Below are 71,249 nucleotides of genomic sequence, written 5' to 3'. Positions count from 1 at the left end.
CCTCGCTCCAGTTCTGGATCAACGACCTTAACCTTGATTCATACGAGATGCTAGAGTACAATTGGTGCACTCTGAACTTCTCGTAGTACCATGTCTGCATGACAACAAAAGCAGTTTACAAACATTCTCGTACATTATGTAATGTATGTTAGGTAACTGATAATTGTAGTACTACGAATTACCTGCAGCAGTGGTAGATTCCCCTCCAGAATTGCCTCACCATTTACAAAATTCTTCACACTATCCATAAGATAGTCAAGCGTTAGCTGTCCAAGATTTGTGCCCTTTATCGTCTCAACGTTTCTAACAATCCCAATATATTTGTTATTCACATACTCCTCTTTTGTTCGGCATACATATTTGCCTATGGTGTACAACAAAAATGGCCTGACAAAATTGGGTGTGCTGTCGACTTTCATCTTGGCTAGCAATCCTTTGAAAGTTATTTTGGTGTCATTACGGTCTTTCAGTTTCTTCCACAACTCCATATTATCATCAAGATTTGAAGGGACGTGCTTCTTCCCATGGCAGGGCATGCCTGTTATATGCGCTACATCTTCTAGTGTGATCCTACATGGTCTCCCATTGATGATAAAGGCATCCTGCTCTGCATCATATGAATTAACGATGGCAGACAGAGTACACGTCTATTTTTGATGCTAGGTGTCTTGAGAAGTCCACCCAGTCCTATCATCTGGATGTACATCCTTTGCTGCGTGTTTAATCCATTTATGAACTCCTCATATGGCGACAAAGAAGCATCCTGAGTTCAATGGATGTGCAAGTGTGATTAGATTCAGCATGGTATACAACTTAAACACTCATACAGACGAATACAACTTATATATACCAACATAAAAATTGTGCTCTACGCTACTGCATGAGGTACAAGCTTGCTGAGTTCCATGTATGTGCAAATACTATCATGTGATTCAGCTTGGTTACGTTTGAACGGTCATCTAAGGTAATCTCCATTGCAAGGCACTTATCTGAAATAAAATAAACATTGGAAAATAAAAACATATCCAACCGTGGTCTCCTCAACTCTAGGCGCTAACCATGGTCAGTAGTATGGAATTAAAACATGGGCCATCGATGCCTTCCATGACTCATGCGGAAGGAAAAAAAGAAGGCAAGCGCCTGCTGCACTAATTGGCATCGACAAGACCAGACGCTAGGATTTAGCCTGGAATTAATCAATGAACTGCCAATCTGGTAGGAAACAAACCCTAGAGCCCTCCCCTAACGCCCCCAACTTAATTTGTTTAAAAACGTGCTGAGTTACATGAATATGCAAACAACGAGTGGGGTCGCAGCAAGAGATCATGCGAGGAAGATCGTGGCACGAAAAATAGATGCGACTGAGATCATGGGGAGTTACCAGAGGATTCATGTTTGGCTTCGTCGTTCGGTCTTGCTGGATTCCTGGGTTGCTCCGTCCTTCTGTCTTGCTGGTTTGGGCGGCGCAGAAGGACGAATTATGACCTACGAGGTTTCAAAGGATCCCTATTTATAGGGATCGTAACAACCCGGGCATATATCTACGTATAGATTTCTTTGGTTGGAGGAAATCAAGGAAGGGGACCCACCTGGTTGAATATTAGGGGGGCGTGGAGAGTTTAGCAAAGGTAAGTTATGGTTTAAAAAAACCAAGGTAAGTTGCGTAACAACACGTAGGTCTCCTGAGAATCACGATCATCAAAAAGATATCGTTCCCGTTTCTTTGAAAATCAGCCAAAAGAACTGGACCGCTTTTATTATTGCTTATAAGTAGTTCACTGGACCTCTTTTAGGATGAAAACTGGTTCTAAAGTCAACTAAGATTGAGTCTTCACACATGAAGTATTTTACTCTCTTGTGAAGCTATTTTATTGCCCATCCGATCTTGCATGCCCATGCTCATACCTTTTTTCCTCGTATATGTGAGACCAAATTTTGTTAATAATACTGAATCATGTCTGGTGCTGCTCAAGATGGCACAACACCATGGTTTTCACTTCGGTGAGATTTCGATGAAATAATTGAACTTCATTCATTTCAGCACTCACTTCAATATTTGCCTTTCAGCCAAAATATTCCAGCCTCACTGAATTTCGGCCAAAATATTTCAACACTCGCTGAATTTTTTTCTGAAACCTCTAACCAGGGATGTTAAAAAAATCTGAACCTTCTAACTAGCGATGCCAAAATATTTCAGCACTCGCTGAAATTTTTCTGAAACTTCTAACTAGCGATGTTAAAAGAATTCTGAAACTTCTACCTAGCGATGTTTAAAAAATTCTGAAACTTCTAACTAGCGATGTAATTGTTCTGAATCTTGTCCAGAGTCCGATGACACTTAAATATAAATTTAAGAATTCAGTTAACCTTCCCTAAGCTTCAAAAGTTCTGGTTGAAAAAAGCAAATATATGTTTCAGCGTCTCACATGCAGACCTAATTTATTTCAAGAATAGTATTTGGAACCAGTACTGTGAAATATTACAACTTGATTAATCCGCACTGGACTATGAACATGGCTAGGAAACCTTCTTCAAGAATAGTATTTGGCTCTCTTGTGAAGTTATTTTATTGCCCATCCGATCTTGCATGCTCAAAATCATACCTTTTTTCCTCGTATCTGTGGGACCAAATTTTGTTAATAACGCTGAATTATTTCTGTTGCTGCTCAAGATGGCACGACACCATGGTTTTCACTTCGGTGAGATTTCGATGAAATAACTGAACTTCATTCATTTAAGCACTCACTGCAATATTTGCCTTTCAGCCAAAATATTTCAGCACTAACTGAAATTTTTCTGAAACTTCTAACTAGCAATGTTAAAAAAAGCTTCGAAAGTTCTGGTTGTAAAAAGCAAATATATGTTTCAGCGTCTCCCATGCAGACCAAATTTATTTCAAGAATAGTATTTGGAACCAGTACTGTGAAATATTACAACTTGATTAATCCGCACTGGACTATGAACATGGCTAGGAAACCTTCTTCGGGACTAAAACCAAACCACACCCTACTCTACCGCTTCATAACCAAGTGTACACTCCAGATCTAAGAATCAACCACTGCTGGACTAACTGCTTGCATCTTCATGATCTTCAATCACAGCTGCATCCGATAGGCTAGCAATGTATGTCTTCAGCCTTTTCATGGACTTTAATTTGTTGTAGGGCGAAGTAAGAAGGGCAACAGGCAGCTCTCTTCTATAATTGTCAATGTATGCCTGCATGGGAGGATATGTTAGTATCGTTCCATATGTTTACAAAATTGACAGAATTTTAGGTGTTACTCTACGTACTTGGTCATAACGCAGCATAAGATCTTCTCCCGTAAAGAATTCAATGTTCTTCAGCATGTAGAGTGCACAAGAAGAACTACAACAATTAATTCTATTAGCACCATTTCACGTATTAAAAATTCAAAACATAATGAGAAGCTAATACTGTTGACTGACTTGTCATCTTGTCTTGGCACAGGAACATGCTTTACTGTCCATTGGGTCACGTTAATGTCTTGCCATGCATGGCTTTGTGGTCCATTGATTCGCAGCGATGCTCTCAGATGTGCTTCCACCCCACTTATCTGCCAAAGTCCATGGTATGAGAAGTTGCTCACGGTTCAAGGTTAGGTATGATGCTAAATGCTGTGTTATATTGAAAGACATTTAAAATCTCACCACGTGAACCACTTGTGTTACTACGTAGCTGAAAAGTGAATCAAGAATCTGAATCTCCCTCCTTCTGGGGTTTACGACCACAAGGAACCAATGGGTGTTCGCCATGTTCGTAGGTAGAAAAACCTGAACAGCGAAGATGATTACATCAACATGCATAATGATTACAAAAATAAATGTGTTTATGTCATGGTTATATGGTACCAGATCATGTCTGAGGTAGTTGTCTCCTTTTGTTGTTCCATGACTGCCCGCCAAAGCGGCCTCGTGGCAGTCCTCTACCTTACCATCTCTTTCGAGCATAGCGACGCCGGCCACCCTCTCAATGTAAACCAGTTGCCCGTCCCTTTATGTCCTCAGGATGATCATGACGCATGATCCGAATCACAGCATCAACCAACTAAAACAAAATTCAAGTTAATTGTACTGTGCAAAAGAAAATTGATAAAATAATTTGGCAAATATCTTACTTCGTCACCCAACCATTTGTCATCTAAAACTCCATCTGTCATGGTGAGGCATTGCAAATGCTTCTGTAGCAGAACAATGTCATCAATTACCACCAATTGTTTATCAAGATCTGAGGTGTTGACAATTTCGGCCACGTGATTCTGTCTAAACTTGTCAAGGTCGGTCTCCAGCCTCGAAGCACCTGTGTCTGTATCTTTAAAAATGCTTGCACGGTTTTTCCTCTTTGTATTCTTTGTGTCCTTGGAATCGTTGGTAGACTCCGATGGAGTCCTGTTTCTCTTTCTCTTCTTATCACTATCGTACAGAACATAATCTTCATTGCACAATAATGAAGATGCCACTCTTTTCCGGATGCTCGTACGAGTTGGTAGCATGGAATCAACCACACTATATTGTCGCTGCTTTGCTAAAGAATCATCATAGTTGTCCTCATCAACTAGGAAGACATGTATCTCTTCCAGCTCCCTTATTGCCTTAGCCTTGGCAGACCGGTGTTTGCTTTTGGTACCTGCCTCTCACCCCACCTCAATACTGACATCTTCATCATCTTGATCTCTTCTTTCTTCAGACTTCCGCACATTCTCATTGTGCCTCAAATTCAGAGGTTCCTGTGATGCGAAATAAAGCACTTGTTAGCTACGAATCTTCACTAACTTAAAACAAAATCAGTTAGATGTGAAATGTGTATCACCATGAAAGCTTCAAGGCTTGTGGTGTTTTTTGAATGCTTTTGCGATTGCAAACTAGGAGCAGGCTGCAAATCTTTAGCTACGTTCTTCATGGGGGCATCCATGTTATCTTTTTGTATTCCCTTAGCAGAAATGCCTTTGGCAATGACCTCCGTGTCTTTTTTTGTTTTTGCTGGTGAGTAGTATTCTCTCCTAGGACCTCCATTGGGTCTGCAGGTACTCCCAGGTCAGATAGCTGTATGTCCTCTACTCCTGGGCGATCAACATCAAATATTCCATAGCGGTGGTTCTTTAAAACAAATGTGTTAGTGTGGAGAGTATTGATAGTAAAAATATTTATAGAAACTCATAATGGTATACTTACATTGAATTCTATGATGAGGTCGTCCGTGCGTCTGCCGTTCGCAAGTGTACGCCTAAGGCACTCGTCCATTTTTTTTCATGGGTGCTCATCCTACCAAATTGTTGTGCACTGGCTTCCCGCACAATGGAGGCAACTTCTTTCAAATCAGCCAATACACGGCCCATGAGTGCCTTATCCTGCAAATTACAAGCAGTTAGAAGCATATGACTTTGATTGTACTTGCAAAGTTACAATATATATTTGTGTCTGATGTTCATCATTTACCTGACCGTCAGTCTTTGGTTTGACCGGCGTCCCAACTGGTGGCGGATTGAAAGGCCGCAGCAGGTCATCGATATACTGTATGTTAGTGTCGTTAGTATCATTCAAAACTTATGGTAGATAATCCAGGCACACAGTACTAACACTTTACCTCTCCAACCCCTATATAATTTTTGTTGATTATGTTGTCAACCTTCTGTGCCTTCTCCGCACTCCAGTTTTGGATCAGCGGCCTTAACCTTGATGCATGCGAGATGGTAGAGTCCAATTGGTGCACCCTCCACTTCTCGTAGTACCACGTCTGCATTACAACAAAAACAACTTAGAAAATTTTCCATAAAATTAAATGTATTGTATGTTAATAATGATTGTATTACTTGCAGCAATGGTAGGTTGCCCTCCAGATTTGCTCCACCATTTACAAATTTCCTGACGCTAGTCATAAGATGGTCAAGTGTAAGTTGTCCCAAATTGGTGCTCTTTATTGTCTCAACGTTTCTAACAATCGCAAGGTATCTGTTGTCCACATACTGCTGTGTTGTCGGGCATACATATTTGCCTATGGTGTACAAGACAAATGGCCTGACAAAATTAGGTGTGTTGTTGCCTTTCATCTTGGCTAGCAATCCTTTGAAAGTTACTTTTGTGTCATTGGGGTCTTTCAGTTCCTTCCACAACTCCAAAGTATCGTTGTGATTTGAAGAGATGTGATTCTTCCCCATGCAGGGCATGCCTGTTATATGCTCCACATCTTTTAGTGTGATCCTACATGGTCTTCCATTAATTATAAAGGCATCCTGCTCTGCATCATATGAATAAGCGATGACCTGGCACAGTAGACATCTCATTCTCATGCCAGGAGTCTTGAGAAGTTCACCCAGTCCAATCAACTTGATGTACGTCAGTTGTTGTGCGTTTAAATCTTTTATGAACTTCTCGTATTGCAGCAATGAAGCAACCTGAGTTCCCTGAATGTACAAATAGTGTGATTAGATTCTGTATGGTATTCATTTAAACACGCATAGTGTCACAGCCCCATATCAGCCCTTGCTTGTTTTTCTTGCATCCATGTATCATGTCTATATTTGTTTGAAATTTGAATTGGGGATTGTTCAAACCCTAGCAGATAATAATTTCAACAAGGCTCAAAATAAAAATATTTCAATGAACCCAAAATGCCCTTCATAAATGTCCATCATTTTTGAATTGGTCTAGAACCTCTGCCAAAAATGATGCACATATTTCTAGGCCATTCTGGATTTTTGAATTAACTCATATTGTATTTGAATTGGGGCATTTAAATACTATAAATATTTTTAAATGCTCCGACAATTTTGGAATTAGTTGAGGGCCTCTGGAATAATTCATTTAGTGCCCATAACTATTTCCAGAATTTTTAAAAGTGATTTCGTTTGAAAACCAAATTTAAACAAATTTGCATAAATAAAAAAATACAACAAAAATAGAAATAAAAGAGAGAGAGAACCTACCTAACTTACATGTGCAGCCACCTGGCGGCCCAAGTGGCCGGCCCAGCCCACCTCCTCCTCCCTGTCGTCTTCCACCTCCTGCTAGTAGGCAGGAGGGCGTGTGCCACGCACGCGTGCATGCGGCCCCGGCCACCACCTGCTTGCCTTTCTTCTGGACGTCGATAGGTGCGCCACGCGGACCCCCACAGCCTTCACGTTCGCTCCCCCGTCTGTTCGTCCCCACTCTCGCCCTCTCCTTGCCATGGCCGGAACCGCCAAGCGCTCGCCGCCGAGAAAACCCGCAGCCACCGTGCTCCCCTCACCTCTCCGACCTGCCCAAGGGTTCCGCCTCCATCGCCCGCGCCTCTCCGTCAGCTCACACGACGCCGGACGCCCTGCATCACCCTCTCCCCGCCATCTTCGCCGCCTCTGCCCCGAGATCGCCGGCGGCCGCACGACCTCATCAGCCCCTCCCCGAGCTTTCCAAGACCACCATCGACCCCGCTGTGAGCTCCTGCATCTAACCCCCTAACCCCGCTGCCCTTTTCTCACCGTAGTCGTCGCACCTTGCTGACCGTAGCACGCCGCCGCCCGAGCTCGCCGTCGACGCAGCTCCGATGACCATTTGGTCACCCCGGCGACTCCAAAGAGCTCGTGGCCGCACGTAGAGCTTAGCTAGCGCATTAATTGGTTCATTTGCGAGCTGCAATGCCGAACCCGTCTTTGTCGAACTCCGGCCGCCGCGCAAACGGACACCCCCGTCGATTCAGGCCATCTCCGGCGATGCCACTTGTCTCATCGGATGCGCGAGAACCCCAGGAACTCGTAGCCACAAACCACGCGTGGAATGGTGCCCTGTAGCGAGAGCATGGCGATCCTCTGCCGTCGGCTGTGTTCGTCGCTGATTGATCTCCGGCGATGATGACGTGGTGGGGTGGATTAGTTACTAATGCCCACTAATTAACCTCCTAGAGCCACTGCCATGTGGGCCCCAGAGCCTGCTTAGATTAGTCTAATTTTCTGTTTAGATTAGTGCTAAACCTGCGGACCCCACTTGTCAGCTTTGACTTTGGCCTAGTTAACGTTGACCGGGCCAACCTGTCAGTGACCCTGGCCAGCACCGTGTCACTGACCAGTGGGACCCACTAGTTAGTTTTGACCCAGAACAGCTCAGTTGACCTGCTGATGTCACACAGAGGTCATGCTGATGCAGTTAATCCTTTTCTGGATTAAAAATAATTCAGGAAATTTCAGGAAATAATGCTAACTTCAAAAATTCATAGAAATTAATCCGTAACTCCAAATCAAACAAATTATATATGAAAAATGATCAGAAAAATCCAATCTATCCATCTATACTGTTTTCATGCATGTTTCAGCAAGTTAACCTCACTGTTTAGGATGAAACATGGTTAGGACAAATTTGATAATAGATTTGGAGTTGGAATTTGATCTAGCTTTGAATTCCACTTCAACTAAAATGACTTTTTGTTGCATTAGCCCAACACACTCATTTTGCCATGTGATGATCATGCATCATATTGTGCATTGCATTGATTGTGTTTCCTCTCTGTTGCCGGTGATTGTCCCCTCTCGATAGACGTGGTTCCGACAATGAGTTCGATGACACCGATGAAGAGCTATATTATCTTTAGAAGTGCCAGGCAAGCAAACCCCCTTGTTCATTCCGATACAATCCCACTCCCTCGCTCCTGCTCTCAATTACTGCATTAGGACAACAACGATTCAACTGTTACTTGATGTGGTAGTTGAACCCCTTTCCTCTGCATGACCTGTCATTGCCACAGTAAATAGATGAAACCCACTAGCATGAGTAGGAGTTGTTTGAGCCCCGATGTGCCTACTCATTCATGCTTGTTTGTCATGCCTGCTACTGCTTAGAGTTGAGTCAGGTCCGATTCATCGGGGATGAATTGGAATGACGATGAACATGTCCTACTGTGTGTGAGCTAAGTGTGTGAACACGATTTGGTAAAGGTAGCGGTGAGAGGCCATGTAGGAGTACATGGTGGGTTGTCTCATTGAAGCCATCCTTAGGAACTGAGTTCTGTGTTTGTGATCCCTGAAACAGCTACTACCACACGTTGGGCCCTGAAATATGACCCCGCTCGACTTATTAACCGCCCTTGTCCTCTGTCCAGGAGTTGCAACTAGTTTCTGGTGTTTGTAAGATATGTGTTGGCGGCCGTGCGTAGCGCTGACCCTAGGGGTGGGCTATGATGCGGTAGATACACCATGGCACGGTGTACCGGGCGCCCGTTTGGTGTCTCGGGAACCCTGCACACATCGTTTGGGGCTGTGAGCGAAACTCCGGCCGGATCTCCTCACGGATGGAACCCGAATATGCGATAAACCTGGACTAGAGACTTGTGTGGTTAGTCAGGTCGTGGTCTACACCCACATCGGCTTTCGCTTGAAGTCTACCGAGCACATGTCGTGTGCGGACGCTAAGTGGTGGAAACATGTGTGAAGAAGTACACCCCTACAGGGTTATAAATGATCTATTTGAATAGCCGCGTCCACGGTAAAGGACTTCTGGGTTTCCTATAACAGCTCATAGACAAGTGAAAGTGGATACTCTAAAATGCGCAAGATAAGCGTGAGTGCTATGGATGGCGTTCTCGTAGGGAGATGGGAGCGGATCCATAGTGGTGTATTGATTGGTGAATATGTGGACTCGTGTGCGCCACCTCAAAAGAGTTACTTGCAGTCGTAGTTCAGGATAGCCACCGAGTCAAAGCTGGCTTGCTGCAGTTAAACTCCACCACCCCCTTTATTGATTCTGATGCATATGTAGATAGTTCTGATGTAAGTCTTGCTGGGTACATTTGTACTCACATTCTGATGTACATTTTTTGATATATATAAAATATTCTGCTATTTATGTGGGACCAGGTAGCTTCTCTGGCTCCTCAGATGGAGCAGGTGACGCCTCCGGTGCCCGAGCCTGTGGTCGTCGGCGATGTCAACAAAGAAGACGTTAGTCATCTATCTCCTTTATTTTTTTTTAAAATCCTAGGTGTGCTCTGGTCAATCATAGGTGTCAATCTAGATTCGTTAGATCCATTAGGTTTCAGGGCGGATCCACATGGGTGCATGGGTGTGGGGGTCGGCTCCTCATTGTATAGGTTATCTTTATTTAAGATCTACGAACCACTCGGATCTCATGGTTCTCGTGCATCCAAAATGTGTTGATGCCAAATTTTGATAGCAGCAGCACCGGTATAGACGTACAGTACTGCACCCGAATATTTTTTCACCGAAATTTCTTATATATGGTACTTGACCGGCATAAAACTGTCCTTGCACAACCATTTATGTGGGCCCGGTAGCTGCTCTGGCTCCTCAGACAGAGCAGATGTCTCCTCTGCCGCGGGTGATGCCTCCAGTGCCCAAGCCTGTGGTCGCTGGCGACATCAACAAAGACGACGTTAGTCATCTATCTCCTTTAGTTTTTTGTAAAATCCTAGGTGTGCTCTGGTTAGTCCTTTTCTCTATTTTTGGGGAAGGACAAGGTTTCTTTTTATCTTTGATCGATGGACTCCATATCAATATTCTGTAGATTTGTTAGGTAACTAGCTAGGTTACATGTGTTGAGCCTTGTATAGGCAATATTTTGATGTAGATAAATTATTCTGCTAATAAAGCCACCTAGGTTTGGTGACTGTGCTAATACAAATACGTAGCTTGACCTTGGAATTGAATTGCCTACATAGGTGATTGTGAAAATATTTTCTGCAACTTAAGGATAACAACACCATGCCTTGTTTATGAAAATGTCATATTGTATGGTCATGAAGTAAATAATCTTCATTTTTTGTCATTCATGTCAGTACTGTCATTACGATGGACTAAGAATCTTTTCACATGAAAATTTTAGATATTACTCCCTCCATTTGAAAAATATTGTTGTGGTTTTAGTTTGCAATATAAATTTTTGAACACCTAAGTATGAAATCCTGGATCCGCAGCTGTGTAGCTAGATTACATTTATTGAGGCATGTATATGTCAGTTTTTTACCTATATAAATTATTCTGCTAATAATCCGGAACAGGTAGCTCCTCTGGCTCCTCTGCCCGAGCAGGTGGTAGCTCCTCAGCCTCGGCCGGGTGTTCGTCTGCCGCAGATGTTGCCCCCCCTGCCCCCACCTGTGGTCGTCGCCGACGAGAACGAAGAAGAGGTTAGTCATCTATCCCCTTTATTTATTTATTTTGTAATATCCTAGGTTTTCTCTGGTCAGTACAAGGCAAATAAGGTATTAAAATGTTGAGTACATGTTTGGTTGCACTTGATCAATCTTTGGTTTAAATGTTCCATAAGTGGTTGTGGCAATGATTTTAAACATTGATTATCTCTAAGCAATGGCTATTTTAGAAAGAATTGGATATCATCAATGTTTTACTTGAGTTGTTTTAATTAGTTCTTTTGTAGGGTTTTTATCATTTATGCCACCAGTTGTATCCCACTACTCAGTTTTTCCCTTGGAAGTTACAGCCGCTCAAAAATGCCATCGATTCGTGACAAGCTTACTCAGAAATGCCATTAGATGTATAAAAAATGCCATCGTTACGTTAGATGTTTGCTCAATAATGCCATTAGACATTGTTATTTTCATTTAAAACTTGTTGACCATCCAATATGACAAAAAAAGCCCAGGCCCACATTTCAGTTCTCTCTATCTCACAATGATAAGTATGGCCCCACTTGTGAGAAGTAAGTAAGCGAATAATTTTACAGGAAAATAAGAACGCTGTTGGGATCAAGTGGGCCCATACTTGAGATAGAGGGAGAGCTAGCATGTTGGTCCATAGGTATTGATGCCATTATAGCATGTCAAGATAGATTTGATATCACAGTAATGATGTGCAGTGGCATTTTTGAGCATGTGTCTAAAGAAGCAATGGCTTTTTTTAGCAGTAGAAATTCCTAGTGGTGATACTTAATTGTGGGACACAACTGGTGGCATAAATGATAAAAACCCTTTTTTGTAACTACAACATTTGGGATCACTTATTGTCAGAATTCATAATAATTAACTACTTTACCTATAATGTTGAATGGTTCAGGAACATTGATGGGTGGGGTATCGATCAACAGGGGAAACTTCCACGACGATAACATGTGGACTTTCAATATCCATCATCATAAACACACAAAATTCTAACCCTAAATAGATACAGCTCACGAGCTATTTTATCTAGTCATGCATGTAAGTTATAAGTCTTTTTTTGCATTAGTACATCTGTATGCTGCTCTGCCATGTTACATCATCAGTTCATGCATTTTTACGTAACAAGTGAATTTTGTTGCACTAAAGGCTGTTTGGTTAGTGACTTTGTCAAAGATTGCCATACCTAAGGTTAGGCAAGTTTGACCAACCTAAGTGAGTGTTTGGTTCCAGCCACACCTTAGGCAAGCCACACTTGGGTCCCACATGGCATACACACAAAAAGTGTGGCAAAGTTCCCTTAGGCTTGCCAACTTGTGGCTCTCATTTTGATGAACTAACCTTAGGCAAGCTTGGGAAAAATGTGTGGCAAAATGTGGCAATGCTAGTGCTCTCTTCGACATGTATGATTGATCCTTCATTTTTTTTTACTATATGGTACTATCCCATTTAGTTGCTTATGTACCAACTAATAAGTTATGTATTTATTTTTTCAACATCATTTGAAGATATTTTACGTTGTCATCAATTACATTATGTTTCATAGACTCTGTGCCTGCTGATTTCTCATATTAGATATACTTACGCAACATTTGGTACTACATGTAGGTCCTAAGTGACGACGTCGACAACGACCAAGAAACCCAGAGGATCTACAGGAGGCAGAAGGTGAGGGATCTGAACAGTGGTGTGCTCGAGAAACGTATCAGGCCAAGAATCGGAAGGGGGGCTACGGATGCCCTTACTGCAACAAGCTGATGAAAGGCGACCTGAGAAGTACCATCAACCATGTAGTCAGAACATCCCAAGGCAGCATCAAGAATGGCTACGCTTTCAGGGTGAAGCACGCCGCGTATGCCGAGTACTTGATGAGGCTTCTTTGAGGCTTTAGGGAAGTGTGCACCCTCGCAGCTAGAACTGATGCTCTTTTGGTTTTAACTATGCTAAGTACTACCCTATGCTATACTTTGTTGGTAAACGTTTATGGTCGAACTATGTGCACCAGTACTACTAAGTGGTGCTTGCTTTTGTATATATGGAAGTGTTGAACTAAGGTAGAACTATGTTAATTGGTGTGTGGTTTGGCATCTCTTCTTGTTAAACTCGTGCTCATTAATCATCGGCTCATTTAGATTAAGTAGCATAAGACCCTGATTGGCTAGGTTCGTTTGAAGCTAGTTAAGCTTGTGGGCGCTCGTTAACAGATTCTGATGTGTTATGGTATACATCATGAGTGTGTACATGTGGTTTTCAAGAAGGAAGATGGTGACTCAAAAAGGAAATGCACTAGTTTGTTGCCTAAGGTGTTGATCCAAGTAATACTAGAACCATCGTGTTTGTGGCGTGGCTACATGATGATCACAAAGTCTCGATCCAAGTAATACTAGATCACTTGATGAGAATTTGATCTGATGTTTTCACAAGTCTTGAGCATTAGGGTTTATGTACACAATTTTCAATCCCCAACCCATCCACCCCGGACACGAACTTTGGATTGCATCACGTAGATGTACAAAATCCAGTTCCTAGCGCCTGACCCAAGCACCTACGATTGTGATTTTTTTTTCAGGATCCTAATTAAGCGCCTAAATAAGCCGGCTGCATTGTAGGTGCCCAACGCTGAAGTATTTCCGCTATAGTAGGTAACTACCAATTACTCCCCGCATCTCTCCCCCTAGGGCACGCTCTAAAACTATCGCCCCCGCTCACACGTCCACCTCGCTGCTGCCGGATATGAAATCCACTCGTGGAGGTCGATTGGCCGTCGTGACAGAGCAGGGCCATGGACGTGGGGGCCTGTCATGGACGCCGTCGTGACAGATCGGACTTGAGGAGCTAACCACCGACGTCGTCGTCCATCGCATGGATGAGGATCCCCACGAGAAAGCTTTGGACTACTCGGTGTCCGACCCAGAGAAGCATCGTGTCAACGAGGTGTAGTACTCCGTCGTCGATCACAAGCAGCAGCACATGCACGGCATGGACTGGAATTCCGTTACGGTAATTTTACTTTTTTAACCCTAGATCTTTCTCCAAGTTTAAGGTTTGAGGTTAATCATTAAACCATCAATACATTGTTGAATTGGCATAATGGAATCTAGCTCTAAATATAATGTTGATCATCAGTACATAATGATCATTATTTATTCAATCTATCTTTGATAAATTAATGGTTCATTCACTCCACAATTTAGTGCGTTTTGGTTTTATGCTAAAAGTCAGACATCATAAAGGTTGTGCATGTTTATTGACAATTTTTTTAAAAGTACATCATATGACTTATGCTTTCATATGGATTTGATATTGCTTTTCTCTCCTTAAATTTTCAAAGTTAATAAATATTTACTTTAAAAATAATTTATAGGCACTACAGTATGAAACTTAGGGAATATTAGGTACTGTAAACAATGGTGCAGCTTATATCATACATAATTTAAACTTGCAGCCTTATTCTCATGATTATGCGGACATTTCTGAAGGAGAGATGGATGCACACACTCAGAAAACCCTTGAAGAATTGCAGAATGGACAGTGCAACGTGCTTAAGCGTATGGCATATCGTTGCGCGTTCTGTGGCAAATATCTGGACCCGGCTTTCGTTAGTATTCTTGAGCACGCCGAAGGAGTTGCCAAAGGATACCAAATGAAGCATGGTGTGAGGGCGAAACTCAAGGCGCTAGCCCAATATCTCAGGAATTTTTCGGACAAAGAGAAGGTCCGAAGAAGGCGTTATGAGAACCAGCATGCCAAAGAATAGACGAATAAACGAAACCATGAAGAAGTTCTGGTTGGCATAAGTAGTCATTCGTGGTTTTTTTTAAAATACCAATGAATATTTTAATTTATCATAGTTTTTGCAAAAATGTTACATTTATTAAATTTAATCATAAAAATGCATATAATTCAATTATTCATTTTTTCAAATATTTGCAACCTTGCATCTAATAGTTTACCATTTTATTGATTAACCATTATTTTCATATATATATATATACTGTGGAGTGCTTAAAATTATTCAAGATCAATTGGTACTGAAAGACTCATCCACATGCAATATGAACAACAGTGTATTTTTAGGGTTTCTTTAAAAGAACACCTGTGGTCATGCTGATCTTTGGTGTTTGACCAGAATTGGTAAAGCTGCCAAATCTGCATCTGATCCGGCCCAACACTTTGTTCCTTTTGTGGGCCTACACAAGTGGGAGGCAGAGAGAAAAGCGAGCGATGGCCCCAACCCCAACCCCACCCCCATTCCCAATCCCACCACACTTCGTTCTTTGCAGAGACAGAGAGGCGACGGCTAGGGTTTGCCAAGCCGTCACCTTGGCTGCCCTCGTCGTCGTCAAATCGGCCGGATCCGCGAGGCCACCCACTCCCCCCTACCCCGGCCACGATTCTCCACTGCTTCGTCGACAGCAAGGTCCGACAACGACACCTCTTCTCCCCAATCCTTGTCACACCGCCCGAAGCTCCGGTGGTGCCAGCTTCGAACAAGTCTACTCCAGACCCATCTGGTACCACTTTGTAGGTAAGATTGATCTTCCCTGCCCTTCTAATGTCGATCTGACCTTAATTTTGCGATCTAGCAGCACCGCCCAAGTTAAAATCTGACACTTGCTTGTGTGCATGTTTCGGGTATTCGCAGATTTACTGTCAACTAGTAGGTCATATTGCAACAAGTAATTTTACAGCAAGATAATCTGACAATGTACTGTGTAATCATGGTTTTACTTGTTCGTATGGGTAGTAATGTGTAAACATTTTCATGCAAGTAAGAGAAAAAGGTGGGTGTTGACCAGCATACCTTGCTCGTCGACATAGCCTTCACTATGCTATCATCTTGCTTGACAGATGCTATCAAGTACTTTTTCCCTGGAAAATGGCCCCCCACTGCTAGATATAGAAAAAATATATTCACAGGAGCATACACATGTTTTGGTTTGTTGGGATAGTTTGAAGACTGTGTATATGTATTTGCTGATGCTTAGTTATTAAAAACTAAAAAGGCGAGCACGGAAGCAGTCCATGAGGGTAATGATGGAATGAGGATCAGTTATAGTTTCATGTATTACTCGATGGTAGTATGATGATTAGTGCATATTTTGAAGGATTTGTCAAGTATAGACTGCTCTTGATCGGTGCATGTTTTTGATGATATGTGCACACATGTAATATTTTTGGTTGGTGCATATTTTTGCTGATTGTTGTTACTGCTTACTTGAATTATGTCAGCCTATCTCCAAGATATGGTATGGGCTTGTTGGGGTCAATGAAAATTTCCTGTGAGCTAGTAGTACACATTGCAACAAATTCCTCACTGTTGGATTTTCCGACATTATACTTCATAATCATGATTTTACTTCTTGGTATGGGTAGTAGTGAGTAAATAAATAGCAAGTATACAAAAGGGTGACAATTGGTCAGCATACCTTGCTCGTTCTCATAGCCTTCACTACGCTGTCATCTTGCTTGAGAGATTCTATCATGTCCTTATTCTCACTGGAAATTGGAAAATTAACCTCCACAACTACCTCTAAAAATGTTATGTACAGCAGCAAATGCATTATTTGTTTTGTTGGGACAATTTAAAGACTTTATATTTATTACCTGATGGTACCACACAACAGCCCATCAGGAAATCTGCAGTGATCAAAGGCAGATCAGTTATAGTTTCACGTATTGCTCGATGAGAGCAGTCAATCATGGTTCATTTTTACATGGCTACTAATTGGTTGGTTACCAAGTTTTCTTGTCCAGCTCACAAAATTGTAACCTTGAAATATCCTAATTGGTTATGTCTGGCCAATGATTATGAGTCTAACCACTAGTCTTGACTATTCGTGTGAATAGTTGTCGATTAGCTTTTTCGTGTAGATGTTTATACATGAACTACGTACTTAGCAAGAAGTATGCGAAAAGATTATTCACATTGTATATGGTGCTAACAAGTCATAATGGAAGACTGATTTCATATATCAATAACTAACATTTGTTCATTGCAATGCATGCAATAGGTTTGAATGGCAAGGGAATCCATCCTCATCAGCAGTGAAGAGAGTGATCACCATACCACCTCAGATGATGCTTCAGATGGCACTTCACGTGGGAGTGACGGCTATAGCGGTTATGACAACACCTCTAGCGACTATGACACTGATGATAGTTCTGATGGAGATGGAGATGTGGACCACGATCCTATCTTGGCACTACGGGGTAAAGTTCTATTTGGCTGGTCAGATATTAAATGAACCGTGAAATATCGAAAGTTTATGTTTGAGTGACACTTGATTACCACACATTACTCTGTTTGGGTACTAAATGACCTTCCAAATCAACATTGACTGAACTAGAGCTTACATAGAGCAGTGTTTAGTTGTTAGTTTAAATAAATCAAATATTCAATTTGCCCATGTTTCTACGAGATATTGTTGGGTGGATGTGATTGGGTTATCTATGTCCTTCATTTCTTGATCATTGGAGTAGGCATTGATCATTAACCCAGTGCTGATGTTCTAGATCTTACATATGAAATTATTTACTACTCTGTCATCTTAATTTTTTTTGATACAGGTTCGGGATACCATGTGAGAAAAGGAACTTTCGAGGATCACATCTTCTACGGCAACCATGTATTGCTAAACGAGGATCGGTGGAACTATCTCAAATCCATAGTAAAGCAGTGCCAACCTCCCATACCATACTATGTCAGCACCGTCACTCGCTCGGCAGTCATCAGAGGGAAGAGCAAGATGGTAAACACTTGGACTTTTCTTTTTGCAAATCATACTTCACTAGTGAAAATGCCATCATATAGAGACAGAGAGGAGGACGGGCGTGGTTGTGCAAATCATTCTTACTTTTTTTGTGCAAATTATACTTCATTTTTTATGTAACATTATTTATTTCCCTGTGCAATCAGTGCTTCTCAAAGAAGTACAGTCAGGCCTACCTCAAAAATTATCTGCGAAAGCCCATGCTTGTGCGTGTCACCAGCGAACATTTTGAAGGTAATAAAAAGGTCTTGTTCAAGATGGGCAAGAAGGACGGGCGAGCGATCATGACGAAGAACTGGAGAGAAGTCGTTGAGGGCGCCAGAATGAAAGAAGATCAAATGGCTATCTTCAGGTTCATGGAAAGGAGTGGAGGTGGGCTTAGGGTGAACATGGTTAGTGGCATGAGGATTCGTTGACCCGCCGCAGTAGTTTGACGCTAGTTTTATAATCTGTATGTACTAGCCAGTAACTGCAAGTTGGTAGTATCAGCTTTAGGGTCCAGTAAGTGCAACTTAGTAGTAATTGGTACTTGGTAGTAACTGGTACTTTGGTGGTATAACTTTTGGGTCTGACTGGATATGAAGATCGTCCAGTAAGTGGAATTTGGCAGTAACTTGGTGGTAGTATGAACCCTATGTGGCGTAATGTACTTGCTATGCAAGTCTATATATATAACGCACCCTGGTACCCTCCTTGATATAATTACCTTTATGGACTGCAATTATATTTCCTTTTTTTTGCCACTTCGACAATCTGACGCTTTACCTTTGGAAACATCACAGTTGTATAAATATAAGAGGCAGCAATCTCCAGAGGGTGTGCATTCAGCTTAGTGAAGGGTATCATATGTGTTGCTACTGCGTCTAATGCTGCTTCAGTCTTACGCATTATGGATACACAGTGCTCAACATGCTGCAACAAATCAACAAGCTGCATCTTCCTGTTCAGGTGCACATGAAGCCTTGAGTTGAGAGACTCACTCCTCTCATTACTCATCATGCCTAGGAAATATCTACCCTTTGTGTATGCAGCAGCCCATTTGTGTCGCAGCTCGTACATCCTGTTAACCCATGACGACCTCTTGCCCATTGGTTTTATTTTGAACCGAACCTTATAAGCCTCCCATCTTTTCTCAAACTCATCAACATCCCAATGACGGTAAATGAATTCCCTATATTGCTCCAGCTTTTCCTCGCGGAGGTGCATCACCATATTCTCCTCGATATGCCACGTGCACAAACGATGATATGTTTCGGTCCAGACAGTAGCTATTGCTTTAGCCATTGCACCGTCCCCATCGGTGATTGCTGAAATTGGTGCCGTCTGGGACATTGCCTCCAAAAATACATGAAGAAGCCACTGGTATGATGCAACTGTCTCGTCTGACACTAGACCGACCCCAAACAAAACTGTGTTGCGGTGATGGTTCACACCAACAAATGGAACAAACGGAAGCCTGTACTTGTTAGACCGATATGTACTGTCGAACACCACGACACCACCAAAGGCAACATAGTCAATGCGGGATTGTGAGTCAGCCCAGAATATGTTCCTCAAATGGCCTTCGTTGTCTTTTGTGTATTTGAAAAAGAATTCCGGGTCTGCTTTTTTCTGTGCAATCATATAGGTGAGCAAATACCTAGCGTCACTGCCTTCTATCTTGCGCTTCTTCTAGACTGAAACAACGTTGTATAGATCTCGATCTATAAATCCAAGCTTGTCGGGACCTCCGGCATTCTTCTCCATTACATTCATAATCTGATGTGTTCGAAGTCCACCGACAGCATACTCGATGACATCAGCCTTTTGTGCGTCAGTCATTCTACGATGAGCCGACAAGTACGGAGTCAGGTCAGCAGGGACAAACAGATGGTTATGCTTGTCCACAAAATTCTTGACGAACCAGAGGCCACTGCTATCTTGTAGCTCAACCTGAAAAAGAGCTGGACACCCACACCGAGAAAGACCCCTCGGTGTTCCTTTTCTTTCAGTTCTGTTCAAGTGCTTAAGGGCCCGCCATCCTTGTTTGCAGCACTTGTATGTCCTTCTGTATGCATTTTGTTTCGGACCCGGACCCCTGTACTTCATATCATCCTTTCTAACACCAAATCCTTTTTTTCTCGCATAGCCTACGTAGAACATGTAGGCTTCTTCCTCGGTCCTGAACGTCTTCTTCACAATCTCTAAGTATTCCATACACTCATTCAGGTCTGAACCAGCCATGCCTTTATTATCAATTCCTTTACCTTGTATGTGTACATCATCCATGTCTATGCCATCCTTGCCTGCATCCTCATTATCCTTATCATCCATGCACATACCATCCATTCCTTTGGGGTCCATGCCTTTGCCTTTGTTGCCTCTATGACCCATGTCCTTGTCATCCTTGCCTGTATCACCCAAGTTTTTGCCATCGTTGCCTTTATCATCCATGTCGTTATGCTGCCAGCAAAAATAGATAGTCAATGTTACGGATGGATAGCATACGTTACCGAAATTATGCACTACTCTTCTTAAATAATTGATTTAATTTTTCATATCGGATTCATGTACCTAACTCAGTCCTTCAAAAGCTGTAAGTAAATATGCCCTGACTAAATCCAGAATTTTGTAATTGATTGTACTAGCTCTAACTGATGATCTCCTAACTAAATCCAAAGTCCACGAGTCCTTCAAATGCCTTGATAGATCCACCCTGATAGATCAATTATCTCCAAACTCCATTCAAAATTATCTCCTAACTAAATCCAAATTATCTCGTAACAAAATCCAAAAGTATGTCCTAACTAAATCCAAATTATCTCCTAACTAAATCCAAAATAAGTCCAAACTCCATACAAAATAATTATCTCCTAACCAAATCCAAAATATCTCGAAACTCAATTCAAAAGTATCTCCTAACTAAATCCAAAATAACTTTCTTTGAATCCAAATCTGCTGACAACTTTCTCATGCCACATAATCCTAACTAAGTCCTTCAATATGTCGTAGCTACATCCGACTTACACTTTCTTTCAATCGTAATCTCATCACAACTTTCTGAAAACATAAACCCTAATCCTCAGATGACATATCCTAAACCCTAACCAAATCCGATCGAAATCTCCTCACAACTTTCTGAAATGATAAACCCTAAACCTCACATGACATATCCTAAACCCGAATCAAATCCGACCCCTATTGGTTCTATATGCAGAAGGGACCAGAAAAGATTTGAGATGGCTAGGCATTTACAGCGAAGATCCGGCGTGAAAAAGTTGATGCACGTCGATGAGGATGATGTGGCCTCTCGGGTCGGGGAAGGTGGCGTCCGCTTGGGGAAGGAGTGGATTAGCGGCTCGTCGGAAGATCTGGCGCCGCAACCCGACTGGGGTGACTTGCGATGGAGGGAGTGAGGGCGAGTAGGAGCAGGAGGGGTAGACACGGCGAGTGTGATCGGCGGCGATTGAGGGCGCCGGAGGCGATCGAGGGCGCCCGAGGTTAGGGCTCGAGAGGAGAAAAGAGGACGAACCGCTCGAACCGAAATTCAAAAGAGTACGCACGATGATGGGACCTCTATAATGAAGTGATTTATTAATGCAATTAATTTAATCGAAAAATTTAGGACGAGAATACCCCTGGACCAAATTGGGCCGATTAAAGGTAAAAAATTAGGTCGAAAATACCCTTAGGCTTAAAAAGGCCCAATTATTCTCATCCGTTAGATCGGCCATATAATACATGTGCTCTGGTGTATTATAATGCACCGTAAAATTTCCCTTGTTCAATCAATTCTTTCAGTTAACTGACACAAAGGTGCTCTGATAGTACTACATTCTTTGTACATTCAACGTCCTGCTGCCCAAGCGTAGTATGCGTGTGAGGCGAAACAGTTGAAGGAACAAACTGGAGCCATGCATGACCGACAACAATTAACAGCTTTCACGCCACAGTGCATCGTATTCCTTAGTCCACAAGGATGTGTACCTAATGCTGCTGCAGTGCACGTTCTGCAGGAATCAACGGAGCTCCGTCGGGCGAGGCAGAGTGCATGCACATGATGGATCGTCGGCTAGCTGTGCACACTGCACTGCTACGGGGCGGTCAGCTCTTCAAACCTGGCGTCTCACTGCCGCTGAAGACTACGTCGACTGAAGCAATTTTGAGGCCAGTCGACTGACCCAAATTATATTTTTCAGTCGACTGGCCTCCAGCCGGTCCCTGAGCTAACTCATCTTTCCAAATTCAATCTTAGTGTTTGTTTGTTTGTTTCCGCATTTGCCTTGTTTTCCTCTACCAGTGTCGTGTTTACCGCTGCTGTACAGTAAGGTACAGTGAAAATTAGAGAGACCGCAGAAATGTGGCAGTACATGTCGTAGGGTATTCCAGTTGAAGGATGAGTTGTTGGTGCTCGATCGGTCAGCGAATCACCCTCTGCACTTGTGTAGTAGTGATATGGAATGGAAGAAGAGATGGCCGTGCCCGTGGGGATCTGTGGCTGATTAGACTAGAGCGACGAGCTGGGAATCGGCGGGTTAAGCAATGAAAACCAGCACTTAAAGATTAGTTTTAAGCTGTGAAGTAGTAATAAGTAAACTAATGGCGTGCACCACCCTGCAGCGCGCGCAACAGGAACAGGATTACGGTTTTGACGTATCGCGCACATGCAGTGCATACAAAATGTAAAAGTTGCTCTAGGTTTGTCGATCGTGTGCTCACCACGTCCTACTGTTGCCCGACCAGTGACCACTCACCACGCATACGATCGCGCATCTGTCACCGTGGCCGTGGGGATCGCGTGCTCGAGGGCCAGCCAAACCAGCCGGCGTCGCATGCAGCTTGGCTCAGAGCGACGCCGCAAGATTTACCTGAGGTAGAAATGCATGCGCACGTCCGCGGCCCTGCATCTGCACGGCTGCCGCCCGGATCTCCGTGGAGTAGATCGAGCCGCGCACGCTTCCCGACGCAAGCAAGGAGACATGCGTGCGTCAGGAGTTGAATGAACCAGCCCCGCTCGAGCACGTGCGGCATCTTCGTCAGGGCCGGGCATCCAATGAACAGCAATCGTGTCTGGAGGATGTACACACGCGCTCTCGTGGATTCGTGCAAGCCATTCTTTTAGCTGTGTATTATTGTTCTTTTTCTTTTTCATTTTATGCACATGAGGCGTGCACAGTTTTTTCAGTGGCAAGTCCAGAACGTTCAGTATCTAACTTTTCACAAGGGCTAATCAAGTAAGGATGTGATGTTCAGTGTCCACTAGTGTTAGCTAACTTACGTGAGCATGCACTTGGTTAAAATGACTGCGTCCCATGAACAAATAAATTTTAATTTTCAAGAATGAAGAGAAGGGTAAATCTAAACGGGTGTGTCTAAGACACATCTAGATGTGCCATAGTTATGTCACATCTAAATTGACTTTATCATCTGTTTTGTGGTTCAAATACTTGCTTTCTTGTTTGTTTGTTTGTTTGTTTGTTTCGTTTTTTAAGGTTGTCCGTCTCGATCGACCAGTGGCCACGTAGGTAGACAAGCACAGGGTCCGCACACGTATGCTGCATCGTCTGCTCGTCACAGTCACCCACAAACCTAATAAAGCTGCATTTAGTTTAGTACCACTCTCAGGCGCATGTTTAAGCGGCGGTGTATACTAGAAACATCTGCATACGTACGTGCTTCCAAATTAATTAAGTAGGTAGCATAATGCAGGGATTTGTAGGTAGGTCCATCCATTGCACGGTATTGCAGGGTTGCGCGTCTTGTTTTCAGAGTATCAACACACATTGGGCTGGTCAGATTGTAGCTTGACTGATTGACATAAGGTCATGTTTGGCATTCAGAACCAGCTGAACATTTTTTTAAAATATGATGAATATTTTTAATTACACGGTGAACTTTTTATACACATGAACATTTTTCAAAAATACGAATAACATTTTTTTCATAATATGGTGAACAATTTCAAACAAGGTGAATTTTATAAAAAGACACGTCTAGGGACTTTTGAAAAAAAGACACACACAAATCCTCTAGTTGTGAGTCGGTTATCGACATGCAACTAAGCACCCTCAACAAACACACACACACACACACACACACAAACACACACACACACACACACACACACATCCTGAGTTGCGAGTCGATGGGCGGCTTGCAAATAGGTCACGACAAAACACACACACGCACCCCCTATTGCAAGTTGATGGTCAACTTGCAACTGGGGGTCCTCAACAAACACAATCCCCCTAGTTGTGAGTCGATGGTTGACATGCAACCGGGGACCCTTGACAAAAAGAAACACACACACACACACACACACACACACACACACACACACACACACACACACACCCCTAACTGCGAGTCGATGATAGACATGCAACTAGGCACCCTCGATACACACACACACACATATCCTGAGTTGCGAGTCGATGGGCGGCTTGCAACTGGGGGCCATGACAAAACACACACACACACATACACACACCCTAGTTGCAAGTTGATGGTCAACTTGCAGCTGGGGGTCCTCAACAAATACAACCCCCCTAGTTCTGAGTCGATGGTTGATATGCAATTAGGAACCCTTGACAAAAAGAAACACACACACACCCCTAGTTGCAAGTCGGTGGTAGACATGCAACTGGGCACCCTCGAAACACATGCACATTCACATCCTGAGTTGCGAGTCAATGGGCGGATTGCAACTGGGGGCCATGAAAACACGCACGCACACACACACACACCCCTAGTTGCAAGTTGATGGTCAACTTGCAACTGAGGGTCCTCAACAAACACGCCCTCCCCCAAGTTGCGAGTTGATGGTTGACATGCAACTGGGAACCCTTGACAAAAAGAAACACACACACACCCTTAGTTGCGAGTCGATGCTAGACACACACACACACACACACATCCTTAGTTGCGAATCGATGGGCGGCTTGCAGCAGGGGCCATGACAAAACACACACACACACACACACACCCAGTTGCGAGTCAATGGTCAACTTGCAACTGGAGGTCCTCAACAAACACACAACCCCTAGTTGCGAGTCGATGGTTGACATGCAACTGGGGACGCTTGAAAAAAGACACCCACACACACACACACACTAGTTACGAGTCGATGGTTGACATGCAACTGGAAACCCTTGACAAACGCACACATCCTTAGTTGCGAGTCGATAGGCGGCTTGCAACTGGGGGCCACGGCAAAACACACACACACACACACACACACACACACACACACACCCTAGTTGTGAGTCGATGGTCAACTTGCAACTAAGGGTCCTCAACAAACACACACCCCTAATTGCGATTTGATGGTTGACATGCAACTGGGAACCCTTGACAACAAGACACACACACACCCCTAGTTGCGAGTCGGTTATCGACATGCAACTAGGCACCCTTCACACACACACACACACACACACACACACACACACACACACACACACACACACACACACATCCTTAGATGCGACTCGATGGTTGACACGCAACTGGGGATCTTGACAAACACACACATCCTTAGATGCGAGTCGATGGACGACTTGCAACTGGGAGCCACGGCAAAACACACACACACACACACACACACACATTAATGTCCACGCTTATACAGCCCACCTTTCCCCATACAAGGATGTACACGATTATTTTGTTTCTGAAAATATTGTTGACAATGTATACACACAACCTCAAATTCTCAGCTGGGAAAAAACAAACCTAATCATCACTGAACTATTGTGCTTCTTTTGCATCACATCTCCATGAAGAATATGCCACCGTGGTGGATGGGGAACTCCCATGGGGTGCTACATCTGCATCTGCAGCAGAGGATAGAAAGAGAAGGTGAGGTGTAGAGGTGGCAGATCCCGGCCAAGAAAGAAGGAGGGACGAAATTGGGGCCGCCGGAGATGCGCCGGCGAAGCCTTGGCCGAAACCCTAGCCACGGGGGTGGGGTTGCGAGCGGGCGGTAGAGGCCGAAAGTGGAGAATCTGTCCGGAGGGGAGGGAGGCGCGGACCGTGGGGAGCTCGGGAGCGTGCTGCGCGTCGTCGGAGCTCGCCGAAAGTGGCCAGCATGGCTGGTGGCGGCGGCGAGGACTTCGTGGGCGAGAGGGAGAGGAGGCGAGCCCGTGTGTGTGGTCGTGTCTGTTTTTTTTCTTTGCAAATCTGATCGGACGGTGGGTTGAATCGCACAAACTACAGGGACTCTTTTGCAAGAACGAAACATTTTCTCTGATAGTCACTTAAAAACGGACTGCGGGTTGATTTCTTAGAAACGGGGGGACTTTTTTGCAAAAAGCCTAACGACGGACGACCAGAAGCAATCGCTGCTTTATTAGTAGGGAAAGAGAAAGATTAATTAAAGTACGAATGCATTCCAGTAAAAAAACAGTGTGCGTCCAGCGGCCGTAACGATTTTTTTTCAAGAATTAACTGAAGTCCAGCGGCATTTCTGTAAAAAAAGCTATACGCACAGCTCACAATGTGGCCGCAGCCACTGACATGTGACCCAACAAACACGCTGGCATGCCACACTGGCACTTGGTACGGCAGCATACGTCTAGAGACACCGTATTTAAACGTCTAGACAAGTTACGACACCACTTTTGTGTATTTTCAAGTTTAGCCACCGAACTGACCACCAGGCAAGTTAGGGCACCTGTAGTGTATTGCGTCACTATCCAAGTCTCCTTCATCCCTCCTTCCACATGCAGCGCGAGAAGGAACAACATGCCTCCGAAACCCCGCCTCTCCTGAATCTGTACGAGAGAGGGGCGATCAGGTTTTTGGGTAGCGCACTTACGCGACTGCTGGCAGGGACGACTTTGCCAACGATGACTTCTTTCCCGATCTCGGCAACCTCTTCATCAATGACATGGCTGACAACATCAACGCCAACGGTTCTGCTCCCGCCGCACCGTATGTGATCTTGTCCTCTGTGTTCAGATCGTGCTAGAATTTCTATTCCTGGCTTGTGGCCTAGATACGATCTGTTCATCTACTGTACTAATCCATATGATTAGTTTAATCTTTGTTATACCGTCATGATTTATTTATTGTTTGTTTGGATTAAATCTCGTAGCAATTTTCTCACATATTTAACAATCCAAAAACCTGATTATATGCAATTTACTTCGAGTGGTTTTGCTGCACATATGAAGCCGCCTACCTTCAAGGGGGTGCAATATAAGAGGTGGCGCACGAAAGCAGTTTACTGGCTTCAAACCATGTACTGCTAATGATGCCACTAAGGGCAAGCCTGAGGGCGATCTTAATCCTGCACAACAGAAAGGTTTTGAGAAGATCGATACCCTCTTTAAGGGCGTCCTTTTGAGTGTTCTTGACGATTCCAATGTGAATTTGTATATGTCGTTTGACAACGACAAGGACATGTGTGTTGCGCTCCAGGCCAAGCTTGAGACCTCGGGCGCTGGCAGCGAGCTGTATGTTATGGAGCAATTTTATGACTACAAGATAACTGATAGGCGCTCTATTGTTCAGTAGGCTCATGAGATACAGTCGCTCACAAAGGAAGTTGAGTACTTCAAGTGTGTGTTGCCGGACAAATTTGTTACCGTAGGCATCTTTGCCAAGCTTGCACCTGCTTTGTATTATTAAATAATATATTTCAATGCGTATTTAAAAAATGTTTAGCATTTATTCGAAAAATGTTCAAAATAGGTATTTGAGAAAAGTTTTATCATCTATTTGAAAATGTTAAAGGTGTATAAAAACCTTTTTACATGAATAAAAAATGTACAGTGTGTAGACATAAAAAACAATATTTGAAAAATGTAAATCATGTTTTTAAAATAGTTAAACATGTATAGTAAATGTTTGTGATGTCTATGAAAAATGTACAAATGTGTACGAAGACTATAATCATGTGTTGAAAATCTCTATCTCTATCTCTACTTACTTAAAAAGAACGTAAGGTTTTTGTTTCACCTTTCTTACCATCACTCCTTCGTCCAACCTTTCCCGTATAATAATCAACCACCTTAATTTACTTACCTTCTGGATTGATTCCACTTTAATTTACTTACCAAACTTTTGATCAAAACATAAGGTAAATCACGGGCAGAATTTGATTAATATTTATTTACACAATTGCATACCATGGGCAGGTAAATCACTTCTGATCAAAATATAAGTTAAATCACCGACATAATTTAACGAGCATTTATGGCATAATATGGGTAGGTGAACACAACATAACATAATACAATATTTATATCCCATTGCAACGCACGGGCATAGTTATAGTAAAAATAAAATAAGTTAAAAGCAAAATAATAGATAAAAACAAAGAAAACCAAATGAAGAAGAGTAAAAAAATGTAAAACGGTAAAATCATAGAAAACCGCTGCAGATAGTGAAAAAGTATTAAAACACGAAGAAGAAGAAGAAGAAGAAGAAGAAAACTCACGCGCCACAACTATAGTAATGGGTTGCCCAGCTGCGCGCTCACGAGATGCGAGACAGAGCTACTTCTTGCATTGTGCGAGGCATAGCTCCCACCTCCACCATCAGCCTAGGTTGAGGAGATTTTTGGATTGAGCCCTTCATACTTGGAAGCAGAGAGTACATGAGAAGATTTTTGGATTGATGGGCAGCACCATTTGCCCTTCTCCTAGCAAAAGCAAAGATAAGATAACTGGAATCTCTCAATAGTATTCGAGAGAAATGATGATCTTTGCCCTCGTGAAACACGCGTGCGCGCGCGCGCACACACATTGATGACAACATCAGCAGCCGTACCCATCTCAAAGTTAAGAAAAAAAGGGTCACATGACATGCACGCAGGGCAATCGCGAACGATCAGCCCAGAATCCCGGCCACATCTGCACTACACACCGTCACCGTGCCGTTTATTTATGCACTTCCACTGTACTATACCCTGAAATAGTTGACATTTTGTCGAATCAATCATGGTTAAACTTGCCTCGTTTCCGCGAACAGCACATGGAACCGTGCCCAGAGCCAGAAGAGCAACCATGAAGTAACGTGCATGGCGCAGATCTCAATTGACCTATAACGTGCTACACGGCCATGAGCACATAAACAATCCACAGTAGAGTATACGTTTAGAGCATCTCTAGTGGAACGTGTAAATTTGGACGTGTATATCTTCATATACACGTCCATATACACCTTGCTAAATTATACATCTCCCAGTTTTTCAGTGGAACGTGTAAATTAGGACGTGTATATTCCAACGGCTATATTTTCAAACGGCTATATTTCCAACGGCTATATTTCCAACGGCCATATTTCCGATCTATATAAACCACCCCTACCACCTCTCTTCCAGCACACTTCTACCTGTGACTTCTCTTCTCACCTAGATTTCTCTATCGTTTGTCACGCAACACAATGAACACATCCACTTGGGACATGAGTTCTTCGTCATCTTCATCTGGCGACGATGAACTCATACTTGCAGCATTCGCCGAGCGGGAGGAGGAAGAGAGGAAGAACGGTCGACGCCATGGCGGTTCCAAGCATGGACGTCAGTCAATCGATCGAGGAAGAGATGCCGGATTTCTTCTTCTGTGGGACGACTATTTCAAAGAAGTTCCTCGCTTTCCTGAACATTTGTTTCGACGAAGGTTCGTAATTAGTACACTTCTCTGCTTTGGTCCTTTTTTCATTTCCCTGTCTCATTTAATTTTTATGCACAGATTTAGGATGTCGCGTACTTTGTTCAACCGCATAGCTGATGGTATACTTGAGCATGACTATGATGATTATTTTACGCAAAAAAGAAGTGCTTCTGGAGCTCTTGGGTTACATCCTTTGCAAAAGATGACCGCGGCGATGCGGATACTAACATATGGAATAGCAGCCGATTATGTTGATGAGTACATCCGGTCCGCTGAGTCTACTAATTTAGAGTCTTGCAAGAAATTTGTGATCAAAATTTGTGAAGTTTTTGGGGAAAAGTACCTGAGATCTCCAAATGAAGAAGACATTGCTAGGTTACTTGCAATAGGGGAGGAAAGAGGATTTCCCGGTATGTTAGGGAGCATAGATTGCATGCACTGGGGGTGGAAAAATTGCCCCAAAAAATGGCATGGCATGTTTAAAGGCCATGTGAGCGAGCCCACTATGATCTTGGAAGCAGTTGCTTCACAAGATCTTTGGATTTGGCATGCTTATTTTGGTTTACCAGGGTCTCTGAATGATATAAATGTTCTTCAACGTTCTCCTGTTTTTACAAAGCTAGCCGAAGGCCAAACTCCTCCAGTGAATTATAGCATCAATGGCCATCAGTACACAATGGGGTATTACCTTGCAGATGGTATCTATCCACGGTGGGCAACATTTGTGAAGAGCATACCAGCTCCAACTAGCAGAAAGCATAAAACTTTTGCCAAGAAGCAAGAGGGGGCTAGGAAAGATGTGGAACGAGCCTTTGGAGTTCTGCAATCCCGTTTTGCCATTGTTCGTGGACCGGCTAAAGGATGGAAACGTAAAGAAATCACTGATGTCATGAAAGCTTGTGTCATAATGCACAATATGATAGTTGAAGAGGAGCGGCAAACTGGTCGGCAAAGCTGCACTTTTGAGGCAATGGGAGAAAGAGTCACAGTCTCTCGTACTCATGCGGAAGAACTGAGCTCTTTTATTCAGATGACTAATCGGATTAGAAATTTCGATGAACATGATCAGCTTAAACTTGATCTAATTGACCATGTCTGGCAAAAGTTTGGAAACGAGTGATGTAATCCATGTCTTTGTAATGCAGCTATCAATAAAAATATTTATGCAATGAGTGATGTAATCCATGTCCTCAACTAGCAGAAAGCAATAAATAGTTCTTACAACTACAACATATAGCTCACATTACCCTAGGCCGCGAGCAAGGATCTCCTTCTGCTTAGCTTGGTAGAACTGCTTTTGAACATCAGTCATACCACTTGTGTCGATGAGCATGACCCTCTCATCTAATTCAAACTGTCTCCGTGCATCCTCCCTCTCGTTTCGTGCATCCTCATTCTTTTTGAGTGCAATCTCCTCTTTTCGCAATTCCAATTGCTGTGCGTAGCGAGCATTTATTGCCGCCTCTTTGATCTCATCCTTCTCTAGCTTTGCTGCCCACACAGTTTCTAATGACAGCTTGCAAGCACTGTCATCAGCTTTACCTCTCTTGTCCCTCTTCACACCATCAGGTCTTTTCTCATGTTCAAGAGCATCAGTGTGTATCGAGGTAGCATCAGTACGTACCGAGGATGCATCAGCCGGATCATTGGTGGCTGTGCCTGGACTTGCATCAATGGTCTTCTTTTGTTTCTTAAGAGAAGTTTCAACTTCTCTTGTCTGCCACTTTGGATACTTCGAAAACTCTACATACCAATGCATCAGTGTGAAAGGCTTCTTTTTTTTAAGATCCATTTCCTTGAACAAAATGTGTGCATCGTTTGTCTGCACATATAAATATGTTGTTAAAATAAGCACAACACATATAGAATATTGCACATCACATATAGAATTACAAGAAAGGCGCATACCTTTTCTTGTATAGTCCTTCCACTTTCTTCCCTATTTAAAATCTGCTGAAGGCAACCACAAAATTTAGAGGTCTCTCTATTAATCGTTGTGTAACGGCAATTGATTGCATTAGCATTACGCTCCGGCCATGATGATTCCTTGTGTGTGTTGTAGTACTCTGAAACTCTATCCCAATAAGCATCCCGGTTTTGATCTGTCCCAACAATATCCAAACTTGTATTTGCCCATGCTGCTATGAGAACCTTGTCCTCATCACTAGACCAATTTTTGCCTTTGTTGGATTTTCCTTTCTCTGTTATTGCAGAACGATGCTGAGTTGATGGAGTTGCCTGCTCTCCAATTGGACTTTCTAGTTGTGTTTGCGTGTAACCAAAACCAAGGGTGTCCAAAAAGCTTTGGTCAGTATCCATCTGCAAGCAACCAATGCACAGCTATTTTAGACCACAATCTGGCATCAAATTGACAAGCAAAAATTATTTTCTTCTCCTTCCAAATGGCTATGCATCTCCCCTGCATCTCCTCCATCTCCCCTGCATCTCCATCTCCCCTGCATCTCCTCCACGGCGCCGCACGCCGTGCATCTGCATCTCCTCCATCTCCCGTGCATCTCCCCTGCATCTCCATCTCCCCTCCATCTCCCGTGCATCTCCCCTGCATCCCCATCTCCCCTCCATCTCCATCTCCCCTCCATCTCCATCTCCATCTCCCCTCCATCTCCATCTCCCCTCCATCTCCCGTGCATCTCCCCTGCATCCCCATCTCCCCTCCATCTCCATCTCCCCTCCATCTCCATCTCCATCTCCCCTCCATCTCCATCTCCCCTGCATCTCCCGCTGCCCCGCCACCCCACGCCGCCCCGCCGCCCCTGCATCTCCCCCCCACCGCTCCTCTGCTCCCTCTGCTCCCGCTCGCCCCTGCATCTCCCCCCTCCCCCCCACCGCTCCTCTGCTCCCTCTGCTCCCGCTCGCCCCTCTGCTCCACGCCGCCCCACGCCGCCCCTCTGCTCCCGCTCGCGAGGAAGGGAAAAATGGGTACCTTGGGCAGCGGCTGGAGAGGAGACGCGACGGTGACCGGAGAGGGGCGACGACGACCTTGGGGAGGCGGCCGGAGAGGAACGGGAGCGGGAGCGGGAGTCTTTTTTTCGGTCCTGGGAGCGGGAGCGCGAGCCCACGAGCGTGGCTCGGTCGTCTTTACTCCCACGCCAGGTACGCTCGTGGTAGCGACGTGTATATGTGCACGACGTGATACACGATCCACTGGGAAGGCTTTTTTGATCTTGATAGTGTAAATTTAGCATCCACCTCCATATACACCATCCACTAGAGATGCTCTTAGTTTAGCAGCTTTAGCCAAGTGTCAGGACGTGCAGCTCCTGGGTGCTTATAAATAGCATCGCTCTGCTCCTTCCTATGCACATCACAGATCACACCACATAGTCAGATCTTCACATCACATTCTTCTACTCCAATCAACATGGCTCCAGGTTCAGCCGCCCTCGCTCTCAAAGCGGCCGCTGTCGCCTCCATCCTCGCCATGCTGGTCCCGCCCTCCCTGGGACGCTGTCCGTCGCTCGGCCCAGAGCCACCGGTGCCGGCTCCGGCGCCGGGGCTGGGGCAGGCGATGCGGTGCGACGACTGTGGCCCGCACTGCATCTCGACGTGCAGAGCCTCCGTCCCCCCGAAATGCAGCAAGCCCTGCGGCGCTCCGAGCTGCGACGAGTGTAGGTCCGCCGCGTTCGACAAGTGCAGCAGGGCCGACTGCGCCGGCGCCAGCTGCGACGACTGCGACGGCGAAGCGACCCGATCGTGCTACGACTCTTGCTCCAACAGCTCTGCGTGCGCGGACTGCACCAGGGCTGCCAGCAAGCAGTGCTCGGCGGACTGCAACAGCCACTGCGCCGCCACCTGCGTGTGAAGAGAATCAAGAGAGGGCAACATGCCGTCGTCTATCGTACGTGTGCATCCGTTTCGTGGTTCAATCGTTTCTAGTCGTGGAGGCATAATGTGCGGAGGTCGTTGGTTGTCATAACGCACTACCTTAGGGCATCTCCAGCCGTTGGCCCTTCAGGAGGGGCAAAAAATCGTCCTGTGAAGACGCACCAGCGCTAAACCGCGCACTGGGGGCGTGATGCCCCCAGTCGCGGCGCCCACGGTTAATCAAAAAAGTCAAATACGGCGCAAAAACGACTCAAATTTAACGCAAATATCGGCGAGTTCATTTAAACTTAAACATATTTTACAAAAAAAGGAAAAAACTACCGCGGGCTACCCCGCCGTCTCCCTCGCTGCCCGCCTCGCCGCCCGCCCACGCGGTTCTACATGCCGAGGAGGCTGTAGAACCGCGTATAGTCACCGCCGCCGCCGTCGTCGTCGTCGTCGTCGTCGTCGCCGCCCCCGCCTACGCCTCCGCCGTCCCTGCTGCATCCCTCCCCCGGTTGGCGCGGCGGGTTGGACGGTCCGGGGGCGTCGTCGTCGTCGTCACTGTCGAGGACCACGACGCCGTGCTCGTCCTCGCGCCCACGCTTGCGGGCGGCGATCTCCTCCAGGGCCCGGCGTTGCCGGACCATCTCGTCGCGGAGGTAGTCGTCCCGCGCCCACCGCAGGGCGTCCTCGTCGGAGAAGCCGCGCCGGGCTATCTCCTCGTAATCCGCGGGGAGGCCGGGCTCCGGCGTGGGCTCGACGAGGACGAAGCGGCCGGTGGGTGGGGAGGCGTTGGCGCCGATGCGGACGCCGGAGCTGCGGGTGCGCGTGCTGACCGGCGTGCCCTGGGACTCCGGCTTGACGGGGCGGAGGCAGGGCGAGCCGCCGGACGAGGAGGAGGACCCCCCGGTCTCCATGCGCCTCGGGGTCCAGGAGCTTCCCCGGCGGCGTGAGAAGGAAGGGGGGCGGGGTACTCGAGGCGCGACGTGTTGCCGCCCTCGATGTACTCGAGGACGGCCTCCAACGTGCGCCCGGGCACGCCCCACCACCGACGCCGGCCGACGGCGTTGAGCCTGCCGGAGGGCTCGACGCCGTTGGTGGCCTCGAGCTGCCCGGCGTGACGGCGGCGGAAGTAGGGCTCCCAGAGCGGGCCGTCGGGGCGTATCGTGGCCCCTTCCTCGCCGCACGCGGCAGGGACGAGCGGATGCGTGCGATCTCCGCACGCCGCGCCGCGCCGGTGGGTATCGGGGGCACCGGCACGCCGCCGGCGCTGATCCTCCACGCCCCGGGTACCCGCATGTCCGGCGGGACCGGGTACTCGGCCTCGAAAAGGAGGCGAGCCTCGCTCTCGTGAAGATGGCGGCGGCCGAATCCGTTCGGCGCCGCGCCGTCGCCTGGGAAGCGCTCGGCCATGGGTGCTGGAGACGGCGAGAGAGAGGAGAAGGAGGAATGACGACGGCGAGAGAGAGGCGAGGGAGGAACGACGATGGCGAGAGAGTACGAGTCGCCGAGTGCTCTGGGGCGCGTCTTATATAGGCCGAGGCGCCGCCCGTGCGCGAGCCGCCGTGAGTACGCGTGGCGGGCGAGGGAGGGCGAGGGACGCGCGTCATCCGGTCTTCACTGCGCCGCCCGTGAGGCATCAATGGCGCAGGCTGACCGGCGCGGCAGCTTTGGCATTGATTCACCGCGGGAAACGAGGCGATGAGGACGAGAAGGGCCGAGAAAAGGATAGAGTCGCTGACGCGGCGGGCCCGCGGCTGTTTCGCGCCAAAACAGTTCGCCCCGGCGCCCCCGGGCGCCCCAGCGCGCCGGGTTTGGCCTGGGTCCGCCGGCGCTGTTTTCGGCCCAAGCCGGCGAAAATCGGGCTCCTGTGGGCGCGACTGGGCCGATTTTTCGGCACCGGCGCAAAAAAAAAGTCTGGGGAGGCCTTTCTGGGGGCGCGGCTGGAGATGCTCTTATGTTCACTCACGGTCATAAGATACTTATAGTTACTACTACTCGGCACTACTAATTTCTGATTTGAAATAAAACAATCCGGTTCAGTGCGTTTGTCATGTGCTCGTGTATAGTTACCGGATTTAGTTTTCTGTATCATAAGCATAACATAGTACTAATAACCATGAAAAATAGATCCGCACTAACATAGTAACCATGCTATGTTAAAAATAGATCCATATGTATCTTCAGATTTACTGGATGATTTTGGATTTTGATCTCCGAGCAACCCTAGCAGAGTCGGCGTATTGGCATATGAAGTGCGCTCCACAATGTTTTTGAAGGTTGTGCCCAAAATGAGGGCCGCCATACCGCGGACTCTATATTTTTCGTTCTAGCATGGGGCTCTCCGAGACCGAACGCCAGTTCAATATCCATGTCCTTTCTTTTTGCTCGACAGTAGGCAATTATTGGAACAAGATTTGGCCGTCCACTTCATGAATGTCATGTGAGATGGAATGGTTTGCTTTGGTGCTTAATGAATGTCCTAATCTATCATATCTAGCTTGCTCGGTTTGCCTAAGCAATAAGTTTTGTTATTTTTCACATATACTATTAAATACCCTAGATTTATTTGATGGAACATTTCTCTCCAAGCACGTTGGAGGGTGATTTAATGGTAAAAAGAGTTGACAATGATGCTCTATGTCTATGAGGATCCTAAAGAGTATGTTCCGCTAGCACAAAATATTTATGCCCCATGACAAGGCAATTACCTAGTAAAAATAAAAAAATCATAGTGACACCAGAACAATTTTTGTATTAAATATAAACAAATTATAAGTTCACACATATGACTGAACCACAAGGAGCATGTGGAGTGCCTACACGAAAATGCAATGTAAATGTAGCACAAATTAAGAAGGGCCAGCATGCATAGTAGGGATTCAATTCATGATGCACACAGCGTGGCAGGGAATGGAGGGGTTTAAGCTCCAGGATAGCTGTAACGCGTGGCGCTCAAGTTGAGCTCGCCGTCTGGCTTCCACCATTGCTCGAGCCCGTGGGCGTCGCAGTCGCTGGAGTTCTTCACCAGCATGGCCGAAGGCAGGAGATGCGGCCGCTCCTTGTCGGCGCCGACCAAGGAGAAGAGCATGTCACGGTACGACAGCGTCATCGCCGACCGGGCCACCCCGCGGAAGCGCTCCTGAATCAGCTGCCGCTGCTGGAAGTAGTCGATGAAGCCCAGGCAGACGACGTCCCTGTCGTGCACGTACAGCCGCGGCGCCCACGGGGCCAGCCTCTGGAACAGCGCCTCCATGCGCTTTCGGTGGGGGCTGAGGACCAGCCCGAGGCCGGCCTTCAAGACGTAGCTGGTGGCGTAGCAAAATAATCCTGTACGACCGGATCGTACGTGCGACCCGGCCGCAAGGGGAGACTGTCAGGTGGGTCACCCCCACGACGAGCTCTCTCACAAACGGGTCGTACAGGATTCGCCTCCGGTGGCGTACAGGTCCCTCTTCCCCACCTCCGTCGGCCGCAGCGCGTTGATCACCGGCGCGGGCGACACCTGCGGCGGGTTGAAGAGGAAGGTCGGGAGGCTCACCCCATTCTCCGCCATCATCCTCCGCCCCACGTCCAGCGCCAGGGACGCTCCGAGGGAGTGGCCAGTGAGCCACACGGGGCTGCAGCCGGCGCCGAGGAGCGCCTCGACCTCCGTGCGCGCGCGCTCGGAGCGCTTGCACCGGGGCAGGGTGTTGGCCATGACCTTGAGGTCGAGCCACAGGTCCTTGAACGGGTCGGGGTGCTTCAGCATGGTCCCTCGCAGGGCGACGACGTACTGCGGAGCCGACGGGTGCCGGCGGGCGCGTGCTCGTAGATGGCGCCGAAGATGAACTTGTGCTCCCCCTTACGGTCGCAGTCGTCCTTGAGCACCTTGACGATGCGGAAGTGGAAGGTCTCCACCACGCCGGCGCCAGCGCCTCCCCCACCAGCAGCCTGCATGTGTTCCTGTCGTCCTCGAGGATGTAGGTGCCTTTGACGATGCAGGCGGCGATGCACCGGCGGTGCTCCTCATTGTCCCTGTACACATTACGAATTTATGATGAACATAAACTAGCGACTCAGCGTACAGCTGCAAGCACGACCCCAAACGACTTAAAGGCCGGCGAGGGCATGGAACATGCGTACTGACCAGTCAATCATCATCGTCGTCGTCGCTAAAGAACGGACGCCGCCGGCTCCGGGCATCATATGCGTCGGTCCGGATAGATGAAAGCGGTCGTCGGCGTCGGCGTCCATCTTTGAAGCTGTTGGTCAATGCATGCGTTCGATCGAACTAGCTAGCTAGCCAGAGGAGGCGGACGCAGCTGTTTCTGCTCTCTCTCAAGTGTATATGACAATACGTCCGTGTTTGCTTGTTGTGTTTTTGCTCACATCCGATGCGTTGCATATATGTAGTGTGTACTATACAGTTTGGTTCTGTTGACATCAGCTGCTAATTGATCAACGATGCTTCATCCAAGTTGCAGTGGTATATCAAAAGTCAAAACCAGGGGCGACGGACCTTGACTTATTCTACGCTTCCATCGTCATCACCATAGGCAATGAGGCTCGCGCTCCTAATTAAGGACATTGCTCCGCCAAGCTCATCTACGAACAATGGTGCTTTCATGGCTCTTCAACATTAAGCTTCCGGTGCATTGGTCCTTCGACCACATTCGTGAGATCGTCTCCCATTGGCCAGCTGCACAAAGACATTGAGGACAACATCACTTGGAAGCATACGGCTAGTGGGCATTCCTTGGCGGCCTCTGCTTACAAGACAGACACAATTCCTCAAAGCCATCAGATCTGTCATGAGTTCCACTGTGTAGAAGGCTGAAGGCTTGGGCACCCCGCCCCAAGGCGAATTATTTTGCTTGGTTGTCCATCGAAAATCGTATTTGGACCGCCGAAAGATTGGCCAAATTGTGGATTATATGCCCACTTTGCAAACACAAGATGAAAGTGCCGACCACCTATTCTTCAAATGCCGATCACGCTTCGGCTTTGAGGCATGATCAAGGAATTGTTAGAATAGGGGTTTGTGGTCTACCCCCTAGAGATGGCTTCAACTTGTGCATATTGACACCATCGCATGGTACTTGAAGCGTTCCATTAAGGAGTGCTGGTTCCACATGTCCAACATTAACACCCCGAATAGAAAGGCCATAGCCTCACTCACCATGCTCACCTCATGGACGATTTGGAATGAGAGAAATGCTCGTGTCTTTCGGCACAAGACCGCTCCCCTGACTATTTTACTTGCCAACATCAAGCATTTCTTTGGGTGGCCGTGTGTGCGAAAAAGTTGGGTATAATCATGTCGAGAGAGTAACGATCTAGTTGTAATTTGATTTTTTTTCTCAACACACTCTATTATCACTCTTAATTAATAGATGAGGCAAATCTTTTGACCCTGTTTAAAAAAAATGATGGGCGGCAATGTTAGGATGTCGTTTGTAGCCAGCGAGCATTTGGTGGTTAGCTATTATTTTCCAAGCCGGGCAGGTTGTAATCTTGATTTTTGCCTGTTTTTTTCCTAATTAACATGTTAATCGTATTCTTCTCATCTTAATGAATAAAAATGATAAACAGTTTGCCTCATTTAAACAAATCCTTGAGATATTTTTAAAATGTGTGGTCCTTGTATACAATATATATATATATATATATATATATATATATATATATATATATATATATATATATATATATATATGGACAATTATGGCAAAAGATTGTCCGAGAATAATGTCGTTTCGTGTAGTAATATGGCTGAGTTCAAGTTAATAAAACGTTAGAGAGAGATAGAGACAGACAGAGAGAGAGAAAGAGAGAGAGAGCTATTTAACTGATAGAAACCGATAGAGCGTTGACGAGGAATGCACATTGGACCTTATATATTCTTTTGTTGGATTATTAACTTGTTCTATACAAATGCATACGTGAACGTGCACTCCAGTGACCCAGTCATACAAGGTGTCCGCCGGCATTTTGTTCGGTTGACTTTGCTCAAGTTGGGTTGCTCAAAGTTGATATAAAAGTTGGGTTGCGAAAGAATCAAAAGTCACTCCCCCACTAGTGGAGCATACTTGATTTGCCGATGAATAATATTTTTAGACTAGTGTGCTCTAATCCATAGTACTTGGCTACCGTGAAGTCTTTGCCCTTTATCCATTGGCCAAGACAAACCTAAGTCTTGAAGAACCAATGTTTCAATATTAGTGCCAATTGCATAACAAATACACAGTCGTCAAGAGCCGGTCTCATACTCCATCCACCACTAGTGCAGCATCGTACCGTTCGAAACCCCTATCACACACGATTTAGTAAATCCTCAACGTGCGTAGTAGGTGTGCGATTGGGGAGATATCATCGCACACGCTATATAAAAATGTGTGTGATGGGTCGCAAACAGTTTAAGAAATGAAACATGCGCGCGCGGTTTAGGGACCGGATCTATCACACATGCATGCTCTACAATAGCACACTTTTTTCGGTGTAACTATCATCGGACACGTTTCTTTTCTTATCCAGGAACCATGTGCGGTATTTGTGGCTTGGTGCTTATCACACCCGGTTGATACAAAAGAAATGAATGCGATGATGAGGATGGCCAGATCGAGCTTAATTATTGGTGCCTATCACACACGGTTGATACAAAGGAAACGGGTGTGATGATAAGGATGATCAAATTAAAGCTTAACTGCTGGTGCCTATCACACACGGTTGATACAAAGGAAACAAGTGTGATGATGAGGATGATCGGAGCTTAATTTCAGCGAGGCACGGGACAAAGGCAATTCGGTTGGACTCCTTACGAAAAAGGCAAGTTTGCCGAGTTGTTTTTGTCATGCACTCGAAAAAGCCTTTTTTGCCGAGTGTAAAAAATGGGAACTCAGCAAACAATGCTGATGCCCCATGTGGCAGGTGTTTTCCTAGTGTTGCTCTCGAGTGCAGGCCGAAGGCTTTGCAGAGTCTTGCATTCGCCAAACAAATTTAGCAAAACTAAAAAAGGCACACCAGCAGGCCATGGCACAACACCGTTAGCGGAGCTCGTGCTCGACCGCGGCTTGGACATCGGCGAGCCAGCCCGGGTACCAGACGTGGTGGTCTTCCAATGCGGCTCTGCAACAAGACTGAGCACATAGCTTTGGCAGACGGCCCAAAGCCCAGCGATGGGTGGGAGACCCCGCTTGATGTTGACGAGGAAGCCACATCGGGACGCTGGGGCTCGATGGAGGCGGCCATGATGGGTTGAGGTTACTCGCTGAGGAGGGTGGCGACGCTGTCGTGGGGAAGGTGGAGGATCATGTGGACATCGTGGCGAAGGAGCGCTGGGTCACAGGCCAGGCGATGCAGTGCACCTCCCGGGCAGCCTTGTTGATTTCATAGGTGACCTGCTCGAGTGTCCACTGGGGATCCTTGACCTATTCACCAACGATGATAACAAGGAGGGAGATGGAAGAGGAGGTGAGGAGCGGGTGTGGACAAAACTTTATTAGATTTGACCAGGTCCCACGACTTTGGAGTCGGCTGATATGAAATACAAACAATCCCATCTCTCACAAATCAAGTAAATTACAAAACAGATATGTGGTGGAGACAATGGATGCTAGGGCTCGTCCTTGATGCTTTCGAGTTTCCAGCAGGTAGAAGGGGATCTAGCCGCAGTTAAGAGGGGCTCTGGGTGGCTCTAGCTGAGGGTCTTGTCCCGACAATATGAACATGGGCGCTGGCGCTCTAGCTCGACGTCAGGTGCATCCTGATAGGGGCGTGGAGGCCGAGGGAGAGAGAGAGAGAGAGTGTGTGTGTGTGTGTGTGTGTTTACGTGTGTAAAAGACTCATAAACATCACAACTCAATGGATAATGGATTCAAATATTTCAAATAACTCCTTGTTTTTCTTCAAAATAAATTGAATATGAGATCATGCTATTTGTAGTCCATACAAATATAATGGAGATCAACGTGGTGTGGTTGTGGACGCACTATATATACAATGAACAAGCATGGAGCCAAGGGTAGGGGTTGTTGCTCTGCTGCTAGGGCGGCAACCCAGCCGTGGAAGAACAACGCCGGCCACCGTTGGCCCATCCACTCTTTGTTGTAGTCGTCCGCAGGCACATATCCACCACCAAAGCTCCATCTTGTGCACCCCGACGTCCTTTGTGTGGTCGGTTGGAGAGAGAAAAGAGAGAGAGATGACGAGGAAGGGGGTGAGTGGATGACCCATGTCCACCCCAACAAATTGTACATGTAGGCATGCCATGTCAGCTCAACGGGTGGGCCCAATAGATTAGTTTTGCTGTCTTTGTGGTTAGGGACGGGCCTAGGAATGTTATAGAAGCGGGTCAATGGTAAGATGTAAAATCTTGAAGGGGGCAAACACAATAATTTAGCCTATTTTGAGCTAATAGCAGGTTGTTTGACAACAAAATTCGGCCCCAGTTTGATGGTTCCACGTGAGTTGCTCTTAGGGCATGTACAACCGTCCAGACAAGTCTTGTATGTAATACCATGCCATGTCAAGCACGGACTGCAATATAGACACCACGTGTAATGGTCTGTCTATTTAGTCGTCTATATAAGCCCTAAAATTAGGAGGGCGGCCGAGCCAAGGGAGTTAAATAGATTTGATTCCCAAAAGAAGCGAAAACTGTCAATTCTAGACACCCCCTAACAACAGGAAAAGGCCGTTGCTAAGGGGAGATTTTTACGAGATTCGACCGTCCTTAATTCTGTAGACGGACTGCCTCTTTCTCGTTGTTCTCTTTCCTCTACGCGGACTAAATTCCTAGCTGGCATGAGTTACAGACGGCTGACTAATCAGCGTTGTACATGCCCTTTAAAGTGGTATATACCACGTCACCCCAATAAGTGGACCCAACTGGTCACTTTCACTGTTTTTGCGAACTCAGCGACGATCAATGTTAACCGTTAGACTCAAATTTGATGGTTCTACGTGAGCTGTTTTTAAAGTGGTATCGATCTGTTACCCTATCTCCGTATGGTGTATGGTTTTGTGCAAGGGCGGAGCTAGAAATTTTATAAAGCCTGGGCAAGTTTAAGCCTAACCATAAATCTAAAAATTAGCGTTCTTAGCAATGTCTCTAAATGAATCAGCTTACAATGTCTCGCTAATAGCACGCGCTATAACACGATATAACACACTAATAGCGTGTTTTAAGGGCCTCACTATTTTGTCATAGCACGTTATTTTTTTTCATTGGTTCTAACAAAGTCTACCTCCATCACATTGATAGCTGACATTATGCACGTGATATTCAAATGACACTAGCAAAGGGGTGCAATCGCGTAGCAAAATGGACGATCCGGTTGGACATGGACATTTTAAAGTCAATGTTTTCTTCACCAGTATGAAGTCATGGAAAATATGGGTGCCCAATGTCATTTTCAAAGCAAGATTCGGCTTAACTTTTTCAACGGATCAAGCACCCCGTGATAGCCTACCAATAGCATGCACCTCCCTCTCCTCTAAAGTAGGCTGGTTGTAATGGAGAGTATCATATACTAGTATCATGCATATAATACTACTGTATGATACTACATCCATAATGCATAGTATCATATGTTAGTATCATGGATGAATTCATTTATTATCATGCATGACACATAGTAGCACAATATTTAATATGATATAGTATCATTTTATGATACTCAACCTTCTCTTTCTTTATTTAATTCTATGTCACCTCAACAAATTTGCTTACTATCTCCCTCTGTTCTCAAATATTTGTCTTTCTAGCGATTTCAACAAATGATTACATACGAAGCAAAATGAGTGAATCTACACTGTAAAATATGTCTACATACATCCGTATGTTGTAACCATTTGAAATGTTTAGAAAGACAAATAATTGAAAACGAAGGGAGTATAATACTCCCATTACAACCAGCCCTATAAATAAACAACTGTCACTGCACTACCATGCATCATCATAATTAAATACGCCAAAGTTACGAGTAGGTTTTCAGATGACGTAGGATTATACATAGATCTGGGTTTGTCATTAAGTTCAAAGAACCTGAAACGATCTTCTAATAAAAAACCTGAAACCTCTCTCCAATCATCCCCGAACACTACTAGAATCTGGAATCACGGAACGATACTTTTGGCACAAGCAATCCGATTGTCTCAACTTTGTTACTGACCTTTGACAGGGACGTCGTCCCCCACTTTATCATCATCTCCCACTAATTTCCAACCATGGACTAATCAACCGATATACAATAATCAAGCCAAGATCGCAGCGGATCAGCTCTAATCAGTTCATGCTTTGGGGAAACCAATCCGAGCATTTCAATTCCGCCACAGAATTTCAGCAGCAAAGCATGCAGGGCCGTGACTGTGTAGTACAGGTACGTACCGTGGAACATGGCGGGGAGCTGGAAGAGCATGCCGACCTTGCGCCGGAGCGCGAGGACGTCCATGCCGCAGATGTCGGCGCCGTCGAGGGCCACGGCGCCGGGGGCGGGCTCCCAGAGGCGGTTGAGAGCGCGGAGCAGCGTGGACTTGCCGCCGCCGCTGGGGCCGATGACGCCCATCACCGCCCCGCGCGGCACGTCCAGGTCCACCCCGCGCAGGATCTCCTCGTCGCTCGCCTCCGACCGCCGCCGCAGCCCACGCACCCGTATCTTGGGCCCGTCGGCGACGTCCAGCAGATGCTCCCTGCTACTGTCATCTGTGCGTGCGCGCACGGCATGCAAGGCCGTGCGACTGGACGTAGGAGTCATGCATATATCTCGAATTTTCTCCGGTGAATCACCTGAAGCTGAGCCCATCGGTCGTGGGAGAGAAGCTCGCGGCAGAGACAGGGTGAGAGTGAGTGCCGGGTGGAAATGGGAATGGTGTCCTATGCACAACGGCGGCGCCAGGACTCGAAACTATGTGAGGTCAAGCTTTAAATTTATATAAGCTAGTGGTTCAATCAGCATTGAAATAATTTGTCATTACAATAACCAGTACACTAGTACGTCACGGTAATCACCATGGTAAAGAAACGCTTCGGTAACACCTCCCACGATCATGAAAATCCTTTTCTTTTGCGGGTGACACGATCATGAGAATCTTGATAGGTACTCCGCAAATACGTAATCGAGGGATAAAAAGTCATCGCCAATTCTGTCCCGCAAATCAGACTTGATATATTTCATTGTAGGAAATGCTCTCTCAACCTTTGCGGTGGCGACCGTAAGTAGAACCGATATTAAGCTTCAGCAAAAGAAACACCAGAGCAAAAGGTTGTATGCTCCTTTTCTTCGACTCACTTTTGGCAAGGTTGACCGGCACCTTTCAAATCTGAGAATCTGGAGTCATCGCGGAGGTTTGCAACAAAGTCATCAAGTTGGCAACTAAGTTATTCGACCTTGCTTTCACTAACAAAATCGTCAGAGTTCGCAACTAAGTTATTTGACCTTGCTTTCACTAAGTTATAAATGAGCCATGGCCAATATTATTTTCCCGCACAAAAATTTGAAGTCTACCTTGCGATGGTGATCTTCTTCTCCTCCGGGAAGGGGCGCTGCAGGGCAGATGCGCCCCGCACCACGCAAGAGGCGTAATTGCGCAGAAGCACCAAATTGCCTGGAGGGAAAATCGCAGAGATAGAAGGGTGATAGAAACGAGAGAGTAAAATATGGAAGATGATCCAGATCAAGCAGCTGGAGATGGTGGTGCTTACGAGACTGAGCACCAACTCTGGGCGCTGGACCAGGACCAGGTACCACTCCCCGCCAAGGCAGAAGATGATCCTGATCACGAGCCATGAAATTGTTGATGATTGCTGCAACATATCTCTGGAAAAAATTGTTGAATGTGTTTGTATGCCTGCACCTATGCATGCTAGACGTTGTATGCCCACCAAGGGAAACATGCAAAAAAAAAACTGAAATATCAGCTTCCTGAACAAATCAAAACGGAGAAGAAAAAATATCTGAGTATGTGAAAGAAATGCAACTGAGATGGTCACTTCTTTTTTCCTCTACTAGTTGTGTGTTAAGAGGCAGCTGCATTGTTGATGTTTTATCTGAAAAAACTGAACCTATGCATGCAAGATGCTTTGATTTTCAGTAGGATGCAAATGCTGTCATTCCCTGTATAAATAACTGAAACCTGAAGATGGACTGAGAGACAGAGCCTAATGATAATAAGAATGAGAGACAGACTCATACATGGTGACACTTGGGAGAATACTTATGACTGAATATTGTCTGAAAACATAAAACAATGAAAATGACTGAAAATAATTGACAGCGCTGATAAGGGAACTACATACATGAATGAAAGTAATTCAATAACTGATAGGCTGAATATACACTGGAAAATAAATAGAAGAAAGTAAAGAGTCAAGGGAGGTGAGTGGTTCGTTTGACACTTACTACGCCCACGCGTGTAATAGTGGATCCCGTCAACAAAACAAAAAACAAAGAACAATAGTCCAACCTCCAAGTCACTGATGCTAACCGAATTTAGCATGGAAAGAAAAAAGTTTGTGGCAAAAAATGTTTCAGTGCTTGCTTGAAAAAATTTAAGACTGAAAAAAATGAGTGCTCCAGTAAGCTTTGTGCACCTGCAAAAACTGAATGCCGGATGTTGCTCTCTAACTGAACTGGGCTAAAGGGGACCAAAAACTGAACTTGAACAAAACTGAAATGACAACTGCTCTATCGTCTATAACTGAACTTGAACTGAACAAAATAACCACTGCTGCCCAGAATTGTAAACTAATGGAACAGAAAACTGAATTAAATTATAACTATTTGCCCATAATTAAACAAAACTGAATGCCAAAAATGATCCAGAAATGTACATAGCTGATAGACTGATAGCCAACTTGTGAATGTCTAGGAAACCTTCAAGCCCAAAGATCTGCCTTGAGCCCCGCCGACAACATGCAGCTCCTTCTTGGCCAGCGGGCTTGTTGGTGTTGGCCCCGCAAAAACATGATTTTGCAAGTTGTATCTCTGATTACACAGCATGTATCTGACCATGGTGGGATTCGACGCCACTGAGACCCCATTCAATTCATTTCCCAGCTATGTATGTGATTTGGATAATGAAGACTAAAGTACTGAAATGATATATGTATAGTCCTTGAAAACTGATAAACTGAATATTGACTGAAGAAACGACAATATTAAAGATAACACCCACTGATCCAGTATCATGTATTGTCACTGCATGTGGGCCTCAAGTTAGAATTGCTCGATGAAAAGGGCTACATACATAGAAATGTTGCTAAAGGAAAAATAGATGCAGAGAAGATAGCAACAGGGAAAATGAGGTGGGTTGCCTTTTCATTTAGAAGGGGAAAACTGAGTGGATGTAAGTACAATACAATGAATATGACTGTACAAAATAACACTGAATATGACTAAAAGAAGAACACTGAATTGAACTGAAGAAATACGGGGCTGGTGGAATCTTCCCCTATAGACTCCGAAAATTCATCGTGTACCTTTCCCCGTAAATGTGCAAGATTTGGACCACTGCCAAGCCTTCTACTACTACTACTACTACTTAGGAGATCAAATGGTATATTTCAGAGATTGGACTCTCTTACTGTGTTTTTTCAGGGCTGTTCCTGAGCCTTCTTAGTTGTCGCAATCACTTCAAGCAGTGGAAAGAACAAAAAATGTGCGAATGAGTAATGAAGAAAGAACGCTGAATAATGACTCAAGAAATAAACCTAAGAGATAATGCAAACAAACACTGAACAAAATTCAAACTGAATAATACAAAAAGTAACTGTACATAATTGAATATAAACAAATGACTAAAGGTCTGCAAAAAAATGTCAAGACGCAGATAACCGAATTAAACGTTAAGAAAAACAAATGTTAAGAAACTAAGATGAATTAAATGTTAAGAATATCATAACAAGAAATGCCCGAAAAGAAGGGACTGAAAACTTGTAAACAAAATTGACTGAAGAAAAAAAATACTATAAACTGAGGAATCCAAACTAAAAATGACAAGTACTGAAGACATAAATAAGAAAGTAAAGAAGTAAAACTAAATGAACTTGAGACTAAGAAGAGGACAAAACTGAATTTGACTGAAATAAAGATTACAGAGTTACGCCAATCAAAATTACTAATGTAGTAATGCTCAAATCTTTCAGGATGCCCTTGATCAGCATGTTCACAATATATACTTTTGGCTGAGTATGAACAAAAAATGTTAAATGGTTGCAAATTTGCAGGATGCCAAGAATGAGTATGTCCAACCTGGAGTCCTGGAGGGAAATAAAAAGGAAGCGCAAAGGAAGAAGGGTCGTAGTTGGGTTGGTAGCCACCGCTCGATGACCTCTGAGGCTCTGAGCCGTAGAGTCCCTAGACCTTTCTGCAGAAACAAAAAAGCACATGTTATGTAGCGGATAGATGGAATGTAAAATGGGAGATTTACTAGCAGCATAGGTAATGAACAGCCAAAGAATAAGGCCAACAGAACCATATAAACATTACTATGCTAGTGAGACGTTGCCTCAAAATGATTAAGTACTAATCAAATATAAACACCCCTTGAAACAAAAGTTTGCATAAAAAACATTCAGAGGACACTGCAGGAACATATTAAACAAGAAAGTGCAGACATCGTGTCCTGCAGCAAACCCGTTCTCTAAATAAGGAAATACAAAGGAACTGGCTGCCATTAGAATCATTCACTAAGATCTAAACACATGTAATGTGCGAGCTCCCTCCTTGCTATTGCTGAGAAAAAAAGGTAACAAACACATACTGAATGACCTGAGGATCGTGAAGCCACTATTCTCCTGCATCGCCCCCTGCATTACTGCTTGTTATACTATTATCTACTCCCTCCGTTCCTAAATATAAGTCTTTGTAGAGATTCCACTATGGACTACATACGGAGCAAAATGAGTGCATCTACACTCTAAAATATGTCCATATACATCTGTATGTAGTTTGTAGTGGAATCTTCAAAAAGACTTACATTTAGGAACGGAGGGATGTATTATGACGTAACATATTTGGAGGAATTCTCCCTAACTGCTGCTGAGAAAGAAGATAACAATACATACACTAAATGCCCTCCCAGGAAAAACACACTTAACTGAATCTGCATAGAACTGATTACATCTCATGAGAAAAAAACCCTGAGTAGGTCTCATAATCCCCTTAATCAGCATAGAAAACTGACAAAAATGCCAGACACATTACCCCCCAGAATTCAATAAACACAAAAAGCACTATGAGATAAGTCTGCATAAACTGAATCTGCAACCTGACACAAAAGGCACTATGAAAACTGAACGAACAAAGCCTGAAATAAATCCAGGAAAAGCGAGCACCGGTGGCAAGTCTAAGACTTTATCTCTGGTGGGCTGGTTTCACCACAAAGAACCTGAGCATCTCATCCATGCTCACTGTTCGCATATGACTGGCTATTAGGATGTTATTTTGTGTAGACAGATATAATGCATAGGCACTATTAGGATGTTGTCCTGCAGGGATTCCACATAGTATCATGGCAACTGTACATGTTTATTAAACAGATATAAGTGTGCTCACAGCAGCTTTGAACAAACAGGGGCCACTCAGACAATCTGATAATGGTTTCTGTTACTAAGTTACAGATACAAAAGAGGAGCAAACACACTTCTGGTACTACAACAGACCATCAAACACTGATGGAGGCAGGGCCGGCCCTGGGTAGGGGCAAGAAGTGCGATGCCCTAGGGCCCAACCTGCTGGGGGGCCCGACCCTGTGCATAATCCGTAGCCCAACAACTAGCTTATTATTATTACTAGGTTACTTGTTTCTGAAAAAAAACTATTAGGTTACTTCATTGTGAAAGGCACTAACCCAGTTTCAAATCGATGGATCCATCTCGTAACACTAGCCGCCGTCGTTTCTTCTCCCTCTGCCTAGCAAATTAATGGCTATTGCCGTTGTAGATGATTTTATTTTGAACCGCTTTCAGTTTCTCCATCTCACCCCCTTATGGATTAGCCTATAAGTTTTCCAATCCAACAGATGGCAGCACGCAGAGGCGACACTTCACCAGCTCAGTTCCTTTGCAAGTTAAAACATGACTTTTTTCTTGTGTCAAAGGCTTACAAAGTTCTTGTAATTTATGAGTCTTTTTTCACTTGATCTTTGTACTGATTGTTTTGGTTTCCTAGTGATTCCTTAACCGGTCTTCTATTTTCTGTAGAGGTTTATAACAAGGGGCCTCAAATTTTACTTTCGCCCCGGGCCTCCGAAATCTCAGGACCGGCCCTGGATGGAGGTCGTGTCTATCGGTACTTTCAGTCCATCACACTAGAGAACCAGTAGCATCAGCAGCTGCCCATGTGGAGTGGGCATAGAGCACCCGGCCTTTCCATCCTTGCAGAAGCCACCGATGATCCTCGCAGATCATGAAATGCTTGTGGTACCGATTCTTCACTTCGTCCTTGAGAATCAGAACAATATCAGGGTCCAATGGCAGCTGCCTTAGCCCCGCTCGCTGGTTCCGCGTCTGCCACTCCTTGTAGTTCTGAGGGCGCTCCACCCGGTCTGTGCCTTCACATGCGATCCTATTTATGGCAGACCGTGCAAATATGTCCCGCTCCACCAGAAGTCTCTTGGCGACCCATGGAACGGTGGTCTCCATCATATCGAACAACGCCGAGAAGTAGTAGAGCGCATGGCGGAACCGCGTCATAAAGAACGCCGCGCTGTATGGTCCATTGACGACGGAACTGACGAACACAGACGGCCTCATCTTACTGATAGTGTTGAGTACCATGTCCCTTGGGCTTAGCATGTCAGAGGTGAGGCTCTCGTCCATCAAGGTCCTGAACTCGTATAGGCTGCTCACGACCAGGACCTCATCTGGATCGATGTGCAGGTCCTCAGCCCGGACATCCTCCAGCTTGGATGCGATGGCGCGGAACTTGAATGGCACGCCGAACTGGCTTGCGTAATTGTTGAGCCGGTGCCCTGCCTCCTCCATTAGTGCAGCCGGACAGGGCCCGGGCTGAGGGCTGTTGATGCCGGTGATCCTCACTTCTGGTGGCCCACCCTCCCTATTCGCCAGTAACCCGAGCAAGTCCGGCCACTGAAACCCGGTGCTGATGCCGTAGTGCACAATGTGCAGTTTCCTCCTCCATGCAACGGCCTTGTAGATGGTGTTGGTGGAAAAGAGCAACCCCACCTTGATCGAACAGCTCGCGGCCGTGTGCAGATGGTAGGCCCTGATGAGCTCCACGGCTGAGGTGCGCTTCCCCATGAGCGATCGGTACAGTCGGCTCCCCGTGCCAGCCAGCCGTGCCTCCAGCCCCTGGGCAAAGTAGTGCGCCAGCCGCTGCCTAGCGTCCCCTCTCGGCGATGAGTGACACTTGATCCGCTCCAGCAGCTTGCTCGCGCCGCACACGTCGCTGCTGGCCACTGCTTCTGCACAGCGGGTCAGCAGAGTCTCTAGGTCAGTCACCACCGTATGCCTCGCCGCGCACCTCCCACGCCTGGAGATGCTCTGCCGTGCTGCCTTGTCCTCCTTGTCCTCCCAGGTGACACGTACTACCTCCTGCATCTCGCTCGGGGACGCTTCGTAGCCGTTGAGGATGAGCCGGTCCAACATCTCCAGCGCGGTGGCTTCCTCCTCTTCCTCCTCCTCCTCCTCCAAGGCACTATGCAGCACCACAACTATTTGCTTGCTGCTCCTGCCCAAGCCCGCCTCCATCTCACCATCCATGTCAGATCTCTTCTTACGCCCCCTACCATCCATCATCACATCATCTGCGGGCAAGAACCTGTTGGCGTCCTCCATGCCATTGAAGAATGCCATACTCATACTCGATAGCATGTTCATGTTGGTGCTGCTCTCGCTGGGAAACACCATACTATTGGGCTCCACTGTGCCTGTGCAGTTCAATAAGGCAGGATCCTGTACCTGGCACCCGGAAACCATGACGTCTGTGTTGTTTCCTTGGCTGGGCATCAATATGGAGGTGGAGTCGGCAAAGGACTCCTGGTCAGCGGTGGGTGAGGTGTTGGCGAGGATCTCGGCGAAGGACTGCTCGGCCTGCAGGAGCTTCGGGTGGTCAGGGTACTGGTAGAAGAACTTATCGACGATGTCCTCCTCTGTGAGCACGCGCGAAATGTATTCCAGGGCCAGGTCATTCTGTGAGTCACCATGGGTCATCGGAGGAAGGTCGAGGAAGAGGGAGGGGGACAATGGTGCAGGCTCGGCGAGGCCCAACAACTCCTCCGGTGTGGCAGCCATAGTGGAGTGTATGCTGTTCCTGATGGTGCAGTGACAATATCTTGGATTTGGATTGGATATATCATTTCCTACTCCATCCATTCCATGTGAAGCCAACATGTACAACGTACAGTACGTTGCTGTCTATTGTAACCATCGTAGCTTCACATTTCACATGGTTAGTTTAACCATCCACCGGCCTACCGGCTTCTACACATATAGGCAAAGAGATGCTTTTGAGAAAGGCCATATCCATCTTGTTGTCGCAGCCGGCCTTCTGTCCTTGTCTGATCAGAAGCAGGCAACTTTCTTGTAGACATCAATTTATGTTTTAAAATGTCAGGCTGTTGTGAGTTCACGTGTAGTAGCACTAGCAGGTAAAATCATTAAAAGATCTCTAGTATTATCCTGAAAATTGATTAGTTCACATGTAGTAGCAAGTTTTTCTAGATGCATTAACCTGTAACCATGTTCAGTTATGCTTCTTTCCTGCTCCACACTTGGACACCTGCAAGTAGGCAAATGGATTTGTAAGATGAGAACGCAGAGAAAGAAATTGAATTCAAGACATTTCAGCTATCATTTTTCTTTGAACAATGCGGGAAACAAGACAGAGACATTTAGCATGCGCATGCGGCAGTGGCACCCTGTGGAATTATTCATATTCGTGTCTAAGAGCGAAATTTAAGATGTTTGAAGGAAACAGGAGGGGATGCCGCAGCTGTATCTTTTACTAATGTCCATAACATTAATAACCTCTCCTACGCAGAAAATGTATCAGAAGGAAAATGTATCGGGATGACTCTTCCTTACAAAAGGAACATCATGTACTTGTTAAAAATAAGCAATGAAATAATCAGAAGTTCTCGGACCTTCATCTTCCTTACCAGCGTCCCACAAATCCATCAGGCCATGACAGAGAGTTCAAATGGTTCCTGTGAACATACAAAGCTCAACTTCAAACTCTGGAGACTGAACATCCAAAACTCTGCATCAAACAATAAAACGGGTATGCAACTATGACTAAAAGAAGAGCATTGAATTGAACTGAGGAAATATGAATGAGTAAAAATAATGAGAAATGAAGAAAGAACGCTGAATAATGACTGAAAAAATAAACCTAAGAGATAATACAAACAAAAACTGAACAATACAAAAAGTAACTGAACATAACTGAATATAAACTAATGACTAAAGGCCTACAAAAAATGTCAGGACTGAGATACCTAAATCAAAAATTAAGAAAAACAAATGTTAAGAGACTAAGAAACTAAGATGAATTAAATGTTAAGAAAATCAGAACAACAAATGACTGAAAAGAAGGGTCTGAAAACTTATAAACTGAACTGACTGAACAATACTATAAGCTGAGGAATGCAAACTAAAAATGACAAGTACTGAAGACATACATAAGAAAAACTGAAGGAGTAAAACTAAACAGACTTGAGACTAAGAAGAGGACTGAGAGGAACACTGAATTTGACTGAAATAAAGATTACTGAGTTACGCCAATCAAATTACTCATGTCGTAATGCTCAAATCTTTCAGGATGCCGTTGATCAACATGTTCAGAATATAATACTTCTAGTTGAACATGAACTAAAAATGTTAAATGGTTGCAAATTTGCAGGATGCAGAGAATGAGTATGTCTAACCTGGAGACCTGGAGGAAAAAAAAAGGAAGTGCGAAGGAAGAAAAGGATAGATGCAAAAAAAGGGCTGGCACTACTTCGTCACTTGATGCTGTGTTATCCTCAAAGCTGTCGCTATTGGACGGATCAACATCAGGGTCGTAGTTGGGTTGGTAGCCACCGCTCGATGACCCCTGGGCCATAGAGTGCCCAGATCTTCTGCAGAAACAAAAAGCACATGTTATGTAGCAGATGGATGTAATGTAAAATGGAGGATTTCCTTGCAGCAGAGGTAGTGTACAGTCAAAAAATAAGGCCAACAGAACCATATAAACATTACTATGCTAGTGAGACGTTGCCTCAAAACGATTAATTACTGATCAAATAGTAACACCCCTTGAAACAAAAGTTCACATAAAAAACATTCAGAGGATGCTGCAGAAACATATCAAACAAAAAAGTGCAGACATCTTCGTTTCCTGCAGCAAACCAATTCTCTGAAAATATAAATACATAGTAACTGGCTGCCCTTAGAAGCATTCACTAAGATCTTGAAACACATATAATGTGCGAGTTCCCTCCTTGCTACTTTTGAGAAAAAAAGGTAACAGACACATATACTGAATGACCTGAGGATCATGAAGCCACTGTTCTCCTGCATCGCCACCTGCGTTACTGCTTGTTATATAATTATGCCATAACAATATTGGAGGAATTCTCCTGACTGCTGCTGAGAAAGAGGATAACAATGCATAATCTGAATGTGCTCCGAGGAAAAACACACTAAACTGAACCTGCATAGAACTGACTAAATCTCATGAGAAAATAAACCTGAGCAGGTCTCATAATCCCCTGAATCAGCATAGAAAACAGACTAAAATGCCAGACACATTACCCCCACAGAATTCAATAAACCAAAAAAAAGCACCATGAGCTAAGTCTGCATAAACTGAATCTGCAACCTGACACAAAAAGCACTATGAAAACTGAACCCCTACACAAGACCTGACTAGCTCTCGATAAAAAAATAACTGAAAAATCAGTGCCCATTCACCTTTGTCCTGGATTCAAAAACGCAGCGGCACTATCTAATCACTTGTCACAAACTGAACCACGAAACAGTATCTTCGTGCAGTGACAAAAGGCACTGAATCCCCCTGATATGCCTGGTTCCCCATTGAAATTAGTGATGAACCCCTGATATACCCGGTGACACAATGTCTGGACGCAAATAATGTATCGAAACACAACAGAGGTGCTGAGTTTCTCAAAGACATTTGCCTGGCAGAGAGGCGAATAAGTGACAAGGGGGGCAGCGGGAGAGCCAAGAGAGATGTCTGCAACAATGCGGCATGGGTCGATTCTACGCTGAGCAGAGACTGAGAGAAATGGTGGCGGCTGCACGAGGAGAAGCTCGCCGTACCTGTCTCTTGGCCGGCGATGAGCTGGGTTCCGCCCCCGCAGACCACCAAACGCTTGTTCGCACATGACCGGCTATTAGGATGTTGTTTTGCGTAGACAGATATGATGCATAGGCGCTATTAGGATGTTGTCATGCAGGGATTCTACATAGTGTCATGGCAATTTTACATGTTTATTCAACAGAGATATGTGTGCTCACAGCAGCTATGAACAAACAGGGGCCACTCAGACAATCTGATAATGGTTTCTGTCACTAAGTTACAGATACAAAAGAGGAGCAAACACACATCTGGTACTGCAATAGACCATCAAACACTGATGAAAGTTGCGTCTACCGGTACTTTCAGTCCATCACACTAGAGAGCCAGTAGCATCAGCAGCTGCCCATGTGGAGTGGGCATAGAGCACCCGACCTTTCCATCCTTGCAGAAGCCACCGGTGATCCTCGCTGATCATGAAATGCTTGTGGTACCTATTCTTCACTTCGTCCCTGAGCATCAGAACGATATCAGGGTCCAATGGCAGCTGCCTTAGCCCCGCTCGCTGGTTCCGCGCCTGCCACTCCTTGTAGTTCTGAGGGCGCTCCACCCGGTCTGTGCCTTCACAGGCGATCATGTTTATGGCGGACCGTGCAAGTATGTCCCGCTCCACCAGAAGTCTCTTGTCGCCATCCCATGGGACGGTGGTCTCCATAACATCGAACAACGCCGTGAAGTAGTAGAGCGCATGGCGGAACCGCGTCATAAAGAACGCCGCGCCGTATGGTCCATTGACGACGGAACTGATGAACACAGACGGCCTCATCTTCCTGATAGTTTTGAGTACCATGTCCCTTGGGCTTACCATGTCAAAGGTGAGGCTCTCGTCCATCAAGGTCCTGAACTCGTATAGGCTGCTCACGACCAGGACCTCATCTGGATCGATGTGCAGGTCCTCAGCCCGGACATCCTCCGGCTTGGATGCGATGGCGTGGAACTTGAATGGCACGCCGAACTGGCTCGCGCAATTGTCGAGCCGGTGCCCTGCCTCCTGCATCAGTGCATCCGGACAGGGCCCGGGCAGAGGGGTGTTGATGCCGGTGATCCTCACTTCCGGTGGCCCACCCTCCCTATTCGCCAGCAACCGGAGCAAGTCCGGCCACTGAAACCCGGTGGTCATGCCGTAGTGCACAATGTGCAGTTTCCTCCTCCCTGCAACGGCCTTGTAGATGGTGTTGGTGGAAAAGAGCAACCCCACCTTGATCGAACAGCTCACGGCCGTGTGCAGATGGAAGGCCCTGATGAGCTCCAAGACTGAGGTGCGCTTCCCCATGAGCGATCTGTACAGTCGGCTCCCCGTGCCAGCCAGCCGTGCCTCCAGCCCCTGGGTGAAGTAGTGCGCCAGCCGCTGCCTAGCGTCCCCCGTCGGCGACGAGTGACACTTGATCCGCTCCAGCAGCTTGCCCGCGCCACGCACGTCGTTGCTGACCACTGCTTCTGCACAGCGGGTCAGCAGAGTCTCTAGGTCAGTCACCACTGTATGCCTCGCCCCGCGCCTCCCACGCCTGGAGATGCTCTGCCGTGCTGCCTTGTCCTCCTTGTCTTCCCAGGTGACACGTACTACCTCCTGCATCTCGCTCGGGCATGCTTCGTAGCCGTTGAGGATGAGCCGGTCCAACATCTCCAGCGCGGTGGCTTCCTCCTCCTCCAAGGTAGTAGTACTATGCAGCAGCACCACTATTTGCTTGCTGCTCCTGCCCAAGCCCGCCTCCGCCTCACCATCCATGCCAGACCTCTTCTTACGCCCCCTACCATCCACCATCACATCGTCTGTGGGCAAGAACATGTTGGCCTCCTCCATGCCTTTGAAGAATTCCATGCTCGACAGCATGATCATGCTGGTGCTGCTCTCGCTGGGAAACACCATACTATTGGGCTCCACCGTGCCTGTGCCGTTCAAGAAGAAGACTGGATCCTGTACCTGGCACCCGGAGACCATGACGTCCGTGCCTGTACCATCCACCATCACATCGTCTATGGGCAAGAACATGTTAGCCCCCTCCATGCCTTTGAAGAATTCCATGCTCGACAGCATGTTCATGCTGGTGCTGCTCTTGCTGGGAAACACCATACTATTGGGCTCCACCGTGCCTGTGCCGTTCAAGAAGAAGACTGGATCCTGTACTTGGCACCCGGAGACCATGACGTCCGTGCCTGTACCATCCACCATCACATCGTCTATGGGCAAGAACATGTTAGCCCCCTCCATGCCTTTGAAGAATTCCATGCTCGACAGCATGTTCATGCTGGTGCTGCTCTTGCTGGGAAACACCATACTATTGGGCTCCACCGTGCCTGTGCCGTTCAAGAAGAAGACTGGATCCTGTACTTGGCACCCGGAGACCATGACGTCCGTGCCTGTACCATCCACCATCACATCGTCTATGGGCAAGAACATGTTAGCCCCCTCCATGCCTTTGAAGAATTCCATGCTCGACAGCATGTTCATGCTGGTGCTGCTCTTGCTGGGAAACACCATACTATTGGGCTCCACCGTGCCTGTGCCGTTCAAGAAGAAGACTGGATCCTGTACCTGGCACCCGGAGACCATGAAGTCCGTGTTGTTTCCTTGGCTGGCCATCAAGATGGAGGTGGAGGAGGCAAAGGACTCCTGGGCGGCGGATGATGAGGTGTCGGCGAGGATCTCGGCAAAGGGCTGCTCCGCCTGCAGGAGCTTCGGGTGGTCAGGGTACTGGTAGAAGAACTTGTCAACGATGTCCTCCTCCGTGAGCATGCGCGAAATGTATTCCAGGGCCAGGTCATTCTGTGAGTCACCATGGGTCGTTGGAGGAAGGTCGAGGAAGAGGGAGGGGGACAGTGGTGCAGGCTCGGCGAGGCCCAACAACTCCTCCGGTGTGGCAGCCATAGTGGAGTGTATGCTGTTCCTGATGGTGCAGTGACAATATCTTGGATTTGAAGTGGGTATATCATTTCCTACGCCATCCATCCATTCCATGTGAAGACAGCAACTACATCGTACAGTATGTTGCTGTCTATTGGAACCATCGTAGCTTCACATTTCACATGGTTAGTTTAACCATCCGCCGGCCGGCCGGCTTCTGCACATATGGGCAAAGAGAGGCCTTTGAGAAAGACCATGTCCATCTTGTTGTCACAGCCAGCCTTCTGTCCTTGATCAGAAGAGGTCAACTTTCTTGTAGACATCTATTTATGTTTTAAAATGTCAGGCTGTTGTGAGTTCTCGTGTAGTAGCAGTAGCACTGGCAGGTAAGATCATTAAAAGATCTCTAGTATTATCCTGAAAATTGATTAGTTCACATGTAGTAGCAAGTTTTTCTAGATGCATTTAACCTGTAACCATGTTCAGTTATGCTTCTTTCCTGCTCCACGCTTGGACACCTGCAAGTAGGTAAATGGATTTGTAAGATGAAAACGCAGAGAAAGAAATTACAAATTCAAGATATTTCAGTTATCCTTTTTCTTTGAACAATGCAGGCAACCGGAGAGACATTTAGCATGTGGCAGTGGCACCCTGTGGCGTTATTCATATTCGTGCCTAAGAGCAAAATTTAAGATGTTTGAAGGAAACAGGAGGGGATGCCCCAGCTGTATCTTATACTAATGTCCATAACATTAATAACCTCTCCTACGCAGAAAATGTATCAGAAGGACAATATATCGGGACGACACTTCTTTATAAAAGGGACATCATGTGCTCTGTCAAAAGTAAGCAATGAAATAATCAGAAGTTCTCGGACCTTCATCTTCCTTACCAGGGTCACACAAATCCATCAGGCCATGACAGAGAGTTCAGATGGTTCCTGTGAACATCCAAAACTCTGCATCAAACAATAAAACGAGTATGCAACTAGTTCAAACAACACACAACTCTATATATATTTATCTTACACAGTTGAGTACAAGAAAAGAGCTACGAAAATGATTCAAGCTGTCAGATAAGTATTGGATGTGTCAAATGCATCTTTCAGGTTGAGAGCATAAACCACACCACAAACAGTATAGTACTAATATCATATCTGCTTATGTTCAACTGTAGGAAAATACTACAGTTAACAGTGGGAGCTACCACCGTCTGCCTCCCATGTTGAGTGAGCCAAGAGGATGCGACCCTTCCACCCCTGCAGCAGCCATTGGTGATCCTCGTTGATGACAAAGTCCTTGTGGTATTCATTCTTTACCATGTCCCTAGCCATCTTAACAGTTTCGCTGTCCAGTGGCAGCTGCCTCAGGCCTGCCCGTTGGTTTCTGACTTGCCAATGCTTATAGGTCTCACCACGCTCCACCCGGTCCTTTCCCTCGTATGCGATGGCATTCAGGACAACCCACCCAAAGACGGCGCGCTCCAGCGCCAGTCGCAGTTTGCTCTCCCGTGGCATGGTTGCATCAAGCATGTCAAACAGTGCAGAGTAAAAGAAGAGGGCCCCTCGGAACCGTGACAAGAAGAAGGTGCCATGGGAGCCATTCACGGTGCTTTGGACAAACACGTCCGGTTTCATCTTGCTGATGTTGCTGAGGACAACATCGCGGGGGTTTGGGCTGCCCATGACGACACACTCATCCATTAAGGTCCTGAAGTTGTACAGGTCATTCACAGCAAGCACCTCATCCGGTTCCAGGTCCAGGTCCTCGATGCAAACGGTCTGCCACTCTGCCAAGATGGCACGGTATTTGAATGGCACACCAAGCTCTCGGGCAATATCAGTCAGCCGATTACCGATCTCCTCCATATGTTTTCCTGGGTGGAGTCCGGGCTGCGGGAGGTCGATGTGGGTGATCCTGACTTCTGGCGAGCCACCATCCCTTGCTGCCAGCCAGCGCAGAAGTTCTGACCACTGGAATCCATAAGAAAAGCCATAATCAACGATGTGCAACCTGCTCCTCCCCACTGCCGCATTGAAGATGGCCCTGTTGGCGAACAAGAAGGATACATTCCTGAAGCAGCACGTTGAAATGAATACTTGGTAAGCCTCTGAGTGCGCCATGGCAGAGGTAGCCTTCGCGGTAAGCATCCCATACACCTGGCTGCCTGTGCCGGTGAGCCGTGACTCCAGACCCTCAGCGAACCAGTAGGCAAGCCGCTGTGTGCCATCACCAATGGGTGAGGAGTACTGCTGGATCTCCATGAGCAACTCACCTGCCCTCCGGCGGTCATCCACCACCGCCTTGGCACAGTGGATCAGCAGCGTGTGCAGGTCAATCACCCGCGCCTTGCTCTTTCTCCCCTTCTTGTTACTGTTCCCAGACTCATTGTCCATGGAACTGCACATTTGATCGAAGTCGAACACCTCGCAGGCACGAGCTTCGACTAATCTGTTCGTCCTACTGACATCAGCCTCCACCTCGTCGCTCGAGTCCTTGTGGCCGATGCCACTTTTCTCTTTCGGTTGGTCCTGCTTGTTAGAGTTATAATATAAGTCATGTACCCCTTTGTATTTATCCCGTTGTATAAGGGGTTTCCTGCATATGTTCCACACCTGTACATGTATATATATATCGGCCTATGGCCTCATGGGAATACAAGTTGCATATTGCTAACATGGTATTAGAGCTTTAGGTTTTTTTTAGCACGGGCAACTCGTGCGATCCAACCCTGTGCCGCCGGCCTTCTCCTTTGTCCGGCTGTGCTGTTCCGGCGTTGATCTCCTGCGGCCTCTTCCGTCGCGTCGCAGCCGCTGCCGCTGCTTCTTCCATTGGTCAACGCCCTCCCTCCCACGCTCGATCTCCATCAACGCCCGTGGTCGCTAATCTGCCTGAAGTCCTGATCCAGTGGGAGGATCCAACCGCCAGGTCCCGCCCGTGATCCAGTTGCCCGGTCCCGCCCACAATCCAGCTGCCCGGTCCTGCCCGTGACCCAGCCGCCAGGTCCCGCCCACGATCCAGCCACTGCTGCAGCCGGGTCCCAACTGCTCTCGATCAGTCGCCAGGTCCCGATTGAGACTCCTGATCATTGGCCACCACTGATTCCTTGGGCCTGATCGAGACTCCTGCCGCAGCTGCAGATCCAGGCTCCTGATTATCGGTCTAAAAAAAAAGGCGCGATGTCTCTGTCCTCGGGCTATGTTGCTGTCCCTCGCTGTCCGGTGATCTTTGATGGTACTAACTACACCGAGTTTACTGGCTTCATGCGCATTCACATGCGTGGCATCCGTCTTTGGGGTGTTCTTTCTGGCGAGGTCTGCTGTCCGCCACGTCCAGTTCCTCCGGTGGCCCCTACTCCGCCAACTCCATCGGTTCTTCCTACTGATGCTAATCAGGCCGCCAAGGATGCGGCTAAGGTTGTTGATGAGGCTGCTGATCGTGCTTATGATGAGAGGGTTTTGGCTTATGAGGAGGCTCTTCAGACGTATCATGGTGCTCTGTCTGTTTACACCCAGTGGCTTGATGATGATGCTCGTGCTGCAGCTGTTCTCACTGCTAGTGTTATGCCTCAGTTTGCTTCTGAATTTCTGGGTCTTTCTACTGTCTTTGAGATGTGGACCCGTCTTCGTGAGCGCTATCAGCCCTTTGGTGATGCCTTATACCTCTCCGTGATCCGTCAGGAGCATGCTCTTCAGCAGGGTGACTCTACTGTTGATGACTTCTATGCACAGAGTTCTGCTATCTGGCGCCAGCTTGATTCTCTTCGTAGTGCTGGGTGTCGTACCTGCCCCTGTTGCCAGGCTGTCCAGGCCAATTTGGAGTTTCATCGCGTCTATGAGTTCTTGTCTCGGCTCCGTAAGGAGTTTGAGCCCCGGCGTGCTCAGTTGTTTGCTCGTGGCCGTATTTCTCTCATGGAGGCGCTTTCTGAGATTCGTGCTGAGGAGACTCGCTTACGTGGTGCTGGTTTGCTGGAGGTTCCCTCTGTGCTCGCTACTCGTGCTCCTACGCCACTTGCTCCACCGACCCCTTCTCGCTCGAGTGCTCCGCCGCTCTTGCCCACTCCTTCTGGAGGCTCAGGTCGCCCCCGTCCACATTGCGCCTATTGCAACAATGATGGTCATCTTGAGTCTCAGTGCTACACGAAGAAGAAACACCTGCGCAAGGCTCGATCATCATCTTCCGGGACTTCGTCATCTACCTCGACAGCTTCAGCCATTGCTTTGACTGAGCAGGATATTCTGAGACTTAAGCGTCTGCTCGCGGCTTCAGGTTCTTCCTCGACGGGTACTGCCGGTTCTGTGACTGATGCTTCCCGCACTGAGCAATCACCCTCTACACAGTCAGGTACATCCCCCTGGGTTCTGGACTCTGGAGCTTCTTTTCATATGTCTTCTCATTCTTCCACTTTGTCCTCTCTTCGATCACTGGATTCTCCTATTCATGTCTTCACTGCTGATGGTACTCCACTTTCTGTTGCTAGTAGAGGCAATCTTACTACTCCTTCTTATTCTGTTCCTGATGTTGCTCATGTTCCTCGACTTACCATGAATTTGTTTTCTGCTGGTCAACTTACGGATTCTGGTTGTCGCGTCATCCTTGACGTTGACTCTTGTTCTGTCCAGGACCGTCACACGCACACTCTGGTTGGGGCTGGCCCTCGCCGCCGTGATTCTCAGGGTCTTTGGGAGTTGGACTGGCTTCATGTTCCTTCTGCTGCCACCACCATCGCCAGTTCTTCCGCTTCTGTCGCCTCCGTCACTGGTTCCTTCCAGCAGTGGCATCATCGACTTGGTCATCTGTGTGGTTCTCGGTTGTCTTCTTTAGTTCGTCGAGGCCTTCTGGGGTCTGTCTCAGGAGATGTCTCTTTAGAGTGTCAGGGTTGTCATCTTGGCAAGCAGATTCAGTTACCATATTCACATAGTGAGTCAGTGTCTAAGCGTCCTTTCGATTTAGTCCATTCTGATGTATGGGGTCCGGCCCCTTTCGCTTCGAAAGGTGGTCATAAATACTATATTATTTTCATAGATGATTTCTCTCGTTACACATGGCTTTATTTCATGACTTCTCGTTCTGAGGTGTTGTCTATTTATAAGCGTTTTGCTGCCATGGTTCATACTCAGTTCTCTTCACCCATTCGTGTTTTTCGTGCTGACTCCGCTGGCGAGTATATCTCTAAGATGTTGCGTGGTGTTCTTGCTGAGCACGGGACTCTCTCTCAATTCTCTTGTCCTGGTGCTCATGCTCAGAATGGTGTGGCTGAGCGAAAGCATCGACATCTTCTTGAGACGGCTCGTGCATTGATGATTGCTGCCTCTCTCCCGCCTCATTTTTGGGCTGAGGCCGTCTCCACATCCACCTATCTTATCAATATACAGCCTTCCGCTGCTCTACAGGGTGGTGTTCCTTTCGAGCGACTTTTTGATCGTTCTCCCGATTATTCGATGCTTCGCTCGTTTGGTTGTGTTTGCTATGTTCTTCTTGCCCCTCGCGAACGCACCAAACTGACCGCTCAGTCTGTTGAGTGTGTCTTCTTAGGCTACAGTGATGAGCATAAGGGCTATCGTTGTTGGGATCCTATTGGTCGTCGGATGCGTATCTCTCGAGATGTGACTTTTGAAGAGTCTCGTCCCTTCTACCCACGCCCATCTTCCTCGACTTTTTCAGTGCAGGATATCTCTTTCCTCACTTTTCCTGACTCACCTATCACCCCCGCCGAGACTGTACCTCTCCGCTCCACTTCCTCTCCTTCTCCACATCTAGTTGATTTGCAGCCACCATCCTCCCCGGTCTCCTCGCCTAGCATGTCCCCGGGTTCTCCACCTTCATCTCCGGTGACTTCCTCCTCGGTCTCCTCTCCCATCCTGTCACCGGATTCTACACCTTCATGTCCGGTGACTTCTTCGTCGCCACCCCCTGATTCTACCTTGCCGATTCCTCCTTCTATTATTCCATCTTTTCCTCAGCATTACACTCGTCGTCCACGACCAGTCGATGCCTCTGTGGATGGGTCGTCATCTTCCTCTCAGCCTACTTATGGCTTGTGTTCTCGTCCTCGTCCGCCTGTTGATCGCTTTGGATTTCCCACCGCTGGTGCTGCTGTTCTTGAGCCGACTTCTTACCGTCAGGCTGTTGTTCATCCTGAATGGCAGTTTGCGATGGCAGAGGAGATTGCTGCTCTTGAACGCACTGGTACCTGGGATCTTGTTTCTCTTCCTCCCGGAGTCCGTCCGATCACTTGTAAGTGGGTCTACAAGGTTAAGACTCGCTCCGATGGTTCTCTTGAGCGTCACAAAGCTCGTCTTGTGGCTCGTGGTTTTCAGCAGGAGCATGGTCGTGATTATGACGAGACTTTTGCTCCTGTGGCTCATATGACCACTGTTCGTACACTTCTTGCCGTTGCCTCTGCACGCCACTGGTCTATATCTCAGCTTGATGTTAAGAATGCCTTTCTTAATGGTGAGCTGCGTGAGGAGGTGTACATGCAGCCACCACCTGGGTATTCTGTTCCTGATGGCATGGTATGTCGTCTTCGTCGCTCTCTCTATGGCCTTAAGCAAGCCCCCCGCGCCTGGTTTGAGCGCTTTGCCTCTGTGATCACTGCTGCTGGTTTTTTAGCCAGTGCTCATGATCCAGCATTGTTTATTCACCTTTCTCCTCGTGGACGGACTCTTCTTCTTCTTTATGTTGATGACATGATCATCACGGGGGATGACCCCGAGTATATTGCCTTTGTAAAGGCCCGTCTTAGTGAGCAGTTTCTTATGTCTGATCTTGGACCTCTTCGCTACTTTCTTGGGATTGAAGTCTCTTCTACCTCTGATGGCTTTTTTATATCCCAGGAAAAGTATATCCAGGATCTTCTTGCTCGTGCTGCTCTTACTGACGAGCGCGTTGTTGAGACTCCTATGGAGCTCAATGTTCACCTCCGTGCTACTGATGGTGATCCTCTCCCTGATCCGACGCGTTATCGTCATCTTGTTGGCAGTCTTGTCTATCTAGCTGTCACTCGTCCGGACATCTCTTATCCGGTTCATATTCTGAGTCAGTTTGTCTCTGCCCCCACCTCGGTTCACTATAGTCATCTCCTTCGTGTTCTTCGATATCTTCGAGGCACGATCTCTCACCGTCTATTCTTTCCTCGCTCCAGTTCTTTACAGCTCCAGGCCTATTCGGATGCTACGTGGGCTAGTGATCCTTCCGATCGCCGTTCACTTTCTGCTTACTGTGTTTTTCTTGGTGGTTCTCTCATTGCCTGGAAGACGAAGAAACAGCTTGCAGTTTCCCGTTCGAGTGCCGAGGCTGAGTTGCGAGCAATGGCTCTTTTGACGGCAGAGGTGACTTGGTTACGGTGGTTACTTCAGGATTTTGGTGTTTCTGTCACTACACCGACTCTGCTTTTATCTGACAGTACAGGTGCTATCAGCATTGCACGCGATCCTGTGAAGCATGAGCTCACCAAGCATATTGGTGTTGATGCGTTCTATGTGCGCGCTGCTGTGCAGGATCAGGTTATTGCTCTTCAGTATGTGCCTTCCGAGTTACAGTTGGCGGATTTCCTGACGAAGGCTCAGACTAGAGCACAACATGGCTTTTATCTCTCCAAACTCAGTGTTGTTCATCCACCATGAGTTTGAGGGGGGTGTTAGAGTTATAATATAAGTCATGTACTCCTTTGTATTTATCCCGTTGTATAAGGGGTTTCCTGCATATGTTCCACACCTGTACATGTATATATATATCGGCCTATGGCCTCATGGGAATACAAGTTGCATATTCCTAACACTGCTCACCGGTGGCGGTCAGCTCACAGTTTGTGGGCAACAACTTCTTCGCCTCTTCCATGCCCTTGAGGAAAGCAGTGCTAAAGATGTGAGTGTTGTACTCTCCATTGGCGAGCAACAGCAAGCTGCGGACCTCATCAACACCCTTGAACTTGAAGATGGCCGAGCTGGGAGAGTGCACGTCACTGGCCAAGGCGCTGCCTTTGTCCGCCATTAAGGTGGAGGCATGCATGCTGGAAAAGAGGATTTGGGCAAAGGGCTGCTGGGCTTTGAGGAGCGCAGGGTTATCTTCATCAACGTCATCCTCCTCCTCCATGAGGATTTGTGTGATATATGGGAGTGACAGTTGATCCTGCACGGCAAAGTGGTTGCTGTCATCGTGAGCCATCAAGGGAAGGTCTGGGAACACCGGGGAGACGGGAGTGGCAGCCATGGTGATGGCAATGGAAATGGTAATGGCAAAGCTCTTCCTGGAATGAATGGAAGGGAATCATGGCAGGTGTAATGTTTCTCTGCTAAGCTTGTCCCCTTGGAATCACCGAATTGCCTCCAACCAGAAAGAACCAAAGAGCAGCTGTTTTCCTAATTATCTAGGTGTGATGTGACCTCCTTGTTCCATTTCCTTGTACAAGAGAATTACATCGAAAACAAATTGATATTTTCAAAACTCAAGAAGAAAATCACACATGTACATATTCGAGTACTATTTGCATCTGCAAATCTTTGTGCAGTGCAAAAATAATAAAATGATGAAGGCTAACATAGTAGCTTTTTGCACGGAATTTATTTGAAAAGTGAACTTAATACCCAAATATGTGCATGTGTTCAATTTTTGAGAAACTTTTTAAGTTTGCGAACAGACTTTTTTAGAAGGTAGGTGAGATCAGATGCCAGAACACTGCACTAAGCATGACATGTTTTACTCTGCTTCTGATGTTTGGCAAAATGACAGGGCAGCATAAATTGACACATACGGCCCACTAGTCCCGAGTCCTTAGCTACAATTCAAATTGTATCTCAGTTACACGCACACATAGTTACATATACTACTTTGTTGCACATGAATCTTGAAGGGAAAAATTAGTGCATAAACAATAATTATTTAAGTGGAAGCTTAGAAATTATGCTGATATGTCAAAAGAGTAAATGATATTCCTGGAGAAGCCAAAATATACCTAGTTAAAATCTTGAATATGCGATACTTTGTAATAAACTTACTGTCCAGAGTTGTTTTAACCATGCAAGGGATGAACCATCCACATCTAGACATAATGGCAAATGTAGCTAACTACCGAGTATAGAAGAGCACCAGATCATTCCCAGTAGGATAAAAACCATCATCACCATCGACAGGCATGGATTTGCACCAATTGGCCAAGGAGATGCTTTCATCCAGTTTGCATGCCTATCATGTAAACCCTGCAGTAAGATAGTGCCAAGTGCCCACAGTTACTTGTAGTAGAATCTTGCAGAATTTCAAAACAGAAAACACAGCAGAAAAAAAAGCACATAAAAAAATCCCACACAGCACATGAACTCATGAAGGCTGAAGCTAGATGCTGAAGGATCACTAAAAATGATAGTGCAAATGTAAAACACAGCAATCTTCTCCTTCCAATAAAGCCTGGTTACACCCTATGGATTTGAGACATAAAAAAAATGCAAGTGCCAGAAAGTGAGTACATGAAAAACCAGCAACAGATGCAGAGATTAAAAACATTTCTGGCAATATCCTTAATCTAGTAACTGGTACATGCTCATCAGTCAGCATTTTATGTTTTCCTTCAGCTCTCCAAAATAAATCAAAGAAATGGCAGAAACTAACTAGGAAATACTCATGCTTAATCTACAGTCCTATATCCCTGCCACGATATGCATACTTGACCAAATCAGTAACCACCTTCAGGCCTGCAGCAAGCAAACAAATAAACGCATCACATGATGCAATGAACTTCTTAAGGTGAAACCATAGAGATAATTAGCAATAAAATCAAGTACAATGGATGTACAGAGGCTCACTCAGTATTGCTTGCTGCTCTGGTTTTGCTCTGGCCATGTGAAGTGCATAACAAAATGCAAGGCATTGGGACAATATCTGAAACCAAAAAAATGGTAGAGCAGTATGAAGATGAGCCTAGAAATGTAACACAACTCGAGTACAGATTTCGTTTGTTCAAATTTTATTTCACACATCGGCCTCCAGAACGCTATCTATCTACGTACATATATGTTGATCTTCATACGCTAACCGTCCAGGTTAAGAAGATTTGACCTGAACGAAGTTGCTGCTCTGGCGTGTTCACGCATACATAAACGCATAGTTTGTAGCAGCTTGGCGGAGCGGAATGGCTTCATCCTCTCACTCATCCTCTCGGTACAAAATAATTAGCCAATGCTGTAATGCCCGGCGGCGGCGGCAGCACGGCGGCCTGGGCGGAGGCTGGCAGGGGAGCAGCCAAGGGAGAGCCGGCGCGCGCCGGCCGGGGCCCGGGTGCAGGAGAACGGCGAGGTTGGCCTAGCGCGGAGCGGTCAGCAGGTGGTACTGCGCACGCGTTGGACCTGGACGGCTGGGGGCAGGGGGAGCTGGGAGGGGCAGACGGAGACGGCGGCGGACCACGATCCACGGGAGCAGCCAAGCAGAAGGGTCGAGAGCGTTCGGGAAGCGTGGGCCTGATTGGAAATTCACCCCAGGCCCAATACCCAATCCACATATGCTTTCTTTTTTTAGAAAATACTCCCTCCGTTCCTAAATAATTGTATTTCTAGACATTTCAAATGGCTACCACATATGGATGTATGTAGACATATTTTAGAATATAGATTCACTCATTTTGCTTTGTATGTAGTCCCTTGTTGAAATATCTAGAAAGACAAATACTCCCTCCGTTCCTAAATAATTGTCTTTCTAGACATTTTAAATGGCTATCACATACGGATGTATGTAGACATATTTTAGAGTGTAGACACTCATTTTACTCCGTATGTAGTCACTTATTGAAATATCTAGAAAGACAAATATTTAGGAACGGAGGGAGTATAAAATGTAGGCATCCCCTCTTTGGCGCTTCAAGCATGATTGGTTTGCTACCAATATTTGACTGTCAATACTAAGAATTGTCAAATACACCTCCGTCCCATAATATAATACGTTTTTGCAACCTAAAGTATTAGCAATTTTATGTGAGATAAGCAAGACAATTTGGTAACCAACCAATTAGTAGTCAATATTTGGCATGCCAATTTTTTGGCACCAAACCAATTATGCTCCTCTCATGGGCCCGTTTTAGTTGTTTCTACAAATGGGCGCACACCCCGGTTTCTGCTCTAGGCCGGCCCATTTGCGGGTATTTTCTATATAGAAGTTCGAAAAAGATGCAGCGCGGAAGTTCGAATGCAAGACCAGTTTCTTAGGCGCCAATGACAGTGACCACTAGGCTATCGAAAGACTAGTGTTTTCTAACTTCTTTTCTTGGTTTTATTTCTTTCTTTAGTCGCGGGATTCCATGGCTTTGGGAAACTTCAGGAAGCTTCCCAGACCGGTATTTTCCCGGTTCGCTTGTCATTTCTAGGGTGACTTTATTCGAGTTTTTTTCCTTTGTTCTTTTTAAAATTCATATTTCTAAAAAATGTTGATATTTTATAATTTTTGTGTATTTAAAAAGATGATGAACTTTTTACAAATTTGAAGATTTTTTTCCAAATTCGATGAAAATTTTCAAAATCAATGAACTTATTTCAAATTTGATGTCTTTAAATTCAATGATTTTAAAAAAAATAGACGAACTTTAATTATTTTTTTCAAATTCGATGATTTTTTTTGTAAAATCGATAAGCTCTTTTCAAATTTGATGAACTTTTTAAAGTTTTGTGATTTTTTTTGAAAATTTCATGTACATTTTAGAAATTCACGGTTTTTTGCAATTTTATATTGTTTTTTATTTTTTTCACAAAGGTCAACATTTGACCAGTCAACACCGAAGCGACAGGACCAGCCGACGGACGCGCGTGTTTTAGGCCGCGCCCAAGAGTGTGCCTACATGGGTGCCGGGACCTATAGTTCTCACTAGGAACTCCCCAATATCTACATAGGTAACAGCAAAGCAAATTTCCCACACCCCAGGCCCAGCCCCTCCAGGCCTAAAAGGATGAGCCAGAACATATTCCAATCAGCATTACTACTCAGCTGGATTTCTCGGCGTGGCACTGGGAACGAACATGAGTGTTCTTAGTTCGTTTGTGCTACAAGATGTTGGTGGACACAAAAAAGGAGATGCGAAGCTTGGTTAAATGGTGATTCTGAAAAGTCCAAGCAAGAACAAGAGGAGAAAAAACTGGAAGAGCCTTTGAAAGGTAAAGGTACCTCCTAACCTACGAACATTTCAATGGCGTCTTGCAAGATCATCTCTGCCAACTGGGGAAGAAAGAGCAAGGAGGAAGTTAACGCCTATAGTGCTCTGCTCCATTTGCAACGCGGCTAATGACTCGTGGAGACATTCACTCCTAGTAGACTACAATATGGCAAAGGTCGTCCGGATTCTGCGTGATGATGACGTTGTTCTACCGATCTATGGGGACGAAACGCCCGACCCTTAATTGTGACCATTTTCACTATGCAACACCCTGTCCAAGGAGCAAGTCATCGACGTTCTCGTCACCTTGTGGGCGATTTGGTATGCTCGGCACAAAGTAACTTACGAACAGGAATATCAAAGCCCTTTGTCTACTCACTTATTTATCACACGATATTTGGAGGAGATCAAGGGGACGGGCCTAGCGAAGAAGGCTACAACAAGTGCAAGAGCAAAGTAGGAAGATGGATCCCTCCACCTGAAGGATTTTGTAAGATCAACGTGGATGCAGCTGTCGTGAAAGCAAGCAACCGCAGGCAATCAGCGATGTTTGCCGGGATGCCCAGAGAGTTTTTCTAGGTGCATCGGTTGTGATATTTGAGGGGATAACACATGTAGAGACCCTGCAGGCGATGGCGTGCCGAGAAGCTCTCGCTCAGTGAGGAGATGCGCATGGGGAAGCTCAAAATCTCATCGGACTGTCTAAGAGTCATCACAGAGCATCAGGCGGACAAAAACTTGGGTGCTCATTGTATGATCTTGGAGGAGATTAAAGCTGAGAGATCTTTATTTTGGCATGTGATTTGTGCCATGAACAGGGTTCGTGTAATAAGGAGGCTCTGACCAGAATGGCGACAACATTAGATGTTGGTCGTCATGTCTGGTTCTCTACCCCTCCTGTCAACCTTTGTATTCCTTTGATTTTAGCTACATGAAATAAAGAACGTTGTTCATCTATAAACATCGTTTAGGTTTTGAGAAAGTTATGTGGCGCCCCTCAAAAAAAAGTTATGTGGCAAATCCGAACTACTCGTTTGTCATTCGATACCGATCATGCGGGGTGCGCTCGCCTTCCCTCTTTTCTGATTTCCTGGCTCCCGTTTACTATTTCCTACATGTTGTCAATTTTTCGTTTCCTATTTTCGCCTCTCCTCTTGCCCAATTTTTTGGGATCCTAATTTAGGCATTTAATTGCAATGGGGCATCCGCAGATTTAAGGAAATGATAAATCTTGAACCTTAGGATTTTAAGGATGGCAGCCTGAACGTTTTTCGTAGCAACTTTAGTTCCGCAGGTTGGCAAACATGATAATTTTCTGACAAAAAAACAAACTGTGACAAAGTTGCCATATTTTAACAACTAAAGTTGCCACCTCGGGTCAACTAAAGTTGCCATGAAAAAACGTTCGGGATGATGTGCTTAAAATCCGAACAATCGGGATTTATCAGGGTTCTATATTTATACGAAACAAAAGTAACAACAGCTTATGTCTCTATTACTTCTGTTTTTGTTTACACAAACCCCCTCACGGTTGTAAAAAATATCTCTATTACTTTTGTTTCTGTTTACACAAACCCCCTGACGGTTGTAAAAAAGATCATACACATTGTAATCCATGGTTCTGGAAAGAAATTATGTTGTGATGCATACCTGCACGTATGT

At 46.0% G+C, this 71,249-nt stretch overlaps 6 protein-coding genes, 1 long non-coding RNA gene and 1 pseudogene across 7 annotated transcripts in view; 1 reads left to right on the top strand and 7 right to left on the bottom strand.

The window, feature by feature from the left end:
- Nucleotides 1-29,274: 29,274 nt before the first annotated feature.
- On the top strand, nt 29,275-30,652 carry LOC123101776 (uncharacterized). Its single transcript, XM_044523071.1, has 2 exons — nt 29,275-29,489; nt 29,562-30,652. The coding sequence occupies exons 1-2, from the start codon at nt 29,275-29,277 to the stop codon at nt 30,601-30,603; spliced, it is 1,257 nt and encodes a 418-aa protein (XP_044379006.1). The 3' UTR covers nt 30,604-30,652.
- A 74-nt stretch (nt 30,653-30,726) lies between these two features.
- LOC123101775 (glutathione S-transferase T3-like) lies at nt 30,727-32,168 on the bottom strand. The gene is made up of 3 exons (XM_044523070.1): nt 31,896-32,168; nt 31,392-31,802; nt 30,727-31,305 (listed from the first exon to the last, which is right to left on the bottom strand). The coding sequence occupies exons 1-3, from the start codon at nt 32,166-32,168 to the stop codon at nt 30,727-30,729; spliced, it is 1,263 nt and encodes a 420-aa protein (XP_044379005.1).
- A 4,066-nt stretch (nt 32,169-36,234) lies between these two features.
- On the bottom strand, nt 36,235-36,567 carry LOC123108336 (GDSL esterase/lipase At4g10955-like). The gene has a single exon (XM_044530150.1). The coding sequence runs from the start codon at nt 36,565-36,567 to the stop codon at nt 36,235-36,237; it is 333 nt and encodes a 110-aa protein (XP_044386085.1).
- A 131-nt stretch (nt 36,568-36,698) lies between these two features.
- LOC123101773 (GDSL esterase/lipase At4g10955-like) lies at nt 36,699-37,547 on the bottom strand (annotated as a pseudogene).
- Nucleotides 37,548-44,255: 6,708 nt separating this feature from the next.
- LOC123105873 (scarecrow-like protein 34) lies at nt 44,256-51,662 on the bottom strand. Its single transcript, XM_044528038.1, has one exon. The coding sequence runs from the start codon at nt 51,643-51,645 to the stop codon at nt 49,597-49,599; it is 2,049 nt and encodes a 682-aa protein (XP_044383973.1). The 5' UTR covers nt 51,646-51,662; the 3' UTR covers nt 44,256-49,596.
- A 177-nt stretch (nt 51,663-51,839) lies between these two features.
- LOC123105872 (scarecrow-like protein 33) lies at nt 51,840-57,969 on the bottom strand. The gene is made up of 2 exons (XM_044528037.1): nt 52,398-57,969; nt 51,840-52,033 (listed from the first exon to the last, which is right to left on the bottom strand). The coding sequence occupies exon 1, from the start codon at nt 57,570-57,572 to the stop codon at nt 54,930-54,932; it is 2,643 nt and encodes an 880-aa protein (XP_044383972.1). The 5' UTR covers nt 57,573-57,969; the 3' UTR covers nt 51,840-52,033; nt 52,398-54,929.
- A 7,179-nt stretch (nt 57,970-65,148) lies between these two features.
- LOC123108335 (uncharacterized) lies at nt 65,149-67,880 on the bottom strand. Its single transcript, XR_006451870.1, has 4 exons — nt 67,511-67,880; nt 67,258-67,333; nt 67,139-67,146; nt 65,149-66,657 (listed from the first exon to the last, which is right to left on the bottom strand). It is a non-coding gene; the product is annotated as an uncharacterized lncRNA (long non-coding RNA).
- Nucleotides 67,881-71,118: 3,238 nt separating this feature from the next.
- The window catches only part of LOC123105871 (uncharacterized), a 1,554-nt gene continuing 1,423 nt past the window's right edge, over nt 71,119-71,249 (bottom strand). The window contains exon 5 of the mRNA XM_044528036.1: nt 71,119-71,249. This exon is cut by the window's right edge and continues 215 nt beyond it. The gene's annotated coding sequence lies outside the window, so the exon portion shown is untranslated.

This window comes from Triticum aestivum, chromosome 5A (genome assembly GCF_018294505.1).
Source record: "Triticum aestivum cultivar Chinese Spring chromosome 5A, IWGSC CS RefSeq v2.1, whole genome shotgun sequence".
Classification (NCBI taxonomy): Eukaryota; Viridiplantae; Streptophyta; class Magnoliopsida; order Poales; family Poaceae; genus Triticum; species Triticum aestivum.
This window is presented reverse-complemented; position numbering and strand designations above follow the sequence as displayed.

Bases quoted from the DNA above. Each gene is read 5' to 3' on its own strand.
- LOC123105873 (XM_044528038.1), bottom strand. From the start codon at position 51,645: ATGTTGGCTTCACATGGAATGGATGGAGTAGGAAATGATATATCCAAT.
- LOC123101775 (XM_044523070.1), bottom strand. From the start codon at position 32,168: ATGGAGATGGAGGGGAGATGGGGATGCAGGGGAGATGCACGGGAGATG. The intron at 31,803-31,895 runs GCATAGCCATTT...GGTTGCTTGCAG, and splicing joins GGAGGAGATGCAGGGGAGAT to ATGGATACTGACCAAAGCTT. The intron at 31,306-31,391 runs GTATGCGCCTTT...TTATATGTGCAG, and splicing joins GAAGGACTATACAAGAAAAG to ACAAACGATGCACACATTTT.
- LOC123101776 (XM_044523071.1), top strand. From the start codon at position 29,275: ATGAGTTCTTCGTCATCTTCATCTGGCGACGATGAACTCATACTTGCA. The intron at 29,490-29,561 runs GTTCGTAATTAG...TTTTATGCACAG, and splicing joins GAACATTTGTTTCGACGAAG to ATTTAGGATGTCGCGTACTT.
- LOC123108336 (XM_044530150.1), bottom strand. From the start codon at position 36,567: ATGGAGGCGCTGTTCCAGAGGCTGGCCCCGTGGGCGCCGCGGCTGTAC.
- LOC123105872 (XM_044528037.1), bottom strand. From the start codon at position 57,572: ATGGAATGGATGGATGGCGTAGGAAATGATATACCCACTTCAAATCCA.